This window comes from Balaenoptera borealis, assembly GCF_965194805.1.
Source record: "Balaenoptera borealis genome assembly, chromosome: 9".
NCBI lineage: Eukaryota > Metazoa > Chordata > Mammalia > Artiodactyla > Balaenopteridae > Balaenoptera > Balaenoptera borealis.
Window position 1 is genome coordinate 16,355,937 of NC_138873.1, and position 69,102 is coordinate 16,425,038.

General features: G+C 46.7%; 1 protein-coding gene across 1 annotated transcript; it reads left to right on the plus strand.

Annotated features, from left to right (window-relative positions):
* Positions 1-24,105: 24,105 nt before the first annotated feature.
* Positions 24,106-50,972, plus strand: ZC3H12D (zinc finger CCCH-type containing 12D). Its single transcript, XM_082405188.1, has 5 exons — positions 24,106-25,415; positions 36,937-37,076; positions 41,659-41,893; positions 44,856-44,962; positions 46,089-50,972. The coding sequence occupies exons 1-5, from the start codon at positions 25,111-25,113 to the stop codon at positions 46,787-46,789; spliced, it is 1,488 nt and encodes a 495-aa protein (XP_082261314.1). The 5' UTR covers positions 24,106-25,110; the 3' UTR covers positions 46,790-50,972.
* The last annotated feature ends 18,130 nt before the right edge of the window (positions 50,973-69,102 follow it).

The following is a 69,102-nucleotide window of genomic DNA, read 5'->3' on the forward strand; positions in this document are numbered from 1 at the left end:
TCTGTGTGAAACTTTGTTTTTCTTTTTCTTTTTCTTTAGTTGCTTTTAAGGTTTTCCTTGATCACTGCTGTTAAGCACTTTGATTATGATGTGCTTGGTGTAGTTTTTTTTCCCCCCTTCATGTTTCTTCTGCTGGAGCTCTTTACCTGTAGATTTATGGTTTTCATCAAATTTGGAATTTTAGAGGCTTTTTCACTTTTTTTTCTGTCTCTGTCCTTCATTTCTTTCCCTCTGGGACTCTAATTGTATGTTAGGCTACTTGAAACTGTCTCTTAGCACTCTGATGCTCTGTTTTGTTTTATTTTTTCTTTAAGTCTTTTTATTTATTTATTTATTTTTCTGTGTTCCAGATTGGTTTCCATTGCTATGTCCTCAAGTTCATTAATCTTTTCTCCTGAAGTATCTAATCTCTTGTCAATCCCGTCCAGTGTATTTTTTACCTCATACATTATATTTTTAATCTTTAGAAGTTCCATTTGGGTCTTTTTTATATCTTCCATGTCTCTCCTTCCAGACTCCTGCTTTCCTCTAGTTTTTGGAACATCTGACATACATTTATAATTACTGTTTTAATGTACTTGACCATTCTGTCATCTGTCATTTCTTGTCTGTTGCTATTGATTGATTTTTTTCCCCCTCATTATTGGGTTGTAATTTCCTTCTTTGCACGCCTGATAATTTTTGGATTTTACACTGTTGGGTGCTGGAGCTTTTTGTATTCCTTTAAATATGTTGAGTTTTGTTCTGGGACATAGTTATTTAGAAATAATTTGATCCTTTCATAGCTTGCTTTTATACTTAATGAGATAGGACCAGAACAGCCTTTAATCTAGGCTAATTTGGCTCACTACTGAGATAATACCCTTCTGAATAATCTTCCTTATGCATGGTTTACTATGAGATTTCTCCACTCTGGCTATTGAGAACGAGAACTATTCTGAGCCCTGTATGAACTTGAATTTTGCCACTTATTCTTTTCTGGTTCTTTCCCACCTTGGGGTAGTTTTCTGAAGTGCATACACTGATTAGCCGAAGCCTCAGGGGAACTCTCTGTAGATCTGGAATCCTCCCTCTGTAGCTCCTCTCTCCAGTACTCTACCCTACAGATTTTACCTTGGCTCCCCTAAATGCTCTATCCAGGGACGTGTCCAGGCTCTCCCTGCATTAAGCTTGGGCGGTGGTAGGACTTTCCCTGTTTGTTCTCGTCTCAAGAGCTACTGTCCTGCATGGTTGTCCAATGTCTGAAAAACTTTATTGTACATATTTTGTACGGGTGTTTTGTTCTTTAATGTGAGGTAGGGAAATCCTGCCCCTGTTACTCCATTTTGGCCAGACTGGGAGTCTCATTGTTTGAAATGTGCATTTCCTAAATTCTAACAAGGTTGAGCTGCTTTTCACGTATATTATATTCATTCCTGATTGCTCTCTGTGAAAAGCTTATTTCATGTCTTTTGCCCATTTTATATTACGTTGTTGCCTTTTTCTTATGTATTTCTTTAAGGAGTTAAAAAAAATAGATTGTGGATACTAGTCCATTTTTACTATTATATGTTGTAAACATTTTCTCTCAGTTTGTGGTTATTTTTTCACCTATTGATGCCCTTGGGAGGGCACAAGTTGTAAATTCCCCCCAACTTTTTTCCCTCAACTTTTTAGTATGAAAAGTTTCATAACATGTGTAGCAACACAGAAACATAACGAACATCCGTATATATTCCATCCAAATTAAACAGTAACTTTTGTTGTTGAACAATTTGAAAGTAAACTGAAAACATGATATTTCACCTTTCAGTATTTCACCATGCATTTTCTAAAAAGCAAGTGTCCTATATCACCACAATACTATTGTCACATTGAAAAAAACAGTAATCTCATAATATGTAATATATAGTATATACTCAAATTTCTCCCATTGTCCCAAGGATGTCATTTTTATGTGTTGGTTTGTTTTTAAACCCAGACTCAACCAAGCTTCATGCACTGCATGTTGTTTTTGTCATTTTATTCTCAATCTAAAAGAGTTTCCTACCCATCCATCCACCCCAACCACATGTTTTTTTTAAATTTTTTTTATGACATTGACTTTTTGAAGAGTTCAGGCCAGTTGCTTTGTAGAATATTCCACGTTCTGGAATTATTCGACAGTATCTTCATGGTGTCCTCCATCCTTTCTACTTTCTGTAAGCTGTAAGTTAAGTCTTGATGTTTGATTGAAATTAGGTTATGCATTTTAGACAGAAATTTTTAAGTTTAATGTCAAATTTATTAGTCTTTCCCTGTGTGTTTTGTGCTTTTTGTATTTTGTTTAAGAAGTCCTTAATAAAGATATTCTCCCATATTCTAAAGGTTATAAAGCTTTGTTTTTTACATTTGACTTTAATCCATATTGAATTGTATGTGTGTATGTGTATGGTGTGATAATAGGAATTAAAATTCACTTTTTTTTTCCACTTAGGGATATAACCAACTGTCCAAAATCTATTATGAATGGTTCATCTATTCCCCATTGATCTGTCATATAAGTTTCTATATATATGTGGGTTTTGTTTCATGGGCTCTCTACTCCATTGGTTCATTGTTTATTCCAGCACTAATACTAAACATCTACATTTCTGTGGCTTTATAGGAAGTCTTGATATTTAAGTAACCGCCCCCCCCCCCCCCGCCATCTGTTTCATTAGGAGTACCATGGCTCTTTTTTTCTGTGCAATTTTGGAACCAACTTGTTAGGTTTCCCAAAAAATTCTGTTGGGACTTCAGCTGCATTTGCAATCAAACAGTAGATTAGTTTGTGGAAACATCTTCATAAACTTCCTATTCGTAAAGATAGCATACCCCTCCATATAGATCTTAGAAGTTTCCTTTTAAAACTTTTGAGCATCTTTTGTTAGATTTACTCCTAGCTTCCTTATCCTTTTTTTTTTTTAGAAGAGTTATTTTATTTATCTTGTTTATTTATGTATTTATTTTTTTATGTATTTATCTATCTTTGGCTGTGTTGGGTCTTCGTTGCTGCACGTGGGCTTTCTCTAGTTGTGGCGAGTGGGGGCTTTTCTTCCATGCGGTGCGTGGGCTTCTCATTGCGGTGGCTTCTCTTTGCTGCAGAGTACGGGCTCTAGGCGTGCGGGCTTCAATAGTTGTGGCTCATGGGCTCTAGAGTGCAGGCTCAGTAGTTGTGGCACACGGGCTTCAGTAGTTGTGGCCCATGGGATCTAGAGCGCAGGCTCAGTAGTTGTGGCACACGGGCTTAGTTGCTCCGAGGCATGTGGGATCTTCCCGGACCAGGGCTCGAACCCATGTCCCCTGCGTTGGCAGGCGGATTCTTAACCACTGCGCCACCAGGGATGTCCTAGCTTCTTTATCTTTTATGTTCTATTACAAATGATACCTTAAAACATTTTTTTTCTGTTTCCTGACCTAAGAAGTTTTATTTTTGACTATTCCTCTTATATCCAGCCGTTTTGCTAAAAGTCTTATATTTAAAATTTATAGGGTTTTCTTGTTTTTTTGGCCATGCCTTGTGGCATGTGGGATCTTAGTTCCCTGAACAGGGAGGGAACCTGCACCCACCCCCTGCACTAGAAGCACGGAGTCTTAACCACTGGACCACCAGGGAAGTCCTCTTGGGTCTTTTATGTGGACAATAAGTGATAGTGGTGTTCTTACAGTGCTTGCTGGCTAAAATTTCTACTACCGTGATAAAATTGGCCTGTAATCTTCCTTTTTTGTGTTGCTCTTGTCTGGATTTGATGTCCATGTTATAGAATAAGTTAGTGACTGTTATCTCTCTTTTTTTTCTATTGAAATAGAAGAGAAAGATTTAAATATCTCTTCCTTGAATATTGGATAGAGGGTGCCTATAAAATTGTCTGACATTTGTATTTCTTTTGCAAGAAAATTTAACTGATGATTAGATTTCAATGATTATAGAATTGTTAGCCTTTCTGTTTCTCTCAAGAGTTTAGTCAGATTGGGGTTGACATATATACACTAATATGTATAAAATAGATAACTAATAACCTGCTGTATAAAAAATTTTTTTAAAAAGTTCAGTCATTCTTGTTACTACATCTTTCTGTGAATTTGTCATTTTCATTGAAGTTTTAAATTTATTAACATGAAGATGCTCACAGTACACCTAGTAGAATTTTTACTACCCTTTTAATTTTGTCTTACTTGGTCCTGATGTTTTAGTGTGTCCCAGAAACAGCATATAGCAAATTGGATTATATTTAATCTAATTTTAACCTTAACTGATGAGTTTAGTCCTGATTATTTACTGATATATTTGGATTTATTCCTATCACCTTATTTTGTGCTTTTTTTTTTTTTGGCTTTTGTTTTCCCTTCATTTTCCTTTGGATTAATTTAAAACATTAAAAAAAGAAAATCTAGGGACTTCCTGGTGGCGTAGTGGTTAAGAATCTGCCTGCCAATGCAGGGAACATGGGTTCGAGCCCCGGTCCGGAAAGATCCCACATTCCGCGGAGCAACTAAGCCCATGCGTCACAACTACTGAGCCTGCACTCTAGAGCCCGCGAGCCACAACTACTGAAGCCCGCGCGCCTAAAGCCTGTGCTCTGCAACAAGCGAAGCCACCGCAATGAGAAGCCTGCACACCACAATGAAGCGTAGCCACTGCTCGCCGCAACTAGAGAAAGCCCACGTGCAGCAACGAAGACCCAAAGCAGCCAGAAGTAAATAAATAAATAAATAAAATCTACCCTCCTCCCCCTCATCTTCTTTGTTTTGGGAAATTGCTTCTGAATTTACCATTCATACTTAAAATGTAATGATAATATCTTCACCTTCCTCTCTAATTGAAGATCTTAGAAATCTTTAAGTTTCAATAACCCCTCTTCCAACTCTTGTGCTATAATCCTCCAGTATTTTAGTCTAAGCTTGTGATTTTTAACCTTAGAAATTAGACCTTATTGTTATTACTCTTTTTATACAGGTAATTGTTAGATTTACCCATGTGTTAATCATTTCTTTACTCACCATTCTTGCATCTCAGATCTTCCACATAGGATGTAATTTTCCTTCTTTCTGAAACATGACATTTGATATTTCTTCAGTGACAGTCTGTTGATGGTGAACCCTTAGTTTCTGCTTATCAAAAGTGTTTTTAGTTCACCTTTGTTCTTTAAAGTTGATTTTCTACATACACAATTTTAAGTGGACAGTTATTTTTTTCTCAGCACTTTGAAGATGTTCTACTATCTTTCGTTATTGCTGTGGAGAAGCCCATTATTATTCCTAATGTCATTACTTTGGAGGTAATGTGTCTTTTCTTTCTGGTTGCTTTTGTTGCTATTGTTGTTGTTATAGTTAGTACAAATAGTCTACTGAACTGCACTGAGAAGATTGCATCTACATAAGCATAAGTTGTAACATTTCACAACTTCTAAAAAGAATGTCAACAATTATAGTGGTCTATAATCACATTTAAGAAGCATATTCAACCATTTCTAAAGAAATGCTTTAACATTGTTATATTTGTTGTTATTAAACTTTTCATGTTGTAGATTCACATGCAATTGTAAGAAATAAGCAGAGACGCTTGTACCCTTCACTCAGTTTCTCCCAATGGTAACATCTTGTAAAACTGTAGTACATGGACTTCCCCGACAGTCCAGTCGTTAAGACTCCGTGGTTCCACTGCAGGGGGCACAGGTTCGATCCCTGGTCAGGGAACTAAGATCCCACATGCCTCACAACACAGCCAAAAAACAAGCAAACAAACAAACAAAAAACCCAAAAAAACTCTGTAGTACAATATCACAACCAGGATATCGACACTGACACAGTGAAGACACAGAATATTCCCATTACTACAAGGGTCCCTCCAGTTGCCCTTTTATAGCCACACCCATTGCCCTGCCTCTCCTAGTACCTCCTTTACCTCTGGCAACCAATTAATCTGTTTTCAATTTCTGTAATTTTGTCATGTCAAGAATTTTATATAAATGGAATTACACAGTGTGTATTCATTTGAGATTGGCTTCTTTGTCATTCAGCCTAATTCTCCAGAGATTCTTACAGGTTGTTGCATGTATCAATAGTTAATTTGTTTTTATGGCCAGTAGTGTTTCCTGTTATGGATGTACCACAGTTTAACCATTCACCCACTGAAGGACAGTAGATTATTCACAGTTTGGGGCTATAATGGATAAAGCTGCTATTGATTTTTGTGTGAACAGGAATCTTCATTTCTCTTGGGTAAATGCCCAGGAGTGCAATTGCTGAATCATATAGTAATTGCTTGCATAAATTTTTAAGAAACTGCTAAACTGTTTTCCAGAGTGGTCATAGCATTTTACATTTCCAGTGTATGGGTGATCCAGTTTCTCTGCATCATTGCCTATTTGGTGTTTTCACTATGTTTTATTTTAGCCATCTGGTAGATGTATAATGATATCTCACTGTGGTTTTAATTTGCATTACCCTAATTGCTAACGATGTTGAACATCTTTTCATGTACTCATTTTGTCATCTTCATATATCCCCTTTGGTGAAATGTCTCTTCATGTTTTTTTGCCAATTTCTAATTGGATTTTTTTACTTTTAAGTTTTGAGAGTTCTTTGTATATTCTAGATACTAGGTATTTGTTGGGTATGTTGTTTGCAAATACTTTCTCCCAGGGTATTGCTTGTTTTTTCATCCTGTTAACAGGGTCTTTGCAGAACAAAAGATTTTAGTTTTATTCAAGTTCAGTTTATCAATTTTTCCTTTTATGGACCGTGCTTTTGGTGTCAAGAATAAGAATTGTCTAGCCCTGGATCCTGAAGTTTTTCTCCTACCTTTCTTTTTCTAAAAGCTTTGTAGTTTTAAAATTGAAGTCTGTGATCCATTTTGAGTTAATTTTTGAGTAAGATGTAATACTTAGGTTGAGGTTCTTTTATGGATATCCACTCACTCCAGCATGATTTGTTGAAAAGGCTCTGGCAGCTTTTAAAGGTTTTTCTTTGTCTTCGGTATTCTAGAGTTTCACTATGATGTGTCTAGGTATGGATTTGTTTTATTTATCATTCTTGGTATATAATTTCTATGTTTGATGGCTTCATACTTTTCACCATTCTGGAAACTTCTCTACCACAATATTGCCTCTCCTCTATTCATTCTATTCTTTCTTTTTGCAATTCCAATCAGTTTTTTGTTAAACCTTCTCATTCGGTTCTTTGAATCTTAACTCTCATTTTCCATATGGTGTTTTCTGAATAATTTCTTCAGGTCTATATTCCAGGTCACTCATTCTTTCTTTCTTCTTATAAACCTAATCGTCTATTTAATTCATCCAATGAATTTTTGATTTCAGTGATTCATTTTTAGAAGTCCCATTTAATTCTTTTTCAAATTTGTATGGTTATTTTTATTTATTTATTTTGATAAGTAAGAAGTGGATTTATTTAGAGAGAAACACATTCCACAGACAGAGTGTGGGCCATCCCAGAAGGTGAGAAAGGCCTGTATGGTTATTTTAAATTTTCCTTGCTTATTTATTTCCATTCTGTTTTATTTCCATGGTTACTTAATATTGTGTTTTTGACAATTCCAATATCTAAATTTTTTGAGAATTTGAATCTTTAGTTCTTTTCTGCTAACTTGTGCATAGTGGATTATTTCGTGTGTTTCTGATTTTTTTTAAATGGGGGATACATAATTTGGGACTCCCAAGGTATCTAAATTGAGGATGCTTTTCTCCAAAGAAGATTTATGTTTGTTTTTTAGCCTCCAGGTGATGCTCTCACCTGGGGCCATTTTAATTTCTTGGCTTACTATTTCCATGTGCATACATAGTGTACTTTTGAACCACAGAATATAGTGAGAGGTTACAAAATATTAGGGAAGATAAGTCTATTATTAGAATCTCTCCCCATCTCCATCATTGCAGAGCTGGGAAGATGCCTGCAGATTTTTTTTTTCCTTCTCGCCTAGTCCTTCTCTGATGGTGAGCGCTTCTAATCTCCTGGCTTCATGTGAAAATCTTAGATTCAGTTCCTGAACTTTCTTTCAAGCCTAAAGCCTAGTCTTCATCAATGTCTGTCATCACTGTGGCCTGAGGCTGTTAGTCCCCAAAGCTCTACATCGAGGGCTGGTGGTTTGCTTACCATTTTGTTCACATATTTTTGATCTTGAGGAGTTTCCCCAACTGTCTTACAATCTCATCAACGCGTTTAAAGTACGACTGCTGTAACTTATCTGGATTTCTCTGGCATGTGGCTGTTTTACAGGGAGTAGGGAGAGGGGAATGCGAGTGCTTGCAGCTCAGAATACCCAGTCCACCACACTGCTAAGCGCAGACGTCTCTCCGCTAGCATACAGAATCCTTAGCCACCAATAGGAGGAAACTGTAATGCCATTACATAAGAAACTATCACCCTGAATATAGAAAAATAAGTATTGTCCACGCAGAAGATTCTAAAATGTGGTTTGAAAGATGAATGAGCAAGAGAGAAATGATGGTTGACTGTGACAGGAGTCATGAGAAGAAATAACTTACTGATAACTAAAACTTGAATTCAATAGATTCAGTGGGAAGAATAAAAGTAGTAAAAATTTCTGAACCTATTGTTTCAAGGAAAAACTATCCTTAATTTCAATAGCTGATATCTTAGGTATGAAAGACTCTAGTTTTAACAAAGTTGTATGTATGGAGACACTGAGTCCTATTAATCAGAAAGTGTTTTTAATGGTGATGACCTCTAATCACAGTGTCCATCAAGTCTCCTTGACTAGATACAGGGCAGCCATGGTGCTATGTTACTATTACTAACATGTAGGGTAAAGTGAAGTGACCATGTTTCCTCCTTCTTCTGTTTTGCTTCTCTAGGTTTTAGGCGAACTCTTAAAACCAGGCTCCAGTAATATCTTACTTTTGCTTAAAAAAAAAAAAAAAAAAGTGAGCCATAGGTATATATTTTTATCTTTAAGAGGAAAAAAATAGTTATTTTGGGACAAAATTGCTCATTCCTTGTAACTTTGCTGTAAAGTTTCAGGTTTGATCTCCCTTACCAGTTGAATTTTCAAAGATTTTGATCAGAACTATTAAAGGCTAAAAGAAGAGAAACTTTAAATAGGTCCATACTTTCACAAACGTCTTTTAGTAAATTGGTTGCTTTTTATTACTGAAAGATATATTTCATACCTATGTTTTCCACTCATCACAAAAAATTTTTAATCTCGAATATGACATTTCTTACCCACCTAGATGGAGTCACAAAGAATGCAGTATAGATAGTAAAATCGAAATCACAGAAGACTTACCTTTCAGTAGCTGTTGCTATGAAACCATGTTTTGATGGGAAATTTTAGAGAAGCTTGTGCTTCCTGTTGTTAAATGATAGAATATGGAGATCCCCTTAATTTTCAAAATTGCCCTTTTTAAAAAGCAAGTAACCTCAATTATTCCTTCTAATGGGACACTCTTTGTTCTTACCCTATCTTACCCACCCAGGACTGCTAATTAGGTTTAATTTTATCTTTGCTTCCTCTCCTATTCCTTGTGCATTGAATGGGCAGATGGGCAGAGTTTATGAGAGATGTTTTATGTGCAATTACAAGGTTGTATTGCTATTATTTATTTTACCTAGGACACTAGGATGCTCAAGATACATAAAGAATTGAAAATATGGTAACTTACGAGTAAGAGAGCTTACATAAAATGAGAAGTTAGAAAAGTGCCTCTTCGTTGTTGTGAATCTAGAAAAAGACCACAATGACCTCTGGTTCCTGAAAAAGAGAAAAATTCTGTTTAATTTTGTTTCCTCCAGGCAGTGTGATCTGGTGGAGAGAGCTTGGGATTCCAAGTCAGGAAACAAGTCAAAAGGCAAGAGGTGGAGGGAGAGTAATATGGTGGTCTGACTAAAGCAGAGGGCTGTGAAGCAGAGAGCATGGAAAGGCAGGAGGAGATTAGGGAAGGGAGTGAGCTGAATGCAAAACTGGGAAGCTTGGACTTGATTTGCCAGGCAGTGGAAAAGTAGAACATATTCCTAACAAAGGAAGTGACACTGGGATAGTTGAAAAAGTTACTCTGGGAGTTGTGTATAGTTACTCAAGGGTTGGCACCAATTTCCTCAGATGGCACTGCATATGATTCATTTGCCGTCTATTGACACACAGCCCCCAATCCAGATTTACATCAAAGCAGGCTTCCCAGGGGAGACAATGTATATATGCTGACACCTTCTGTGTTTGATATCCAAATTGGTGCAGATCGTGGAATGGGCCACCTAATAAAATTTGTAAAAGTCATACTATCTTTGCGACATAATCACTCATTGGGCATTATAGAAAACAATTCAAATATCTTTGGAACGGTGGTAGATGGACATGCTTTTAGTAAAACTTTGAGATGGTGTAGGGTCAGAATGGAGACCCCCTGGCTGAGGGGTGCTCACTTTGTACTGTGTTGGTGGGATGTGTGCGCAGGGCTAGCCTGGAATCGTCCTGAGAACAGGCACCTTGTCAGATTCATCTCTGCACATCTGACACGCAGGAGAGTGCCTCACCTCAGTGGGAAACCAGCCCACAGATTCTGCGATCTCAGCAGATGGCAGTAATGTGTTTTTAACTTTAGCATAAGTGGTGTTTCATTATTATGTTGATAATTATCTACTACTCATTCTCTGAAAATTAACCAAAGACACACACTCATGGCCTTTTCCCCTAGCGTATGCTTATGGGAAAGCATGTGACAGGCCTCCCCGTAAAACCTGCTTGATCTTCAGGCTTGTCTAGATGTCTTCTCGCTGCACAGCCCCAGCGTGTGTAGACACAGGCCTTGCTGCATCATGTGCAGACAGCCGCTCCTCGGCCGGCCAGCCCGCCCTTGGGCACTGGACTCAACTCTTCCCGCTACACAGGAGGGGTGTGCTTAGCTTAGTCAGTGGTTACCGCGGCTAAGAGCCCCGAGGGGAGCCGTTTTGGAGGTTAAGGGGTGTATTCGTTTCCTAGGGCTGCCATTACACATTACCACCAGCTGGGTGGCTTAAAACAACAGAGGTTGATTCTCACAGTTCTGGAGGCTAGAAGTGCAAAGTCAAAGTGTCAGCCGGGCCGTGCTCCCTTTGAAGGACCTAGGGAAGAATCTTAACTTGCCTCTTCCTAGCTTCTGGTGCTTACAGCTGCATCGCTCCAAGCTCTGCTTCTCTTCCCCTGGCCTTCCTCCCTGAAGCTCTTCTGTGTCTCTGTATCCAGATCTTTTCTCTTATAAAGACACTAGTCACTGGATGTAGCGGCCGCGCTCATCCAGTGCAACATCATCTTAGCTTGATTACATCTGCAAAGACCCTGTGTCCAAGTAAAGTCACGTTCACCACAGATATTGGAAGTGAGGACTTGAACATATCTTTTGGGGCGGGGCACAATTCAACCCACTGCAAGGAGTGAGGTGTTGCAAAGTTCAAGAAAAGCCTCTGCAGCACTTTGGCCAGAGGCCAGAAAAGATGCTGTTAAGAGAATACGGAGCTGAGCCTTAGAGCCCAAGTTTCTAGACGTAGAATGTGCTGCAGGTGTTCAAATGTGACCACTTATATCTGCTGTCATTAGCCCCAGAGTAATGCTTTATCTTTTTTAAAATAAATAAATTTATTTATTTATTTATTTATTTTTGGCTATGTTGGGTCTTTGTTTCTGTGCGAGGGCTTTCTCTAGTTGTGGCGAGTGGGGGCCACTCTTCATCGCGGTGCGCGGGCCTCTCATCATCGCGGCCTCTCTTGTTGCGGAGCACAAGCTCCAGACGTGCAGGCTCAGTAATTGTGGCTCACGGGCCCAGTTGCTCCGCGGCATGTGGGATCTTCCCAGACCAGGGCTCGAACCCGTGTCCCCTGCATTGGCAGGCGGATTCTCAACCACTGCGCCACCAGGGAAGCCCAGTAATGCTTTATCTTAACACATGTACCGTCACTCATTCTATGCCCTTAACCTGGGTTCCTCTACCTGTTTCCCATAGACCTCACACCTTTTGATTCACGGTCTCTCTTCCTTGCAATGGCTAGAGTGTTAGACCATCTCATATTTCCCTCAAGGCTTTTTTGTGAGAGAACTACGGACTCCAGAAAAGGTGGGTTCCCCAGAGTCAACTGAAACTGAAACTGTGGTTGCAGCAGCTTCAGGGAGCTTTTCCAAAATGCCAACTTATTATAATTACATAGATGCAATCTCACGATCTAAGTAGAGACTGTCTCCAGGACCAAACACAAAGGCATTCGGGCCCTCAGTCAGCAACTCAGACACTAAACAATAGGGCAACGAATTCGGTAACCAAAGTTGGAGAAAGAGTAGGGTCAGTTGGACAGTGCCCTGGAAAACCGTTACTTTTCTTACTTCTGGTTGGTAAGAAGGTCTGAGATGCTTCAAAGATTAGAGGACCTTTGAAAGGCCAGGCTCTTCTCTTGATAACTTCGGGTACTCTGATACACTTGGTTTTCCCAACCTGGTAGCTTCATGACGGCCCAGAAATGGAAATCACGACAAAACAACCCATGGGTGAAAGAACAGATTAATGATTCAATTAATTGTATTTTTAAAAATGAAAATGCTTCCTAAAAAAAAAAAAAAAAAAAGCTTGTTAAGTTTTTCCTGAGCTGAGTTGTTTCCCCTTGAGCCCGAGCCTCAGCCACAGGGAGCTGGTCATGCTTCTTTTTTCTCTGAGCCTCTGCCTAGATTTCCCTCCATCTGGAATATCCCAGAGAACCCAGCCTTCTCTCGGGACACTCTGGCCTATCCTTCAAAGTCAAGCAAGCCACCCTCTCCCCCGCAAGACCTCCTCTGCCCCTCACGCAGTCAGTACTTCCTCTTTGATGGAACCTCTTGTCCAGCAGTTCTGAATCAGGGGCGATTTTACCCCCCAGGGGACACTTGACAATGTCTGGGCCCATTTTTAGTTGTCACCATGTGGAGGGTTGTGCTGCTGGTATCTAGTGGGTAGAGGCCAGATGAACGTCCTACCCTGCACAGGGCAGCACCCACAGCAAAGAATTATCCAGCCCATGACATCAATGGTGCCGAGGTTGCTTTAGTCTAACTCTGCTTCACACTAACATTGACAGTGTCTCTGTCATTCTTTGTTGACAATCATGTCACTCAGGGGGCAGAAACTGTTTAGCTGGTGTCTATGTTCTCAGCCCGGTGCGTGGTGTGAAATGAAACTGAAATGAATTTAGCAATTTTTTTTTTTTTTAGCAGTGTTTTTATTGCCTTGATCCCTGCAGTTGTTTATGGTAACATCTCAGGTGGAACTCAAAGAAAGTGACACGTAGATTTTATTTAATAACAAAAATTGTTTTAAATGCACAATTGTTTTAAATTAGATTATTGGGCTAAGCCAATAACAACTGAGGTTAGATTATTGGCTAAGCAATAGAACAATGACAGCGGCTTCCCCACTTGCTTCTGGGTGGATAGTGGACGTACACTTCCCTGTTGATGACCCAGAGGGTTCTTCTACTTGTCTCGGTAACCCTCTGACAGTTTTGTGGTGTCCCCTGGGTGCTAGACTTTGCCATCCTAAGTTCTGGTAATCCTATCTTCATTAAAATTTGTGCTCATAATAACAGCTAACTATTAAGCACTTACTCTATGCCAAGCACTGTTCTAAGCACTCTATGTGCATTAATTAATTTAATTATCAGGATATCCTTGTGAGATAGGTGTAATTATTATCCCCATTTTACATATGAGGAAATGGAGGCACAAGGAGGTTGAATAATTTGCTCAAGGTCACACAGCTAGTAAGTGGCAGGGCAGCCTGACTTCAAGTTCATGACACCAAACTGCCTATCCTGATAAGCTTAGGGCTTTTCTCATACAATTTGTAAAAAAAAAAAAAAATCCAGATCATGATAAAAGATCTGATTATAAAAAATAGAAACTTACAACTTTAGAGACAATATAGGAAAATATCTTTACAATCTCAGGACAAGGAAGGATTTCTTAAACAAGATTCAAGAAGCACAAATGATGAAGGAAAAGCCAGTAGATTTGACTACATGAAAGGAAAAATATCTGCAGGCCCCAAAACATCATGAACAAAGCTAAAAAGACAAGCATTTGACTGGGAGCTGAAAGTTACAAAAGATATACATATACAAAACATATACAAAAGATAAAGGATTAGTAGGAAGAATATATGAAGGTTAATACCAATTAATAAGGAAAAGACTACACGGTAGGAAAATGGGCAATAGAGGGAAAAAAGAAGAAAACTGTACTCTCCATGAACATATGAAAAAATCCTCAAGTTCACTAGTAATCAGGGAAATAAAAGTTAAAATAACCATGAGAAGTGACATACCATTTCTCACACATCAGGTTGGCAAGAAGCAAAAAGTCTCACAGGCTCAAACGTTTGTGGGGTGACAGAGAAACAAGAACTCCCACGCGCTGCCAGCGGGGCAGTCTCTGGGGAGGAAGCTGGGTGACCTCCGCAGCGCTGAGCCTTTGCGCGCCCTAGCTACAAACAGCTGCACCCTGTTGCAGCTCACCGAGAAAACAGATCATACGATAAAAGACTGTTCTTGGTGCTCACTGATGCTATACTATACATAGACAGGAGATAGCCAAGCCAGGGGTCCTGCCCTGGGTCCATCCGCAGGCTCCCAGGGTCCGGGAACCACTGAAACAGCCCATGCCATCTGCCCGCGCGTTCGTGTGTTCCTCCCTGGGGAGGGTCTGTACCCCACATTTAGGAACACTGTCTCAACACCTCCAGGCTGCCTCCTGAAAGTACAGACCTCTGTCTCTTACCACAAGGGCCAGAGTGCAGAAAAAATAGCCTCAGGGCAGACTCAGTGCCAATCTTAAACAGAGCAAAAGAAGGAAGTGTGCCACTGTTCTCCAAGCCTAATAGCTTTAGAGACGTGTAGACATGGACCCAGTTACCTCTGCACGTGGGAAGCTGCTGTCCTCTTTTCAGTCTATCGTAGACAGAGTCTAGTTTGGGGTGAGTGATACAGTACCTAAAATGGTAACCTCTGGCAAGTTACAACTGGGGAGAAATAATCTCAACAGTGGTGCAAATCTTTTGGCTTCTCAGAGTGGTGGCAGCTAAGTCATTTTAGCTGTAGAGGAATCAAGGTGAGGTTTCTTTAAATCAGATTATGTTATGTAAAGTCACCAGATGGTGGCTCTTTTCTTAGGAAGCCAGCTAAGTAATAATTTTTCTGGTCTACATAACATCTCCAGGATTTCAGACACAGAATTCTAGGATCTCTGCCAAATACTTAACTTGTCTGGTAGTTGAGCAGATTCAGGCATCTTTTTGGCGAAACTGTTTGCTGCTGGCCACTGTGGTGCCTGTCCTGTGCAGAGGTGCCACTCACCTGGGGTTGCTACAGATCAGGATTCATAAGTTTCACCGCCCAGGTTCATCTTTTATTAAGTTCACAGCATGGTGGCACTTGACAATCTCCGCAGAGAATTCCTTCCTTGATGGGTTTCTATCCTGTATGTAAAAATATTGTGGCTCAGAACCCAGTATTTGGGAGAGATGGTCCAAGGAGCCCTTTGCAGTGTGTGGCTCTGAGTTCTATAGCTTTATTCGGCTAGACAGTCAGAGAACAAGGCTCTTGGACGACGTTAGGTCATTTCCCCACAGAAACCCTCTCCTGAGTTGAGGTGTGACAACTCCGCTTTGACGGCGGCTTCCAGTGAAGAAGGGGCATTTGACGGCCCATGCCTCTTCTACAGGACTTGAGCTGAAGATATTGTCTGATATGTTACTTAACATAAGGACTTAGATTGCTCCTAAAATTCAGTACCAGGAAAATATTTACTTCTCTTGAAAACCGTGCATGCTTTACTAGGGGTGTGGGAGCTGAGAGGCTACACATGACCATGTAAAGAGTGTATTTTGGGGATTTCCCTGGTGGTCCAGTGGGTAAGAATCTGCGCTCCCAATGCAGGGGGCCTGGGTTCGATCCCTGGTTGGGGAACTAGATACCACATACATGTGGCAACTAAGAGTCCGCATGCCCCAACTAAAGATCCCTCATGCGGCAACTAAACATGCCTCAATGAAGATCCTGCAACTAAGACCTGGCGCAGCCTAAATTAAAAAAAAAAAAAAGAAAGAGTGTATTTTGGAGCCTGATGGCCCTGGGTTTCAATCCTGACTCAACCACTTACTGAGTGAACTTGGGCAGTTTAGTTACCCTTCCTCAACCCTGATGACCTCATCTCAAAAATGGGAATAATAATTCCTATGCGTAGAGCTATTGTGGGGATTAGGAAACTTTGATGGAAAGTTAGCAAATATACTGCAGGGGCTGAACAAATGGCAGTTGTTTTTAGAAAATCCATTGTGCCCAAAATTTCAAAGCTATGATTAGTGTTCAAATGAAGTGACTATTTTCATCCAGTTTCTAGTACATGTTCTTTTTTTCTTTGAATGATTTCTGATTGTACTTTTATTCTTTTATTTTTTATTATTTTTTATTTTATGAATTTTCATCATTGAAAAAAAATTGGAGTATAGTTGATTTACAATGTTGTGTTAGCTTCAGGTGTTCAACGAATTGACTCGGTCATATATATATATATATACACATATATATATATTTCAGATTCTTTTCCCTTACAGGTTATTACAAAATATTGAGTATATTCCCTGTGCTATACAGTAGGTCCTTGTTGGTTATCTATTTTATATATAGTAGTGTGTTGATGTTAGTCCCAAACTCCTAATTTATCCCTCCCCTCCTCTGATTGTACTTTTTTTTAATTTAGATGGTCCATTCTATAGGTACTTTAATGTTCCAGACTGCGTCCAATCTTCTGTGGGAGACAGATGGGGAATAAATAAAGAAAAGCAGCAAAAGTCTGGTAACTTGTGACTTCATTTCCTCAGCACCAACTCCCAGGATCTAAACTCAGCTTGACCATCTGGCTGACTGTGTATTTCTGGACAAGTCACTTTAGGGGCATTGTCATTTGCTGGCAGGTGGGCTGCCGTGGGATTTGATTGTGTTCCTTCCTCTTATTCTGACCCCTGATGGGCATCCTCCAATGCAGGAAATAACCACAGAGCTCGGGGTCTGTTGCCTGTACCCGTTGAGGCTGCAGCAAGCTGGGCTGCAGGACGCTGGGGTCACAGTGTCCAGGGTCGGGCTCCTCCTGCCACAGTGAGAGAGAAGCGGCTGCACACCCCATACAGGGCTGCAGAGAGGGGAGCCCAGGGCCATGTAATCCCCAACAGAGGCCAGTGCCCTGATCCTCGAGCTGGAAGGACTTTGTGACCTGCCAGGGACCCCTGTGATGGCAGGGACTTGCCCACACCCCCCTGCACCGAGTCTCCACAGCCATGTCTGTTCTCTCCCTGCCCTGCCCCCTCTTGGCTCCTGCATGCTGTAGTTTTGTTTGTGAAGTTGTGAGCACCCACCCTCCTAAGGAGCATCTAGTTTCAGATGCTCTTCTCCTCTGGAGACATGAGTGGGAGCAGCTGTGTCCACTGTCGGAGGCCAGAGAGCTCATGCTTTTGTCTGTGGCCAGCCCTGCCCTCACAGAGTGCGTTTTGCATGTGGCTGTTGAACTTTGATTCAGTGACTCATGCTGAGGCGCAGGCTTTATCTCCCTACCTCATCTGATTGCTTTCTTCCTTTCCTTCTTTTTTTTTTTTTTTTTTTTTAAGTGCAAAGCAAAACTACCTTTGCAGCTGAACGTGACTCTGGTGAAAGGAAGTGGAGCTTTGGCCTGAAGTGGTTCCCCGGGCCTCCGGGACACCTGGCCAGCTGGGAGGACAGCGTGTGACCACTGCTGAGGGGAGCACAGCATACACTGTGAGGGCCCTCGACACGCCCTGCTGGTGAGTGCATGTCCCCTGGCCATCCTTCAGTGTGACAGAACGCTGTCAGACTCGGGTCCAGGGGTGGGAGGAGAGAGAGCGCACGGGGAAGGGGGGGCAGGATGGAGGGCAGTTCTTGGGTGTGTGGCATCCTAGCAATATCGTCTCCTTCAATTGCTTTGAGAGCTCAGCGGAAAAAACTTAGGTAAGCATCTTTAATTTCCTTTGGGTGAAATCTTGCTCATTCTAGCAAAATTGTAGTTAATGTCAAGAGGGCTTTTGTGTACCTCCCTTGAAGGGTTGTCATAGGACTGAATGAGAATTTGTCAAGCGTGAGCACCATGTCTAGCACATAAAAAAATTCTCAGTAAGATTTCTGTTATTATTTTAAAAAAGAGGGCTTTTGTGGGAGAAAGATTAATGAGAGGAAACTCTTCAGTTTAAGTAAAAACTCTTGCTGTGGTCCTTGAAGATGTTTTAATTTTATGAACTCAGAAGGGCTAGAGCTCTCAGGCACATCTGAAACCTGTCTCCGTGCTCTTGAAAGTATCTTCTAGACTAGATGTTTTTGGGCAGGTGTCTAGTTTCCTGGCAGATCAGGAACGTTTGGCAGTGGCCCCAAATGCCGTCTCCTCTAGAGGATGACACTGTGGGCTTCAAGAAGGCCTATGAGGACATGGAAATAAGTCTTCACCTGATGTCAGTGAATGTAATTTTGGCCAGTTCCCTGGAGCCATTAGAATGCTTGGCCATGAACCTTAAGATATGACCTCTTCTCCAGGGCCAGACGTTGCCAAGGTGGGAGTGCCAACACCTGGCACGTGAATAGGTTGGGAGTGGCATTTTTTTTTTTTAACATCTTTATTGGAGTATAATTGCTTTACAATGTTGTGTTAGTTTCTGCTGTATCACAAAGTGAATCAGCTATACATATACATATATCCCCATATCCCCTCCCTCTTGCGTCTGGGAGTGGCATTTAGTAGAGGGTTCTGTTTTAAACTTTGCTTCAGAGTTGCCCTGGGATACCCATCAGAACTGTAACTACTTGTGTGTACGCCCGAAGTAAACTACGACAGCACACAAGAGCAGGAGACACGTTTGAGGGGAAAACGAAAGGCCAAGCCAGTCCCCCCAGGCTCATAGCTACACTATTCACAACAGCCAAAACGTGGCAGCAGCCCAAGTGCCACTTGGGTTGCTTGAGTGGATGGATGAATGGATAAACACAATGTGCTATATACGCACAATGGAGTACTATTATTTCCTTCCTTAGAAAGGAAGGAAATTCTGACACCTGCTACAACATGGATGAACCTTCAAGGCATTATGACAAATGAGATAAGCCAGTCACAGAAGGACAAATACTGTATGATTCCACTTATATGAAGTACCTGGAGTGGTCAAATTCATAAAGACACAAAGTAGAACCGTGGTTACCAGGGGTTAAGGGAGGGGGTGGGGACTTGTGTTTAATGGGGAGAAACTTTCCAGTTTGGAAGATGAAAAAGCTCTGGAGATGGATGGTGGTGATGGTTGCTTAATGCTGCTGAAATGCACTCTTAAAAATCGTTAAAATGGTAAATTTTGTATTTTGACTATTTTGCCACAATTTAAAAAAATTATAATTCCGTTTAAAAAAAAAAAAGGCCAGACGCAAACCGCAAATCTCATGGGCTGAAGTCTTTGCCTCTCTGTGACTTCCTCAAGCTCTGACAGCCTCCCTGAGGGCCTCTAGATCTGAGCTGAACCAGAAAAGTTCAGCGGGCACTCTGTGTAGAACTTTCTCCTCAGTGTGGCGGGCGACTTCTGATGGGTGTCTGTGGTAGGTTTCCCTGGAGCTGGCAAAGGCGACCCAGGAACGGACTTGGGGGTCAGTGTCATGTGTTGAATGAGGGCTGGCCCTGCTCTGTGGCCGCCGAGCGGCCCTGGACTGCACCCTCTGGCGGAAATTGGGACGCCCTTGGGAGTCTAGTCTCTCCCATCCATTAGCTGTGGGATCCTGGGTACACCATCAAAACTTCTCTTTCCCTCAGTCTTGCCACCTGCAACGTGAGGAACTCTTTCCACGTCCCAGGGACTTTGGGATTTCCCAAAGGTGACATACCAGCAGGCACTTGTAACTAGAAAACACAGTGCCCACGTGAGCTGCCGTTTCTCTACAGCTCTCACCCTCTCATTTGCTCATTCTTCTGTTTCTCATTTAGTTTTTTCCTTAGGGGCTCTTCCAGCCAGAGGTTACAGCCTTTTTGGCCCAGAGCCCCTCCCTCTGGATTGGCTGATTCTAGAAGACCTGATCTGACCCCTGCTGTTCCACTTGTGAGGGGCCCCTCCCTTCCTTTCCTGCTGTTCTGTCAGGGCCTGAACCCACCTCCGCAGCCTTGACACCGAGCACAGAGCAGCATGTCACACTGACCGTTGTCAGAGCTCAGGAGACTTGGGAAGATTCTCAAAGTGTTGCTAATCATCTGTGCTGTTTGTGACTTCCAGTCAAGATTGAGGAAGAAAACCAAGATGAAATTGTTCATACTTTCAGGTCTTAAAAATAGAAAGGAAAAAGTAGCTGCTGGCAGTGGTGCAGCTCAAAGACCGTCACAGCTGAAGGGGGAGGGTTGTGACCTGAGGCTGCGGAGAGCAGCCTCCCACCCCCGTGTTCTCCCTTATTTGGAAATTTTATGAGGAAACGAAGTTATTTTAAAGTCTCAAGGGGGGAAAACAAGCCTCTGAAGTAGGTGAATTCTTTCAGTTAATTTCGTGTAAAAACAGCCCTCCTGTCCCACACGCAGCCTTTCAGAAGTCTGCTCAGAAAGGGAGCCCTGTTGAAACTTGAGGGCTCTGTGGGGAGCTGCCAAGGTCAGGGTCCCACTCCCTCTCCCCCGCCCCAGGTGGAAGGGCCAAGTTTTTTCGGTTTGAAAATGTTCATGTTTCTGTCATACCAGTACGCAAAGTCACAAAACAAATGTGGACTCTCCTTGTAGCTGTTACTTGGTGACCCAAGAGGAGTCACCTGACGCAGTCGTATTTTGGTTTTTCCATTTCTGTGATGGCAAGGTGTTGCCTCCGTCCTGAACACAACTCAAAGCAACCCATTATTTTGGGCATCTACTTATGGTCAATCTCTGCCATTTAGTAGCTGTATAGCCTTTACTCTGTACCACTCTGAACCTCAGTTTCCTCATCTGTGAGAAGGGAGTACTTTTACCTACCCTGTCTAACCACCAGGGATGATGGGAAGTTCAAGTAAGAGTCTCTACAAGAAAGCGACGTGGAAACAAAGAACAACGTGAATACAAACTTTTACGTTCGTGTTGCCTGTACTGTCTTTCTTCTCTTTCCTTTTCTCTCGTTTGTGTTCCCTCCCCCTTTTCTTTCTTCCACCCGTCCTCTCAAGCCTCCCTTCTCTCTCTCTTCCAAACCCAAATAAGTGCTACAGAGCAGGCGTAAGCAGGGAGGGGTGGAGGTGGGAGCGACTGGGGCCATCAGGACTGGGAAGGTTTCTCGGAGGAGGTGACAGTGGGGTCCGGTCTGGTGGAGGAGGGGCAGGCGCTCCGCAGTGGGAAGACCCCGAGGGGAGGCCTCCAGGCCGGAGAAACCAGGGTCTTTCAGAGACAGTGAACAATCCCTGCTGTGAGGCTGGCCTGCCGGGCGGGTGAGTGTCCCCTTCCTCCGTGGACATTGGGCCAAAGCTGGACCCTGGCCCAAGGGAACAACCTTCCTGAGAGAAAAGGACTGGTCACTGGTCAGGGAAAAGGTGAGACCAGACTAGAGGTAAGTGGCCGTCGAGACTGGAGAAAGGGGTGCAGCCATTGTGAGGGGCCTCGCCTCTCATGCTGAAGGGTTTGACATCCACTCTTAAGGACCCCAAAGAAATTTTGCTTATGTGGGCTATAGCTATCTATGCATATGTACCTTATTAGAAACTAAAACTATGAAATTTAAAAATATTCATTTATTTTACAATCAGAATAAACCAATTATATTAATATAAATGATGTATTTTATGAAAAAGAACTCTATTTTCCAAACCCCCCAAGTTTGTAAGAAGACTGGCACTGATTTACATTTTTGCAAATCTCTTTAATAGCCAGCTTAATAGAAGACCACTTGCTTCTCATATCTGCTTCCACATTCAAGCTGTCACAATATCACAATGACACGTAGCCTCTGGGATACTTCATGGTACACTCATGAGAGGATGAGAGTGAAAAAAACCCAAATTACACCTAAGCATTATTATGGAAATAGTTTTTACCTTAAAGACTCCCTGAAAGGGTCTTGGGCTCCCCCTGGACCCCACTCTGAGAACCACTGAAGCGGGCTCAGCAGAAGTCTGGTGAGTGACAGCATTCTGAGTTCCCACAGCACTTTATCGAATAGCCTGCAGGGCATTTATCTCCTAGATTTACAGCTATGTGTGCCTGGTGCTTAGCAAGAGGTCTGAGCCAGAAGTGCAGTTGTGCGCTCATTGATCTAGGGGCTGGTGGAGAGCATGAGGGGGAGGGAAGATGGCCTGGGCAAGGGCCCTGACATTGAACAAGGGAGCAGAGGCTAAGGAAAGAGCTGGAAAGAATTAGGAGGAGACCCAGGCCAAGCTGTACAACCTAAGGGAGAAGAGGGTTTCAAGAAGGAGATGGTCCAAAATTTTTGGATTTAAAAATCACATGGAAGGGAGTGGTCCACAGAGTCAAAAGTCGCAGAGAGTTTGCCTGAGGGGAGGAGCGTGAAGGTGCTGTTGGATTTGGCAGTTAGGATGTCACGGTGACCTTGGGGGCAGTTTTGGTGTTGCAGCAGTCAGTGGGCCAGGTGGCAGGGCTCGACCTGCCAGCCGCAGGCATTGTGAGTCCTGCTCGGGTTCCAGCACTACAGGAAGAGACCCTGCAGGAGAAGGGCCGGCCATGCTGTGAACCCAGAAGAGAGAATGTTGCAGAGGATTCCAACAGGAGACTAGGAACTGAGGGTAAAGGACCTGTAATGCTGAGAAGAGGATGAGGTGAAATGATAGATGTGTGTGGATGTGCGCTGAGCATGACGTGTAACAGGGAAAAATCGAAGACCGTCTAAATTTCCATCATTTGGCATATGGATAAGCACCATTCATTCATTCATTCATTCAACAAATATGCATTGAGATTCAGCTGTGCCAGGCACTGTTCTAAATGCTGGGGTCACGGTGGGCAGCAGAACAGGTAAACCGACAGGGAAAGATTTCCAAAATGCCTTTTTAGTAAGAAAAGTAAGTTGCTAAACAATAAGTCCAGAATGATACTATTTATGTGAAAACAACCTCCCTTAAACAGTATATGTGTGTACCTATTAGATATGCAAGTAAATGCATAGAAAAAACTCTAGAAGGAGACAGGAGAGACAAGTGGGATTTGGGGTATGTATGAAGAGACTTTATATCTTTTTATTTGCTATACTTCTACATCACTTCAATTTTTCACAGTCAATATATTTTCATGATTATTTCTATATTTTAAAAGGTTTTTTGAAAGATGTAGGTCTCTGTGAGTAGAAAAGAGAGAGGGACCCGGTCTGTCCAGAGTGTTCCCTTTGGCTGAGTCATCTTTTTCTTGTAAACGTCTGTCAGGCTGCAGCCCACTGCCCAACACTACCCCAAAGGTGTAGGCCAGGCGGTGATGGCTGAGTGGAAACGATCAAATTTGGGTTAGGACCTTCTATTTTAGAGGTTCAGTACGATCTGAGTTAATTGCTAGGGAAAGCTGTGCCAGTGCACAGAGCTGACTTTAGGTCAGAGCGTTGTGTTTCTGGGAATAGAATTCACCAAGGGATGTTTTCCCCTGTTTAAGCCAAGGAGCTGTATTAGTTTGCCAGGCCTGCCATGACAAAACACCACAGACTTGGTATTTATTTTCTGTACGTATAACATGTATACAGTCGGCCCTCCATATCCTCGAATGCAACCAATGGTGGATTCAAAATATTCGAAAAAAAATCCCAGAAATTTCCCAGACCCAGGCCCTGGAAGGCTGAGCCCCTCACCTGCTCTGGCCCTGGAGAAGCTGTCCCGCCACCTGTCCCCCTTCCTGGCCTGGTGGGGCCTGGCTGAGGGGCAAGACTGACCCACGGAGGAAGGGGGCGTCTGCATCTGCTGCTGCTTCGTCTGTCGTGGCTAAACCCCGTGCCCCCTGCGCAGCTAACCGAACTCACCCCGTGCCCCCTGCGCAGCTAACCGAACTCACCCCGTGCCCCCTGCGCAGCTAACCGAACTCACCCCGTGCCCCCTGCGCAGCTAACCGAACTCACCCCGTGCCCCCTGAGCAGCTAACCGAACTCACCCCGTGCCCCCTGCGCAGCTAACCAAACTCAAAGAGTTCCCAAAGCCTGAGACCTGGGCCATTCAAGCAAAACTTAAATTTCCCACGCCCTGGCAACTATTTGCAAGGCCTTACATTGCATTAGGTATTATAAGTAATCTAGAGAGGCTTTAAACTGCGCCGGTGGATATGCTTAGGTTGTATGCAAATACTAAGGCACGTTATATAAGGGACTTGAGCGTCCACAGAGTTTGGTATCTGCAGGGGTCCTGGAGCCTGCCCCCCGCCCCCAATACCAAGGGATGACTTTATAGGTATATTTTAAAATTTTTAATTTATTATTACTATTATTATTATCATCACCTCCGTGCAGTTCAGGTGGCCAGAAGCCTGAGATCACAGTGTCAGTGGGGCTGGTTTCTTCTGAGGCCTCTCTCCTTAGCTGGTAGATGGCCTTTTTTCCCCTGTGCTTTCGCATGGCCTTCCCTCTGTACCCAACTGTGTCCAAATCTCCTCTTCTTATATGGACACCAGTCTTATTGGATTAGGGCCCACTCCACTGACCTCCTTTTACCGTAATCACCTCTTTAAAGACCCTATCTCCAAATAGTCACATACTGAGGGGCTGGGGGATGGGCTTCAACATATGAATTTGGTGAGGGAAACAATTCAGCCATAGCAGAGCCTCAAAAACATTTCCTTGGCCTGTGCACAAATGTCCCCAGGGCTGGGTGGCCCGCTCAGCTGCTCTGGGTCCCTCTGGCCCCCTCGTGGGCACCAGGAGCGGGGTGAAGGCCTGGGAGAGCCACTAGTACAGGCACCGTGATCGCATCTCAGCCCCTCAACCACACTGAGCCACTGAGACCCCTCAGGGGACCAGGCCCCGACGTGACTTCCTGACAGAGAAGCGGGGGGAGAGAGCACACATAATTCACCTCCTCTGCCCAGGAAACACCTGATGGATGCCTTTTCTCTCTAGCTCATGCCGGTAGGGCTCTGCCGGGAGGAGGCCGGCGGCAGGACCCTCGCGGGGGCCCAGCTGGCACAGCATGGAGCGCTCGAGCAAGATGGAGTTCTTCCAGAAGCTGGGCTACGGCCGGGAGGACGTGGTCAGGGTGCTGGGCAAGCTGGGCGAGGACGCCCTGGTCAACGACGTGCTGCAGGAGCTGATCCAGACGGGCAGCCGGCCCAGCGCCCACGAGGGCAGCGCCGCGCCCCTGCTCGTTCCCAGGGGCTCCTGTGGGACCCCCGACTCTGCCCAGCGCGGGCTGGGGGCAGACCCGGAAGAGGACAGAGGAGGCCCAGCCAGTTCCTTGCGACCCATAGTGATCGATGGCAGCAACGTGGCAATGAGGTAGCTTTCTTCGTCCCCTAGCTGCGGGCGGGGAGAACTGCCCCTCTTCCCGGTGGGTCGGTCCAAGGAGCTTTGGAGCCCATGGATGGGGCTTGGAATCTCCATTCCATCCCTCAGTAGCTGTGTGGCCTTCACTAAGTCAGTTAACCCCTCTGGGCCTCACTTCCTCCACCTGTAACGTTGGTCTACAACCTCCGTAGAAGGTAATTGTAAGAACTGGAGCTGCACAGAAATGCCTAGGGCGGTGCTGACACAAAGTAAGTGTTCAACAAACGGCAGCTTTTATGGTATTAACTCAGGGATAATCGGGGAGGAGCCTAGAGCTGGGCCTTGGTGAACACGGCTTCCTGTCTGGAGTCTGTCCCTGACCAGCTGTGTGACTCTGGGAAAGCCGGGGTATCTCAAGTTTCCTCCTCTGTGACCCAGGTCAAGAGAGAGCTCTTCTACTTCCCTCAAGGTTATGAGAAGCAGATGGGAAAACGTAATACTTGAACCGTGCTGGAAGCCCTCTGCTGGGGGTTGTGAGCCGTGCTGGTGGCGGCCCTGCTGGTGGAGTGGTTCCCTAGCTGGGTGCGGGAGGAGTGCTTGTGGCCCCTGAGCTGCAGAGGCCGTGTTATACTGGTGTACTGGCATCTCTGTGCGTTTCGGTGATGAGAGCTTCGCGCCCCGCCTCATCTTTCCTGGAGAGGCCAAGTTCAGCTGAGAGAGAAGCTCTGCAGCCTCACCCACACTCCCCACTGGGCACGGAGGAGGCTTTGACCAAACAAGCACATTATTTTACTGTTTGGCTTAGCTGCAGCCCAGCAAAGGGCAGAGCCATAGGAAGTCGGTCACTCACAACTACAAATAGACGCACGTCCCTTTCCAAAAGCTGAGCCACGGTGGATGGAGAAGAGCAGTGTTATCTCGGCACCAAATGTGTCAACAGGGTATTCTTTGACTGACGGGCCGAGCGGTTTTCCCTGAAAATTTGGGCTCGCTTTTTTTTTGTTTGTTTTTAAATTAAAAAAAAAAATTTATTTATTTATTATTTGGTTGCACCGGGTCTTAGTTGCAGCAGGCGGGCTCCTTAGTTGCGGCATGCATGTGGGATCTAGTTCCCTGACCAGGGATCGAACCTGGCCCCCTTTGCAGTGGGGGCGTGGCGTCTTAACCACTGCGCCACCAGGGAAGTCCGTGGCTCACTTTGGATTGGGCGCTGCAGGACAGAAGTGTGGAAAGGTTAGCTCGAGACGGCCCAGGCTTGGGGGCAGTTCCAATATGCCCTGCTTGGTGTGTAGGACAAGTTCATTCAAGCGTTCATTCAAGTTTTAGCCAGCCAAGTCTCCCTGGGCTTGATTATGTCAATAGGCAATGGAGTCCTGCCTTTTCCCTGGGGCCTAGGAGCTGGTCCTTCGGTCTCTAAAGCATTCTCACACATGCCCTGTGTAGGCACCAGATAGGTGAGACTCTGAAATCCTGCTTAATTCAAGATCTCTGGGGGAGTTAAAGGGATTTTTAAGAATCCAGTAGGTTCTGAGCGTCCTAGGAAGAAAGTCTGCTGGGTTCTGAGAGGGGGCCTGGCCTCTGCCTGGTCTGGATGAGGCATCTCTTCCTCTGGACATCAGTAGAAAGATGTGGGTTACATGTAAAGATTTTTTCGATATGGACCATTTATAAAGTCTTTATTGAATTTGTTACAATACTCCTTCTGTTTTACGTTTTGGTTTTTTGGCTGTGAGGCATGTGAGATCTTAGCTCCCTTACCAGGGATCGAACCCGCACCCCCTGCATTGGAAGGCAAAATCTTAACCACTGGACCACCAAGGAAGACTCTGGCTTACATTTAAAGTAAGATGATATTGCTTAAATCGAAGACCTTTCCAGTCCTAAGATTATAGGAGCTCTCCGATTCCAGATCAAAAGAGCAGAATAGCTGCAGGGTAAAACAACTACTTCAGGTGCTACAGGAAAGTATTCTCTCTTTGGGGACCAGACTTTTTTTTTTTTTTACTATTTATTTATTTATTTGGCTGCACTAGGTCTCAGCTGCGGCATGCAGGATCTTCGTTGCCGCGTGTGTTCTGGCATGTGGGATCTTCTTAGTTGCGGCATGCCAACTCCCAGTTGCGGCATGTGGGATCTAGTTCCCCGACTAGGGATCGAAACCAGGCCCCCTACACTAGGAGCGCAGAGTCTTAGCCGCTGGACCACCAGGGAGGCCCTAGGGACCAGACGTTTTTTAGGAATGGCTACAATAGGGTGGTGGTGGAGGATTTTCTTTTGATGAAAGTCTCTGTTGCTGCTTGGAATTCACATTTAAACCACGTCCTCTATTTGCACATGACCTAGACGTGTTCTGGGTAAATCCATTGAGTCCCACCCGGCCCTCACCTCCTACGATTGTAATTAGTCTGTGGGTTACAAATGGAAACCATCTCTCAGGCTTATTATGAAGAATGTGTCAGAACATTAATTCTTTCAGACTTGTGCTGCCTAAAAACCACCTCAGATACCTAGAACACATGTATTTGTGTGTGTTCTCAGTGTGTGTATGTACATATATGCACATACACACAGACATCCCCTTCCCTGCCCCCCTGCATCCCCTTAGTGAGGAACAAAAAGAGAAATTTCACAGCTTCCTGATGGTGGGACTTAATTTGTTCAAAGGCACGTCTGGGAGAGAGTTGGGGTCTGATGTTCAGCTCCACCCCCGCTCCTTCTCCTACAATAACACCTCCCGTGTCCTCCAACCAGAGTTTCAAGAGGACCCCTGACCTCAGGCTCTGCCAGATCCTCGTTTGTAAAGGATACAGTCCCTCCCAGTGTGGGACGCACCTTTAGAGGGGCCGGATGATTGAAACCCAGCACGGTGTCTACGTGTTATCTGCTGACCTCAAAACTCAGTCAACCTCAGAAACATGGTTTCTGAAAACTCTCCTTCGCTGAGGTTTTGTAGTATCGCAGGCATTGCCATTCTCTGTTTCTGAAGATGCTGCTGCTTCCTGTGCCGTCTGGTCCTGGAAGGAGTGGGGAGGAGCCTGAGACAGGTGGGATGCGCGTCCTTTCTGCCCTGAGCAGGTGAGAAGCGTGTCTTCTGTTGGCAGCAGCATCCTATAGGGTGCCTCTTGCCGACTTGCCGACTGTGGCTTTGTCCCCTGGAGCCTGGGACTGTGTCTGCCTTTGCTCACAGAGAACAAGAGCCTGACTTTTCAGCCACGTTTTTTTTTCTCATTATCTTTGGGAAGTTGTGTTTCAGTGGATCTTTAAAGATCAAAACAATCTGTATTAGTTTCTATTGCTGCTATATCAAAATTACCACACAAATGTAGTGACTTAAAACAACACAAATGTATTGTCTTGTAGTTCTGGAGGTCAGAAGTCTGGCCTGGGTCTCCCTGGGTTGAAATCAAGGTGTCGGCAGAGCTGTGTTCCTTTCTGGAAGCTCTAGGGGATGATATGTTTTATTGCCTTTTCCAGCTTCTGGAGACCACCTGCCTTCCTTGGCTCATAGCCCCTTCCATCTTCAAAGCCAGCAGTGGCCTGAAATGATTTACAAAAAGTGGAACCTGTATACATATATTGGTCCCCTTGGGAGAAGATCCACAGCTTCCAATAGCTACTTAGAAGGTCTGTGATCCCCAAAATGTAAAGAACCACTGATGTAGAATGAGCAGTTATAGATAATGTCATGCTTTACGGGAGGGCGCTAAGCCTCTCCATTAGCACAGAGAATGTGAGAGGGGGTCATCTGTCCTTGCCTCTGACCATCTGAGTTGAGAGAGGAAAAAGCACAGGAAGGGCCTAGATGGGCTTGGCCAAGGTCAACACTGGCTCCATCAGACCCTGGCCTCCATCCTTGTGCTCTGACCATGCCATCACTCTAGAAGTTTCCATGGGCTCCTCTCCCCAGAGCCTCAGAATGTGTAGCCCAAGTCTATTTATAGTGGCTGAACCCAGTAGGCCTGGGGTGGCTGTTCTCTGGAGATCGGCAGTGAGGGTCACTGGCCAACTGCTTTTTAAAATAAGTGGGAATGTATTTGTTCGGAGCACACATCCTGTTCAAGTCATTTCAAAAGGACCGTACCACCCAATTCCCAAAACCTCCCATCTCCTCGCTGTAACGACAAAAGGAGTCTATTTGGTTCTTACAAGCAGGAGCAATGGCTTCATTTATCATTTCCTAAGTGGTGGGTCAACTTCAATGTGAATTCTAAGTTGCAGTGGCAGGCGTGTAAATGGGGACCTGGGAAGCAGACCTCATGCTTGTCCGTAGTTTTGCTGAAATCCTTGTATTTCACGTAGGAAGCTAGGGAGGTCAGAAGCAGGGGACAGAACATAGGGCTTAGAGTCCAAAGATCTGAGTTCTGACCTCTAGCCTAGGGCTGCCCAATAGAGCAGCTCCCTGTGAAGGTGGAAAGTTCTTTACCCGCATTATGGTGGTCCATATGGTGGCCGCTTGCTACGTGGGGCTGCCAAGCACTGGAAACGTGGCTGGTGTGGCAGAGGAGCTGAATTTCCAATTTTATTTCTTTTGAATTAACTTGAAGTGTAAATAGCCACATGTGGTGAGTGTCTACATAATAGACGGTACAGCTGTAGCTCCTCAGCTTACCTACTGTGTGATCTCCGCGTGAGTCACCTGACCTTTTTAAAAAAATTTTTTTTAAATTAAATTAAATTTTTTTATACAGCAGGTTCTTATTATATGTTTTATACACATCAGTGTATACATGTCAATCCCAATCTCTCAGCTCATCCCACTATAGCCCTCACCCCGCTTTCCCCCCTTGGTGTCCATACGTTTGTTCTCTACATCTGTGTCTCTATTTCTGCCATGCAGACCGGTTCATCTGTACCATTTTTCTAGGTTCCACATGTATGCGTTACTATACGATATTTGTTTCTCTCTTTCTGACTTACTTCACTCTGTATGACAGTCTCTGGGTCCATCCACGTCTCTACAAATGACCCAATTTCATTCCTTTATATGGCTGAGTAATATTCCATTGTATATATGTACCACATCTTCTTTATCCATTCGCCTGTCGATGGGCATTTAGGTTACTTCCATGACCTGGCTATTGTAAATAGAGTCACCTGACTTTTTTGAGCCCTGTTTATACAGTTAAGAGGTTGGACTGAATAATAATAATCTTATGTAGTTTTTCATCTCTAACATTCTAGGATTCAGGGTGATTATTTTATGCATGTGTGAAAGAAATAAATGCACTTTTCTTATAAAGGAATGTCTCTTCTTCTGCAGAGGTTCAGAGAGAGTAAGTAACTTGCCAAAGGTCCCAGAGCAATAAGTGCCAGGCTCTGGATTCAGTGCTCTTTCCATTTCCCCAGCACCGTGTATCTTCGGGCTGCTAATTCCGTGTATCTTTGGTCTCAGATCGGGAGACCCTGACCCCATAGACTTTTATTCCGGGGCCAGAGCCTGCCTGTGCTGCCCAAAGTCCTCCCCAGGCACGATGAGCTCCAGACGTGCCCGCTGCAGACAGGACACGCTAGACCCCTCTCCCTCACCAGGGGCCAGGATTCCCCTCCTGCAGCTGCCAGCCTGTTGGGAACCCTCAGAAGGTCACATGTGCATTGAATGGTGGCTCTGCTTGACCAGCAGCACAGAGACGGATTTTCAGGCACAGTCCCTGCACCTTCAGGGGTGTGTGCGTACGTATACGTGCATGTGTGTATGTGCAGGAGACAGGAAGCTGTGAGCTGAGCACTGGAGTCGCTTGGCCTTAAGAAAAACGTCCAGATGGTTTTAAAAAGGTGACTTTTGTTGAAAGCATGTGACCAGCTGCACCGTGGTGTTTGGGAAGAATGTTGTTTCTCGCTGCCAACTCTTGCCAACATTTTCTTGCCTGGCAAACTCACAAATACACACATGTACTGACAAGACCAGTGGTGTATGTTCTGTAGGCAAATTTAGGAAAGGAGTGAGTTGAAGGCTTTCAGCCTGGGGAAAAACCACCCGATAATTTCACATCCTCTTACTGGCCTTGACAAGGGTTTCATTTGAGTGTTTCCTCATTTGGGGGTGTACAGGGTTTTTTGTTTGACTTGTTGTTGCTTACCTTTTTAAACTCTTAAAAACCTTAACAGAATCTGACGTATTCTGGAGAAACAAATCTTCAGTGATGAGAGAGCTGAGGCTGGCAACGGGAGGTTTTCATCAGGCCCCTCTCAGTGGGTGTAGGGGGCACACTCCCGGGCCGGGGGTCCAGCCTGCTTCTCAGCCTCTGAATGGACTCCAGCCAACGTTGGCCTTGGCTTCCTACCTAAGTCTGCACCCATTTCTCCTTTTATGAGATGAGAGAGCACCCTCTCTCAGAGGTCACCCCCTATCTCCCCGCCGACCTGAGCTGAGGAGATCTCTTGGTGGAAGGGCTAGAAACTCCAGGTTCAGAGTGTTTGCAGTTTAACCCCAAATAAGAAACAGCGTCAATCAGTGTTGGGCCTTTACATCTCACACCCCAAAGGAATCACCGCTTGTCTTTCCTTTCGTCCCACCCCCAAACCACCACCTCGCTCTTCATAAGACTGTCTGCTGGTTTCTGCAGAGACTTCTTGGGCAACAGTTAGTGATACAGGGCTGTTCACTTAGATTGTCAGTCAGTGTAAATGGCTACGCACTGATGGCGGCTGCCCAGGCTGACACTCGTCAGGCAGGCAGAATTTGCCTCAGGTACCTACCCACTTCCGTTACCACCTCCCTTTGTTCAAATCCTACCGCTCCTTTTTCCTTTTCCCAGGGCCTGGCGCTCAGCTCGCTGCCTGATAAACTGGGTCTCAGTGGCTGTTAATAAGCACTATGGTCCCTCCCCTAGCTCGAGCATTTTAACAGCTGGTAATGTTTTTTAGAATTTTGATTGGAGCACAGTTGATTTACAGTGTTGTGGACAGGTGGTAATTTTTGCTCCGAAGGAGCTGCTGTCTGGATCCCAGGAGCAGAGACTGGAGAGGGGCAGGAATAAATGCAGATGGGAAGGAAGAGTTTGCAGCCCAACAGATTAGGCTCTGAGATCTGCTGCGAGATCAGCGAGCCAGCACATGGCTTTGCTTTAGTTTCCTCAAGGGTGAAATGGGGCCAAGGTCACTTCCTCAAGGGCTTCTTGCAATGATTAAATTAGGCACATGTGCAAAGTGGTCAGATACACAGGACTCTGTTAAGAATGAGCTCCAAGAAGCTGGCGTGAGGTCTGCCTTGTTCACTGCTCCCCAGGCCCCAGCACAGCGCCCTGCTGACAGAAATGTTCACAGCTGGATGCTGAGCGAGTGGAGGAGAAGCCCAGGGGAAGGGGTGCCTCTGGCTAACGTACTTCCCATTTGTATGTGGGGTGTGGGCTTCCAGGGTGACTGCTGAGCTTTATTACCTGACTGAGAGCTCTGCCATCTCCTAGAAACAGAGCCCCACGTGGTGAGGAGGTGACCCCTGCTTGTGGCATCAACCCTGCCTTTGCTCAGGGCTTTCTGTGGCCAGGACTAGGGCAGCCATAATGGGGTTTTGAGGTTGGTACAAAGAGACATGGCAAGGACTGAACATAGATAATCTTCACATTTCTAGAGACCAGAAGGCTCATGAGGCTGGGGTAGAGTGTGTGCAAAATGGTGGACCTGAATGAAAAATCCTCCATTGCAGAGAGACCAACTTAGGGGTTCTCAGGGCCAGTCCCCGACCTCCTTGTGCCTGGAATTCAGGCTGGAAGAGAGGGCACCTCTGAGGGAGAGAGGGAAGATACCAGCTGCGCTGATGGGCAGATGTACACTCCCTCCATCTTCCACTGGTCTGGGGGGTACGCATCTGTCCTTTGGAGCCTCTTGGTTGTGGGTCTGCCATCTTGGAGTCTTGTACCCGAGAGGCCGTGGGGCCAGTTTCTGCTGCATGAAGCTGATGGTCGCCCCGTTCCTCAGCTCTTCTGTTCCTGAATCTCTGCACCTCCAACCGCCTCCCCTCCACCTGCGTCCAGAGTCGCTGGAAACTGTCACCCCGCTCACCATTGCCCACTCACAGGAACTGGGTGCCTGATGCCTCTGATGGGTGTGTGATTTACACCCCCACCCCCGCCCCAAGTCACACACCCATCGGAGGCATCAGGGATGGAAAGCTGGCTTTTGAACAGTTAAAGACAGATAGGTGGTCAAAGAAAAGAGAGCAATCAAGAAACAACTTTTAGGGACTTCCCTGGCGGTCCAGTGGTTAAGGCTCCACGCTTGCAATGCAGGGGGCCCGGGTTCTATCCCTGGTCCGGGAACTGAGATCCTGCATCCCGCATGCCACAGGGCACGCCAGAGAAACAAATTTTAAAAGAATTGTGGCAACGATATGTTTTCTTGAGAATGGACTGTGGGCAGACTTTGCTGCGGCCAAGAGATACCCGTGCTCGGGGGCGGGGTGGGAGTGTGGGTATCATCAGATGTTCACATCGCTGCTGCAATGTGCACAGAACACAGGCCTTATTTTCTATGATAGATGAAATCTCTTCGCCACCTTTTAGGTAGTGGGAAGGAGCAAACTTTACACTTGCCCATCTGTGGTAGCTCAGCGTCTTCTGTCTTCTGGAGGACTCAGGCTTCGTGTTTCCTCTCCCTTCCACTGCTCCTCTCCCAAATGGCATCTGGAGGCTTTTGAGACCTGGTGTTGTCTGGGAGAGCGGTCTGGGACCCTCACTGGGCTCCTCTGCAGAGGAATGGGCTGGCCTGGCTTCCGGAATGGTCTACAGAGAGGGTCATTGGTCCCATTTGGCCTTTTGGGGAACCATGCTGGCTTAAAGTGCTGTCCATGTCCAGGCTGTGCAAAATCCTCCAGGCCTGGGGAAGCAAGGGATCCAGGGGTGTCGCTTCCGGTTCACCTATCCGCCACTTTCCTCCATGGCAGCCCTGCAGCCCTGCGGGAGGCTGCACCCGCTGAAACCAGGGTTTCTCTGAGAGGCTTGTGACAGGCCCAGGCTGTGCTGAGAGACAAGTCTTCAGCCTCCTGTTCACAGCCACCGCGGTGTTTCCAGCCCTCCCGTCCCCTCGTGGCTCAGCGGGTGGGGCGGGCCTGGGGGGCAGGGTAAGCACTCTGTGAGTAGCTCCTCATTCTCCCTCCGTCTCCTTGTTTTGCAACTTCTGCCAAAGGGACTAGCTTTCCATTTCCTCTTCCTTTTTACCACAGACGGCCCCATTGATTTTTTTTTTTAAATAAATTTATTTATTTATTTGTTTTCGTTTTTGTCTGTATTGGGTCTTCGTTGCTGCGCGCGAGCTGTCTCTAGTTTCAGAGAGCGGGGGCTTCTCTTATTGCAGAGCGCAGGCTCTAGGCGCACGGGCTTCAGTAGTTGTGGCACGTGGGCTCAGTAGTTGTGGCTCACGGGCTCTAGAGCACAGGCTCAGTAGTTGTGGTGCACGGGCTTAGTTGCTCCGCGGTATGTGGGATCTTCCTGAGCCAGGGATCAAACCTGTGTCACCTGCATTGGCAGGTGGCTTCTTTTACTTTTTTTGTTTTTTTTTACTATTACCATTTTTATTAAATACTCTTCTAAAAAAAATCCTAGTCTAACTAAAAATACTGAATTAGAAATAAGGGGTATTAACTGTAGGAAAAGAAGATATAAAAGTAGTATTATTGCTGTAATAATTAAAACAATGTATTACTTGAGAACAAAAACCACAAACCATTGGAGAAGAAATGCCCCAGAAATAGACCCTTGACTACATAAGAAAGTAATATAAGATGAAGAAAGGGCCACCAGTCAATGGGAAAGAAATTGGGTTATTCAATCAATTGTGTACAGAAACCAACTATCTACTTTGAAAGAAAAGAATTGCTTAGAGCTGCATGTAACATTCTACCACAAAACAAATTCTAAAATACTAAAAAGATAAATATGAAAAACAGTCATAAAACTAAAGAAAACAAAGTTGATTATCATATCCTTGAATCAGTAATAATGTTCTAAACTCAGTTAAAAGAAAAAGAAACTGCAAAGAAAAAGATTGGTACACTTAAATATGTAAAAATCTGAAACTTCTGCATATCAAGAATTGTAAAATTACATGTCCAACAAAACTAGAAAAAACATTGGCAATAATATGACAAAAGCTTAATATCATTAATAGGTAAGTGTTTTTACAAGTAAAAGAAAAAACAGACATCCCCCAAGATACGCAATAGAAAAATAAGCAAAGAACATGAATAGAAAATTCACAGAGAAAAAACAATAGCTAATGAACATATTTTTTTTTAACGTTCAATCTCATCAGTAATCAAAAAATGCAAATTAAAGCAAGATTTCATTATTTGCCAATAAAATTACCAAACTGTTGAAATGACGCAGTACTCTAATACACCACTGGTGGGAATGTGAGTTGGTACAATCTCTCCATAAGATAACTTAGCAATATGTATCAACACGCTTAATAAAGTTTATTTAATATTTCCACTTAGAGGTCACCAAGGCTCCTCCCAACTCACCATGTGTCCACGACCAAACTCAGGATCTTTTTCTCTAAATCCTGTCTTCCTCCCAAACAGGGTCTGTCTCAGGGAGCCCTCCATCCCCTTATACAAGTCAGAAGCCTCCTCAATGCCTTTTTCCCTATCACCCCTGTACCCAGTCAATCACCGCATTCTGGAGATACTACCTTCTAACTATTTCTCAAGTTCACCTACTCTTCACCACCGCCAGCTGGGTCCAGGTCACCATCAGGTTTTGCTTTGATGACTACAACTGCTTCTTAACTGGTGTCCCCCCTACTCTGGATCCTTCCAACTTATTGTCCTCTGTGCTGCTAGGTTGAACTCTGAAACATACATCAGATCACATCTCATCACATCACATATACCCCCAGTCTTAAAATCCTAAAATCCTTCTACGGCTTCTCATTCTTCTTAGGAGCTAGACAGATCTTCTAGCTCCTAAGACCCTGCCTGGTCTTTTTTTTTTTTTTTTAATATTTATTTATTCTCTTTATGTATTTGGCTGCTCTGGCTCTTAATTGCAGCATGCGAGATCTTTGTTGCTACATGTGGGATCCTTAGTTGCAACATGTGGGATCCAGTTCCCTGACTAGGGATCGAACCTGGGCCCCCTGCATTGGGAGCACGGAGTCTTAGCCACTGGACCACCAGGGAAGTCCCCCTGCCTGGTCTTGAGCCTCCTCTCACACTACTCTTTCCTTCCTGCCTCCATTGATGGATGATTACAGTGGAATTTGTGGGGCACATTGGCCTCCTTACTTGGACTTGCAAAGACCAATATCACATTGACAACCCTCTCTTGATCCATATTAGCTTCAGTTAATAAGAGGATCTTGTCCATTAATCCTTGGAATGCACTCCCCTTGGAGCCCGAGACCCTCCACATATTATCACAAGCTAATTGGTTCCAATTAAGGGATATATTTTGTGCAAAGAATGACCTATTTTCAAAATGCAGATTTGCCTGATTCCCTTTGATTATGAGACTATGATCCAGGCTATTCCCAGGAAAAATCACTCTGGAGGAACCCTTCCTGTTTCTCTGCAGATGTCTTTGTTTTCTCATTGTAGTCATGGAAATAAAGAAGTCTTCTCTTGCCGGGGAATCCAGCTGGCTGTGGACTGGTTCAGGGACAGAGGACACACCTACATCAAAGTTTTTGTCCCCTCCTGGAGGAAAGAACCACCAAGATCTGATACCCCGATTAGAGGTATGCTGGAGCAGGTACATTCTCAAGAGGTACTGTACACCTTTCCTCCATAGTACTCCTGAAAATTACAGTCAATTATCTGCTTACCTTTGTTTGATAATGTCTGTCTTCCTCACTGGACTCTGAGCTCCATGAAAGCACTGACTATGAGTGTTCCCTGCCAGAGCCCTGTCACCTAGTGTAACAGCTGGCATGTAGCAGGTGCCCAATAAATAGTTGTTGATAAATAAATAAACAAAGTATTTAGTCTTTTAGTGTGAAAGATTAAGTTCCAAAAATAATAGTATCTTATAACTTTTAACACTCTGCAGAAAGATTGGGTCTGCATCCCACCCCTAGTAGAATACAGGAACTGAAAGAGGCATCCATTCGGTCCAGTGATATTTATTAACTGAATATCTAGTTCAATCTCTTCATTTAAAAAAAAACAAAGGAAACCGAGACCCAGGGAATTCTTTATTTTTAATTCTTATATCAGCTGGGAATATTTTCAGCTACAAATAATAGAACAGGTGGTTTAAATAAACAGGGGTTTTTGTTTGTTTGACTTTCTTATAAGAAGAAGTCACATGCTGAGCCATTGTTGGTATCATCTCAGCCAAGTCAGCAATGTTGGGGCCAACCTCTTCGTGATCCTGGCAGGTTTCATTGACTTTTTTCTTCCAGCCTTTTAACCAAAAGTTGTTGGTTTTGTTTTCAGTTCTATCAGTGGTTACCAATTGCTTCTTCTTCTCTTTCTGATTCTATTTTTTAAGTAAAACGCTATTCTTGTTTTACAGATACGGTATCTTCTTGACTATTCCTATACTAATACAGACTTTCAAAAAGTTCTCTGAAGTTCCATGAATCATATTTATTTTTTTCTGGGGTCAGTTCTCTTTGTTCATCTCTCTCTTTCTCTCTCTTTGTGCTGTTAAATCTTCTTCTCAAAAGTCTGGTGATCCTTTGCTTGTCAGTGTTTACTTGTGAACAAAGAACCAGATTGGTTAAATACATACCTGTGCAGTTGCCATGGGCTTCCTCTCCTGGTATTTGGATCTTTCCCTAAAAGGTAGGGCTGACCATTGCATGTGCTGAGCAGGAACGTTCACTTCAGCACACCCTGCGCAGAGCAGGCAGGCAGGCAGCTGGACGCCTCTGCCCACTACACGTTCCAGTGCCACGAGGATGATGGTTTTACTTTAGGAGGTCAAAGGCCACATGGGAACCTCCTCCTTCCTAGTTATAGCTTCACTTCCCATACAGTGATAGGGACCGGAAAGGGTGGGTGCAGCTGCCCCATGGTAGGCCTTCAGTTAATAATCCGACTTCTGCTGACTCGCCACTCCTGCTGGAGAGTGCTGGGGCTTTGCAGGGAACGGCTCCACCTCCTCTTCAGCCTCCATGCACATTCTGGGCTGTGGTTCCCTTTGTACTGTAGGATCAATATGATCCTAGCTGCTTTCTTGCATTTTTTTTTTTTTTTTTTTTTGCCACGTGGCATGTGGGATCTTAGTTCACCGACCAGGGATCAAACCCGAACCCCCTGCACTGGAAGCATGGAGTCTTAACCACTGGACCGCCAGGGAAGTCTCTGATCCTACCTGCTTTCTGTCTTCCTAAAATTTGTCAAAATCCTGGGTTTGCTGCTGTCCCCAAGCCCATTTTTAATGTGTTTATGGATTCCCTACCCCTTCTGTACTGTTTCCCTTCTCTTTCAATGGGATTATGAGAAGGAGGGGGAATGAACACTTGTGTTCATCATGGACCAGTTGTCCCAGATTACTCTTTATGGTCTGAACATGGAGAATGGTGGCTTTCAACAGCTGTGCACTATTGTGCAATATATATTGTGCGATACATAATGGGTAAAGAGTAGGGAATTCACTTTGGGATAGGGAAGAATTTTTAAACAAGCCACAACAAATGCAGAGAGACAGCGGAAAGAGTCATAAATTTGCCTACATTACAATAAAAGCTTCCGTTCATTAACGGATACCACAAAAACCAGAAAACGAAAAGACAAGCCTCAACCTGGGAGAGACCATATATCACATATCCCTGATGAAGGATTCCTGTTGGAATTTATAGGGAACTTACTTATCCAAATTAATAAGACCAAGGCAAGGGACAAATATATAGAAAAATGTGCTAAGGCATGAATAGGCCTTTGACAGAAGAGAAAACACAAATGGCCAATAAACATATGAAGAGATGCTCAGTTGTATTAGTAACCAGAGAAATGCAAAATAAAATCACAACAAGAGGCCACTTTACACCCACCAGATTGTGAAAAATTTAAAAACCTGCAAATGCCAAGTGCTGGCAAGGTTGCCTTAGACGCTGTGTTGGGTAGTAACTTGATATAACTACTTTGGAAAATAATGCAGCACTACCTTGTAAAGTGCCTTTCCCTACAACTCAGCACTATCACTCCTTAAGACAGACCCTAGGGAAACCCTTGTCCTTCTGTACCAGGAGACTTCTGTGCAAAACTGACAGTCATGACATGGCCAAACCTCACGCACACAATGTTCAACGAGGAAAGAATTTGCCCAAGAATATGTGCAAGATGATTCCATTTGTGTAAAGTCTGGAGGCTCATAATCACATTGGAAATTGTCCTTTTGAAGGGTACATATATATGCATTTAAAAAAAATAAAAGCAAGGGAATTATAAACACAAAGTTCTTAAAATTGGGTTATCTTAAAGGGAGTGGAGGGAGATGCAAACTTCGAGGGGCAATGGGGACTTCAAAGCATGGGCTGTGTTCTGTTTCTCAAAGGGAGTGCTGCACACATGGCATTTAACTAATGAATTATAATTTTAAATTGAAGTATAATTGACTTACAGTATTGTATTAATTTCAGATGTACAACATAATGATTCTATTGCAGGAAAAATGGGGCACAAGAGGATAGTCATGTCCCAGGTCTTGAATGAGTCCCTGGGACAGACTACCAAGTGAGGGTCCTTGGCTTTGGGCAGGAAAGAATTCTAGAGTGAACCATAGTAAAGTGAAAGCAGGTTTATTTAGAGAGCTACACACTCCATAGACAGAGTGTGGGCCATCTCAGAGGGTGAGAGCCGGCCCTGCAATATGCAGTGGTTAGTTTTCATGGGCTGGGCTAACGAGTGGGAGGAATATTCTGTCTTGGAGAAGGGGCAGGGGTTTCTAGGAATTGGGGCACCCCTACTTTTTGGCCTTTTATGGTTAGCCTTGGAACTGTCATGGTGCCTGTCCTAGTGTCATTTAGCTAATGCATTACAATAAGGGCATAATGAGGCTCAAGGTCTAGGGAAGTCTAATCTTCTGCCATCTTGCGCCTAGTAGGTTCTAACCAGTTTTTGTCATATCCTGTTCTTCTTAATGGTTGTGTCATTCTTTCAATGGTTGTGCCCTGTCCCCTTCCTTCCTGTCTCAATTCGATATTTTTATACATTACAAAATGATCACCACACACACGGCATTTTAAAAAAATGATTCTTTGTACCATACATGCATTATGCACTTTTAAAAAGTCTGGGAACCATGTCATATAGGAAAGGACTGAGACACGAGGGGCGAATATGCTAATAATCTTCCACATGTGGAGTAACTGTTTCCTGCGGAAGGGAATTCTTTTGTCTCCAAAGGTAAAACTACGATCAAAGAGTAGGCCGTCCAGGGATGCCGATTTTAGCTCCTGTTAAGAGACCCTGTAACGTCTGCAGCTCCCGGGACACACTCCCTCCTCCCAGGCTTCTTGGGGGCTCGCCCCACAGGCGCCGGTCCAGTCGCCCCACAGGCGCCGGTCCAGTCGCCCCACAGGCGCCGGTCCAGTCGCCCCACAGGCGCTCTGAGGCGGGTCTAGGAGTCATCTTCCTCATCTTATAAGTGCGAAACCTGATGTTCGGAGAGGGGTGAAAAACCCGAGAGCTGGAGCTAAGACCGGATGCAGGCTGCAGATTCCTAATCCCGGCCTCTCTGCGTGTCAGTTGTGGGCTGCTCCGTCCTGAAGGTGTCCCAGCAGACTCCTGTGTCATGGGAGGGGGGTCAGTGGTTCTCCGCTAAGGGCCGCGGTGGGACTCTTCCAGGTGGATGCGGGGCTCCTAGTAATTCCTAAGTGCCGGGATTCTAGTTAAAACAGGGATGTCTTTCTCCAGAAGAAGGCCTCTGTGTCTACCGTGGTAGGGGCACGGGGCAGGTAACCATCACAAGGACGAGAGCTGTGGCTTCACTCTTCCAAAGTGTGTCTCCCTGGCTGGGCACCACCCTCGGGACTCCTGTCATGACGCAGGCAGGACAGAAGCCAAGAGCCCACTTGACCTCAGGGCTGCTGGCAGATTCCTCTCGAGACCACCCTGCTCTTTGCCTGCTGGGCTGGGCCGTAGGGGAGGGGGGAGAGGGGGGAGAGGGGGCGGGGGGAGAGGAGGGAGGGGTGTAGGGGAAGGGGGAGTAGGGGGAGGGAGGCCTAGCGGGGACGGGGACGGGTGGGAGGGGCGAGCTGACCAGAGAGGAGCCCTGAGCTGCCGGGGCTGCTCCGGATTTTAGGATGGCTCTCGGGGTGGAGAGTCCGTCCGAGAAAGCGCCTCATGCGGTCCCCGCCCTGCGGCCCCCAGAGCAGCACGTGCTGGAGGAGCTGGAGAGGCAGGCGGTGCTGGTGTACACGCCGTCCCGCAAGGTGAGCGGCAAGCGCGTGGTCTGCTACGACGACCGCTACATCGTGAAGGTGGCCTACGAGCAGGACGGGGTCATCGTCTCCAACGACAACTACCGCGACCTGCAGAGCGAGAACCCCGAGTGGAAGTGGTTCATCGAGCAGAGGCTGCTCATGTTCTCCTTCGTCAATGACCGGTGCGTGTGGCCCGCGGGGTCCCGGGGCGGGTAGGGGGCGGGGCGGTGACGGGGCCCCGCGGGGTTAGTCACAGGCTCCGAGCCCCCCAGCCCCGGGCCGCCCGTGCCCCTTCCCCGGGTGGCCCTCTCTGTCTCCTCTCTTTCGTGACCAGATTTCCCCCACGGGGCTGTTTTGTCCCAACTGTCCTGTAATGTTTCTGTTCCCACGCCCACATCCAGCTGAGCCAGCACCCAGCTGACTGACATGGCCTTGGGGGGACCTTTCTTTTGTTTTTATTTTCAAAGAATTTAACAGTTCAAATAAGAGTGCTGGAACTGTCATCATGGGGTGAACCTGAACTTTGTTGTACTCCCTTTCACTTATTTTATGCTTCTGTCTGTTTTTTTCCAAAGTTTTGAATGACGGATGGGAGTGGGCGAAATCACCTTTTCTTTGGGGCTGTAAAGATCTTGGAACTGTCTCTGTCTTAATACGTCTTGGTTGACACTTTCAAGAGAATCTGGTTGGTTCATCTGTCCCCTAGGGTGTTTCTCCTGGGTCAGGTCCCCCCCTGGACCAACCAGCTACAGTGGAAGGAGGACGAAGTCAGGGTCACAAAGCACAGACCAGTTAGCAGGTGCTGGGTGAGGGAGGAGCTAGACGGAGCTGAGGTGGGGAGGACGCGATGGCTGGTCCACTGCAGGCGTCCTCAGGCATGCTGCAGAGCCTGGCAAGGTGGGCATGGTCACAGGGTGGGACAAGATGGGGAGGGCACAGCAGGCTGGGACATCACTCCCGTTCCAATTTCCGTTCCAGGCATGATAGCTCGGTCCTCATTCTGGGCTCTCTCACTGGCTTTTAGGAATGCGGTTTGGGACAAGCTCCCCAACTCCGTGAGGGCAGGGACTGTATGTGTCTTATCTGCCACAGCTCCAGCCAGCCTGGCGCATTAAAGGCACCCAATGACTAGTTGTAGGTTACTGAGTGAGTGAGTGTAAATGGCTGCAGCCCTGGGGTAGGGAAGATGGGGAGAGAGAGGCCACGTGGCCGCTATATGAGGCCACCTGCACACGGCGGACCAGCTCCTGACCCTGGAGCCTGCGGGGCTGTGTGTGTGGTGGAAAGAGCTACCACACACACAGAAGCAGTAGATGAGGTTTCAAACTGAGGTTCTGCCATTTACTGGCTGTGTGTGGAGAGGAAAGCTCTCAACCTCGCTGGGCTGAATGTCCTTCACCTTGAATAACCTGCCCTTGGATTAGTCACACTTACCTCTGAGATGGTCGTGAAGACCAGAGAGGACTGTACCCCTAGTGGTAGCGGTTATCCTCAGGCCAGGCCAGGACATGTGCCTCCAGGGGGTACTGCTGCCCCCACTACCCCTTGGCCCACAGCCAAGGAGGCAGAGGCACCCTCCTAAGCCCCAGGGCGCATGGTCACAGCAGCTACCCCGCAGTATCCCCCATGGTCATTTCCACATTCGCAAGGCTGGTGGCTCCCTCTCTCTGGCTCGGGCCCGGAGGAATCTGGCAAGGCTGGCACCATCGGATCCAGAAAATCCTCACTGAGGTCTGACGGATCATGGCCGCCTCTGACCTGGTGACAGCCTGGGGTCCAGGCCAAGTCCTCTTGACACACTGGCCTCTGCTCAGGGCCTGCCCGAAGGTCCCCCGACTGCCAGAGGGCAGAGCCTGCCGCCTGCCTGTGGGCAAGGACGCTCGCCCCGTGCCCAGGGCACGTCCATAGGGCCCTCTTGGCCCAGCTCCCGGCTGTGAGGCCCGGGAAAGAGCAGGAGGTGAAGCCTTTGGGAACTTTTAATAACTGCAGTGGGTGGCTCCCCAGATTCTTGGTCGGGGCCCAACTCTGAGAAGCCGGCTGCGTAGCTGGGATCGGAGCCACGGAGGCTACGCGGGACCAGGGATCACCCAGCTCGGGCCGGCCTGGTGGATGTGGTCTGCACGGTGGGACCCCAGCGTGACCCTTCACGTTAAGCGGGAAACCAGCCCATAAAAACAAGCCCCCGATTAGAATCCACCCCCTCTCTAGTGGAACCTTTGTATGACCTGGAAGTGCCTCCTGGGAACAAAAGTATTCATACGAAAAGTGGATTGTGCTGAAGGAGGGAGTTTTCCTTCTGAGGAATGTTGTTTTCCCTTTTGAGCTGCGGGCATCGAGGATGCATTCCCTTCCTCCTCAGACCAATGCCAGGGAAGGGAAGGGGCAGGTGGGCGGCAGGGTGGTGTCAGAGAGTGACAAAGTGACCCCCGCCCATGGTTTGCAGAGGAGGGTGGAGCCTGCGCTGAGCCCGGGGGCTGTGTGTGCCGCCGCACCTGCGTGCAGGCTGCACCCAGATCCGCTTCTTCGCTGACCCACCAGCTGGCGGTTTGAACTCCTGTTAATTTTCATCCCCAAACTGAGAGGCCCAGAGCTGTGAGGCAACACAGGAGAAATGGAGCTCCCAGGACCAGAGAGCCCCCTGGATCCACCGGAGGTCTCCAGCCTTCTGTTGAGGACATTGGAATGCAGCTTAGAGTCGCTTTCAGACTAGGTCCCAGGGGAGACCTAGTGCAATTATGCTTCAACTTTAGTGGATAAAAATGACCTGGGAAGTTGTTAAAATGCAGATTCCTGAACAACTTGAGGTTCTGATTAAGCAGGTCTGGTGTGAAGCCCGGAGCCTGCATGTTTCCAGGAGTTGCTAAGTGATTCTGGCATTGCTGACTCAGCAGGAGAAAAACTAGGACAAGGCCCAGGGGCTGCTGTCCTGGGATGTGTCAGTGCTGTGCTCTGTGCGGGTCAGTGTGGAGGAAGGTTGTGCTGCTCTAACACACTGTGACAACCGCTGGGTGGGAGAAAGAGTCCTGGACGGAGAGAGTCCTGGTGCTGCCCTTCCCTTCCCAGGCGGCTCGGCTCACTCCCCGCACAGGGCCAGCGGCGAGTCTCTGTGGGCCTTGCAGTCACTCCCCTGTGCTTGTTTTCCAGGTTCATGCCTCCTGATGACCCCCTGGGCCGTCGGGGACCCACCCTGAGCAACTTCCTGAGCAGGAAGCCAAAGCCTCCAGAGCCGTCCTGGCAACACTGTCCCTATGGTGGGTAGCGCCCCACGCCTAGTGGGCCCTGTTCAGGTCAGAAGCGCTGGCTGGGTGGTCAGCAGCCTGGGTTCTAGCCCGGGTTCTGCCCTTAATCAGCTGTGTGACCCTGGGGAGGTAACTTAACCTCTCTGGATGGCAGTTGCCTGACAGGGTTATTGTAATGATGAACTGCCATCCTGGACCCCTGTTGCATGCGGTTTGTGAGGGCTGGATGCAGGGCTCACACACAGCAAAGCCACATCCAGGGAGCAGGGGTGCTGTGTGCGCCCCATGCGCTCCTTTCTCAGCCCCTCCCCTGGCACCTTGTGCCCACATCCTGCCCCACAGTCTTACCTAAACCCCTACCTACCCTTAGGGACTTTGGTTGGTGCTATCCATTAAGAATTAAGGATTCTATCCCAGAGCCCTCCAGGGACACCAGCCTTCTAGCCAGCTCTTTCACTAGCTTGCTTTGGGCAAGTTATTTAAGGTCCCCAGGCCTCGTTTATTGTGCCTATAGAAGTTTAAGATGCCGTAAGTGATATTCAGAGTCATTTCTTGTTAGAATTAAGGTGATCACACACACATTCAGGTGGCCCATCCTGCTCCCTTCCACTCTCAGAAGGGCCCTGGTTTGGATGATAAATTATTTGATCACCTCTGTTAAAACAGTCTGTAAGGAGAGGGCAATGACTAGCACAAGGGATGTGGACAATGGGGGAAACTGAGGCAGCACTGGAGGCACAATCCTATGTCATGAGCACCCACTCCCAACCCCCCGCCACTAGGTTGGCCCGATCCACAGCGTCTCTGGGGAAGTGGATTGGTCTCAGTCCCTGGTCATGGGAACTTCCAGACAACGCTCCCCCTGCGCTGGGTGGGTAACCCTGGGGTACCGTGTCCAGTGGAAAATACCACGAGGAGTAGGGTGCTGCACCCTCACTCGTCCTGTCTGCGCCCCAGGGCACTTCTCCCCACCTCGTCCCGCCCCAAACCTGACAAGTCTGCAGCAGGCCCGGGGGCCTTCCCGGAGGAATCTCCAACGAGAAAGGCCACGCGGGGCGGGCACTGCCCGGACCACACAGGGCCTCCCCACCCAAGATCTCTCACCAGGAGCCCTCTCCCCCCTGCCCGCCCCTTCCAGGCAAGAAATGCACCTACGGCATCAAGTGCAAGTTCTACCACCCGGAGAGGCCGCACCACGCGCAGCTGGCCGTGGCCGATGAGCTCCGCGCGCAAACGCTGGCCTGGCGGGGCGCGGGCGGCGAGGAGGCGCAGCGGGGGAGCGCGCGGGCGGCCGACGTGGCGACTCTCGGAGGCGGCTTCTCGCGGCTCGTCCTCAGCGACGACCCGGGGCCCCTCCGGGCGCCCCCTCGGGGCCCCGGCTGCGGCCGCGCGCCCAGGCCGCCCTGTCCCGACTGGGTGGCGCCCGGCCCCGCGCCGTCCCCGCCAGCGCCGCCCGGCTTCCAGAGCCCCCGGAGCCCGCCGGGCCTACGGGGTGGGTACCGCCCCGGCGCCCCGCAGAGTGACCGGCGCCCCCCGCGCCGGCAGCCCGCCGACCCGTGGGCCCTTCCTCCAGGGGCCGGCTGGCTCCCGGGCCGCTCGGCCTGGGTGGGGTCGCGTTGGGATGAAGACGCCCCCGGGGGGGCTTTGGGGTCCGTGCCCCAGGCTGCCGGCCCCGAGGCGGACTCGCGCGCCAGGGCGCGTACCGTGCTCTGCAGCACCTTCCCGCCCCACCACGTGGACAGCGTCATGGCCCTGTTCCCCGAGCTCTCCGACATCGCCCGGCTCGTGCTCCTCATCCAGAGGTTCCAAAGGTCCGGGGTGCCCGTGGGGAAGCCCTGAGGAGCTCGTCGAGGCCACCGCATGAGATGTCCCTGTCCTGCCTTGAGACCCCACCGGGCTGGTGGCCGTGGTCAGCCTGCACCTGGGCTGGCCCACCCTGTGGAGCCCCCTTTCCTTTAAAGATGGTCCGTCCCCTGGAGGAGGCCAGCTTCCTCACCCTCTGCGGTGCCCACGGTGGCACTTGGTGACCCTCCCTGACCACACAGGGGCTGCTGCTGGAGGTCCATGTTCTGCAGAATAAGGTTGCCTTCCGTAGAGGGAGTGATTTCTCGTGCCTGAAGACTACAAAGGCCCACTAGGGCTCCAAGGGTTCATCCAGAACGCTCCATGGCTGTTTTGGTCCAGCTGCGACTGGGGGCCACAAGTGGGTCCCAAGATCAATTTAGTGGGTGACACCCGAAATAGAGTGGAAGAGAGACACACGCCACATAATCAGGCTAAGTGGGAAACTCTCCTTTGTTAGCTACGGGTGTGCCTGTATACCCTTGGCAGCCATGTGAACTGAATGTGGGCCATGGCCAAAAGGTGGAAAACCGGTAAATGGCCTTGAATTTCATTACATCAAATCACGTTTGAAATAGGTAGTCAGTTGGCCGGTGCAGATGTTGGCATCAGGAGGTTTTCACATGAGCTGTTTCTAACCTCTTGAGGGGAACCCAGAGTTCTAGCCTCCAAGTGTGGGCTCCACTTGTCACTCCGAGATTACGTGGCTGGGCTGGTCTGTGGGGGTGTGGCAGGGGCACCTGACCCGGGGCCCTCACACCCTTCACACACGCACACCACACACACAGGCACACGGCACACACACACACACACACACACACCCCTTGACTCAAGGCTAAGCGTCCCTGCTTTTCAGCCGTCCATCACGGCAGTTTCCAGCCCAGGCCCTGTACTGGCCAAGCCTTCTGAGTTACCCCTCACAGCTGAGCGCAAGCCCTGTGAGTCAGGGCTTCTGCTCGGAAACCTCTGGGGGGTTGGTCAGAGCTGGCATGGGCCTCAGTCAGGGAGGTTTCTCGCCACCTTCGACCATGGCTGTTTCTCCAAGCTAACTTCTGCTTTGCACTTTGGGGGGAAGGGGCCCACTCATTTGCAAAGGACAAGAGATGAGCCAGTGCTGCCAGGACGCGGGCCCTGAGTCCTCAGGGGCCCTGGCATCTCTGGGTGGCGTCCACCCATTCACTCAGGGTTATGAGTCCAGCTCACAGATCTTGGCTGGTTTGTTCATGAGGAGAGTGTGAGGTACCTCCCAGTGGAATACCAGCTCCCAACCCAGGCAAGCCTCCTGCAGACTGGCAAGCGCTCCCTGTGGGCATGGCTGGCACAGCCCAGTGCGCCCCCCTGGAGAATCTGCTCCTGCCCCCTTCAATGGGGTAAATGCTTCCTTTGGAGATACAGAGACCTTGTGTCCCCTGTGAGCCCTTTCATCTTTTTAAACAAGATTCTTAGTGTGGCTTAGGTCAGATCTCTTCCTCACCATTTTTCCCAAAGACGACACCCACAATTGTATCTTAATATTTTGGGACTGCAGTCCTGAAGAAGACCCACTCTTTCTAGGCAAATTGGATTTCCCTCATGGTGTTGTTGGTTTTTTTTCCTTTGACAAGACAAGCTTTATGTTAGAGCTGCTTTTGTCTCTTGGGTCTGTGTCCTGACTTGGAATCGTTGCATTGCTGATTTACAGTGGGAAATGTTTAAACTGCTTCCTCTGAGGACAAGTTTGAGTTTGAGTAAGCTGTAAAGCTGTTTTATTTGGTGCACTGTGATTAAGACAAGCTCAAAAACAAGTGAAGAAACAGCACATTTCAATGTAATCCCCTTTGGAATTTTTTCCAAAGTCTTGGTATGTCTTTGTGACACAAAACATGAATGGGATGGGGGGGTGAATGAAATGTTCCTAGTTGCATAACTATTACTGTGCTCCAAAAATAAATCACTTTTACCCACACCTGGACTCTCCATTGTCAAATTGTATGTCAGTTTCTCTTGTGTCAGCTTTTCCCCCCCAGGGCAGTTTTCTCACGTTAAATATTGTGGGTGTGAAGGCTGAGGTTATGGCTGCTTTATTCAGTGTTATTCCCCCCTTGGGCGAGGTGGGGAGAGGGCTGGAATTCACCTTTTCCAGGAGAAGCAGCAAAGCCCAAGGCAAGGACGTGCCTTTGCTGGATGTTCAGCGGGCTGTACCCAAGGACACAGGCGGAGTCCTCCGTCACTTAGATCTGAGGCTCCCAGTGCTGGACTGCTGTTTACTATGTGGTGTAGCTTTCTCAGAGGCCTCTGGAAGGTGGTTTGAGACACAGTTGCAGAACGTTGGGGGTTGAGGGCTAGAAGCAAGAGAAGCCACTCATGTCGGCATTGTTCCAGATCAAGTGAATCCCTGCTCTTAGGATTTTACACAGAGCTCAGATGGGGAGCAAATAGACAACTCCCAGCTGGCACGGGTATGGCTCCTTGCCTCTGGGAAAAAAGCCTCCTGTGGGAGAGAAGAGCACAGGGGAGGGAGTGAGTGGAAGGGTTATTAAGGAGTGGGTGATGGGGGAGGGGGCCCTGGGAACTGGAGCAACAAAGTGGAATCGCAAATCCCACCATGAGGGAACGCACGGAGCCAGGACCCTGTGCAAAATTAACTCGTGGGGCCCTATGTAAGATCAAATAGCAGGGCTCCTTGTTCAAAAGTGATAAAGAATTTCAAGACGTTGACAACTGAGCATTGAAACAAGCATGGGGCCCTTCTAAGTGCCCACCTCTGATGCAAGAGACTGAGGAGGAGAAGTCGGGGGGATTGGGCAAACTGTACACTGGATTGGCCACTTCCAAGTGAGTACCAGATGTACGTCGGGGTGGCTCTGACAGGGCAGCAGGCAGGCTCATTTGTATCAGGCAAGGTGGCTTTTTACAAGCAAGGCTCACAAGCCAAATGGCAGGAGGCCAGGATGGAGGCAGCTGTGGGGTTGACTGAATTTAGGGGCTTGAACCCTGTCAGGACTCTCTCATCTGTTTTCTTCTATATGTGCCATTATTCTCTCCCTTAAGATTTTCCCTACACTGTGAAAGCCATTCTGTTGGCAGACAGGCACATATCCTTCTGGCTAAAGGACTCAAGAGGCAGCCTCAGAAAAATCCTGGGAAGAATTCTGATTGGCCTGGCTTGAATCACGTGTCCATCCCAACCAGTTGCTCTGAGCTTCTACCATTGGTTCACTGGGTCTCAGGCGCACACTGATTATCAGCTCACACCTGAACCCAGGTAGTTTGTGGGGAGTTGGGGATGGTGAGTGGTTCCCTCAAAGAAGCGGGGACAGTGTCCAGGTAGACAAAACAAATGCCCCATGTACAGCAAAGCCAATCTACTGACACTGGGCTGTGGGGAAGGAAAGTACAGCATTTATTGCTTGGAGCCAGGCAAGGAGAATGGGCAGCTGGTGCTCAAAAGACCTGAACTCCCCAATGGCTTTCAGGCAAGGGTTTTAAAAGGCAACATCAGGGCTGAGGGTTGCGCAGTACATGGACAGTTTTTTGATTGGTTGGTGGTGAGGTAACAGTGTGATGTTTCAGTAATCTCAATCATCAACCTTCTGTTCCAACCAGTCTAGGGTCTACGTGTTTGTGGTCAGCAGTTTTCACTTGGTGGGGTCCTAGCTTCTGTAAAAACAACTAAAAATGTGAGTCAGAAGTTTATCTATATCCCTCAAGGAGAAACTCGGAGTCTTGTGATTCTTTTGTGGCTGGCCTATTATTTAGGTTATTATTACTTTTTTGCTTGACTGCTTTTCCTTTGTTTCTGCTTTTTTATTTCTCTAATCATTAACTGCTTGGGTCTGTTCTTTGGCACTCAGGGAAGGCCTAGGAGACTAAAGCTTTTTCTACAAGCAAGAAATGGGGAACACAGGAGGTCTGTCACTGGGGAAGGTCCCTGTGCACCAGGACTTAGGACGTCCCCACCCTCCTCCACCCCCATCACTGGCTGCACCCGAGAAAGGAGCTGCTGTGTTTATTCACTTCCCCCTTAGTCACATCCACAGACAGCAGACAGCAGAGCTTTCTGTGGGAGGAAGTTGGGAGGCCCCGCTGCTACAGCACCCAAGGTATCACTGTGTTCATCTTGCCAGTCCTGGGACTGCGGCCAGATGAGCACTTAGGTGGGAAGCCTCCAAAACCCCCGCAGGGGAGGAAGTGCCTCCCCAGAGTCAAAGGTGACCTGGTTCCCTTTCAGTCACTTCTGAGCTGATGCCCTCAGGAAGCCTCGGGATGATGGCAGCTCAGCCTAGCAGCTGGCAGCCAGGCTGAAAATGAGGGGCTGCAGGCCTGACCCCGCTGGGGAATTACTTTGTGCTGAATTCCTGGGGAAACAACATCACCTATGTGTCCTCGTGGAGGAACGACACACCTATCCCCATGCCAGAAACAGGAAAGGTGCTGGGTAGATAGAGGCAAATGGGCACGGCGCTCAGAAACCAGCTGAATGCTGTACTTATTGACTAGCTGACTGACTGACAGATGCTGACTGGCTCACTGACTGACAGATACTGATTAAGAGATTGACTGGCTGAGTGATAGACACTGACTGGCTGACTGACAATGATTGGTGGATTGACTGATGCTGAGAGACACGGACTGGCTGACTGATAAGATGGAAAGTGTGGGCAACGCCTGTAGCTGTGGGGAGAGATTACTCAAATAGGATTTGAAAACCACAATAGTTTTGACTTTATCTGAAGTCACCTTACTCTTGTCTTCAAATCAAGTGCATGCTTGACTAAAACAAGCCCTATTAAACCTCCAAAGTTCAGTTTCACTGATGCCATTCCTGATGAGGCAGGTTATGGAGGCATTTTTTCTCCAAAAGAAGAATGGGAACGTCTCTCCTTGCAGCAGTGATTTCTCCCAGACAGGCCCTTTTCTCTCTCTCTGACTGTTTTTAGCCCCCATTTGCTCGAAATCACCTGCTCAGCAGTCCTCTGGGCGCCGTGTTTTGCTCGACCATGACGCCTTTGCTCTCCCATCACCCTTGACCTCTTGCCCCCCACCCCTGCCCTCAAACCTCCCCAGCCTTCACGCTTCCTCCACAAAGCCTGCCCGGCGTCCCAGCACCTTCTACTCAGATGGCGTCCTGCTGTCCTTTCAGGGGCTGGATGTGTCCCGTCTGCTCCACGGCGCCCTGGCTCTGAATGGTGATTGGAGGCTCATCATTGAACTCTCTCCTTGTATTCAGGCTGGACGTCCCCAACAAGACCACACACACACTTGGAGGGTTGGGGCTCTGTCTTTAACCTTGTCTCTCCATCAGCCCTGAGGCCAGGCAGTCGAGGCCAGAGAGGTTACGTTACAGAAAGAAAACGGTCCCTAATCCCAATGGCTAAGACCACAGAGCTCGTTTCCCCACTGTGCTCTGGGTCGGCTGCAGGCTGGCTGGGGCTGTGCGCGCACAGACTGCTCTCAAATGGGCACAGCTGCTTAGAACTCCTCCCAGGCTCATCACTGCTCACGTTTCATTGGCCAAAACAAGTGACATGACGACACCTAACTCCCCAGGGGCAGGAAAATGCAATTCTATTGTATGTCTGCATATGGTAGGCATATTTGTAGAACAGCACTATGACAATTTGCCTGCAGTGGCTTAGAGAGAAATGTTTGTTGATTGAAAACCTCAGTGGAAGGAATGAATTAAATGAAGCATGGTGCATCCATTTAATAGAATACTGTAAGCCACTGAAATGGTATCGTAGGAGGACGTTGATGACATAGAAAATGTTGAGCACACATTATGAAGTAGAAAAGTGGATTATAAAAAGAATGTACCACATGATCTCTCTTTTTTGTGTAAAAAAATGCATATTATATTTATAGAAAAGAACCAAAGGAAATTGACTAGAAGTTCAAGAGAATATATCCGGGTGGGGGGATTATGATTACAGGTGACCCTCTCCCCTTTTTGGTCGCTATAGTTTTCTAAATCTTCTATAGCTAATAACTTTGGTAACAAGAAAACAATTTCTTGCTAAACAATGCTGCCTTTAAAAAAAATAATAAAAATACACATTCATTATAGAAGATTCAGAAAATTCAGGCATCTTGAATTGACATCTGATAACACCAAGGTGTAGATCCTTCCAGACCTCTTTCCATACATGCGTGCACATTTAATGGAAAGCGGATCCTCATGGGCTAGGGCCCGGGTCACACCTGGCTGATGTCAGTGACGTCACAGTCCGGGTGAGCACGGCCGGCTCGGCACAGCCAGCCTCACGCTGGGTCCACGGCCAGAGCATCTCGTGCAGGCCCTGGACCCCGGGAAGGCTGAAGGATCTGGGCAGGCCCCGCCCAAGCTCTATGTCTGCCGGCTGCAGTGGCTGTTGCATGAAGACCTTTTGGCATCCTGGGCCACGGACACTTGCATCTGGGATCCTGCGATTGCGGGGGAAAGGGGGCAGCTCTCACTGTCCAGCTGATCGCCTGGGGGAGGAGGAAGATGGACATTTCCCATTCTCTGTTTGTGTTCTTTGAGTTGATTCAGCTCCAGGGAATTTTTCTGGCCAAGGCATTTTTAAAATAACTCTTCACAAACTATTTGGTGCAAATACGGTTGATTTGTGGCTCTGCTGACCTTTGATTTGTTGGCAAGTCCCTGCCTGGGGCCCTGAGGAAATTTCCCTTTGCTTGTTTACCAAGAGTGGTTTAGGAGCTGCAGTGCCAAGAAGGGTTCCCTAGCTCTTCTGCCCCAGGACCTGACCGCGTGGCCCCTGCCCTCAGGGCTCACACCCTGGTCGGAGCTCAGCCTCATATCTCATATGGAAAGGCAGTTATCCTTTGGACTCCCTGGACCACGTCACGCATAGTCTCTGGCTTTTAACCCCTTTGCAGAAGCCCCCGAGGAGATTCCCAGCGCGGTGCATCTCACCGTGCATCTCACCTGCAGCCCCGCTTCGTCCCCGGCGTCTTCCACACCTGCTCTTTCCTCGCCGGGAGCTGAGCCACACGACTTTGTATTGATTCTGATGGGTCAGCTCATTACAGAGTCTGGGAGCACAGCCAGGGCCTGTGGTGCCCATGGGCTCTGGTGGCTCGGGCCTCCTTTCTGGGGCCTGTAGGTGAGGGCTGTGCTGGAGCCATTGCGGCTGGTGGACCAGACGTGGTGCTTTCCCGTCAGGATGGAGCTGGAAGGAAACTCCCAGGGACTGCCTTCCTGGGAGGCTCGCTCAAGGCCCAGGGGAGCTTTCGGCCCCAGGACCCTTCCGGGCAGGGACCAATAGTTCTCTTCTTTGTGAAGGAGAAAGCATGGCTGTCTGCTGGGACCTCTGGGGACATGGAGGCCATAAAGAGTGGACAGAAGCTTCGGGAAGGTGGGAGGGGGCTTCTTAGGGGCCCACCGTGTGGCTGCAGCAGTTTGCTTAAGTCAGTGACCACTTTCATCACGGGGACGGACGGTCATGTGGAAAACTGCGTTGTTCTCACTGAAGGAGTGAAGAGAGCTGGGGTCGGAGGCTTGACGAGGGCTGGACAACAGGTAGCAAAGACCAAATTGCTCCTGGTGCGGGGCTGCCGCCCCCTGTGATTTAAGGAGGCTCCAAACAGCTCCAGAGAACAGAACAGAAAACAAAACAAAACGAAACCCTGTTTAGGACAGTTGATTGTTGACAAAGGTGCAAAGGCAATTCAGTGGAGAAAGGATAGTTTTTTAAACAAATGGTGTTAGAGCAATTGAACGTCCATGTACAAACCAAATCAAAACAAAAACTCAAACTGAGATCATTATTTGAACTTGTGCCACATACAAAAATTAAGTCAAAATGGGCAGTAGACACACATGTAAAACCTAAGACTATAAAACTTCTAGTTTCATGTCTATAAAAACACATAGACATCTTTTTGACCTTTAAGACAAAGATTTCTTAGATACAAAAGCATGATCCATAAAAGAAAATATTGGTAAACTGGACTGCTCTTCGAAAGATGCTATTAAGAGAATGAAAAGATAAGCCATAGACTGAGAGAAAACACTTGCAAAACATGTACCTGCTAAATAACTTGTGTCCAGACAATATAAAGAACTCTTGAAACTCAATAATAAAACAGACCAATAAAAATATTGAATAAGACACTTCACCAAAGAAGATGTATAGATGGCTAACAAGCACATGAAAATATGCTCAACATAATTAGTCGTTAGGAAAATGCGAATTAAAACCACAATGGGATACCGCTACCCCACCTATTAGAATGACTAAAATAAAAAAGATAGACCATATCAAGTGTTGGCAAGGATGTGGAGGAACTGGAACTGAGTCACTGTTGGTGGAATGTACCATCAATAAAATGGTACAACCACTTTGGAAAACAGTTTGGCCGTTCTTTAAAAAGTTAAACACTCACCTGCCATGTGATCCAGCTGCTTCACTCCTAGGTATTTACCCCAGAGACATGAAAGTATATATCCATATGAAGACTTTCACATAAATTTTTATACCAGCTTTTATTTGTCATAGTCAAACACTGGAAACAACCTGAATGCCCATCACCAGGTGACTGAATAAACAATTTGTAGCATAACCATGTGGTGGAATGCCACTAAGCAGGGGGAAAGGAATGAACTCCTCCTGGTATGTGCAACATGAATGAATCTCAAATGAGGCTGTGACAGAAGCCCATCACATGAGAGTACATAATGTATGATAGCATTTATGTAGAACTCTAGAAAATGTAATCTGATTTCTAGTGCCAGAGAGCAGATGCAACTTTACCTGGAGATAAGGGAGTGGGGAGGGGGAGGAGGGTGGGATTACCCAGGGGCACGAGGGAACTTGGGGGCCATGGATACACCATCATCTTGATTGCAATGATGGTTTCGTGGGTGTATACAGATGCCAACATTCATCAACTGTACACTTTAAATATGTGCGGTTTGTAGTATGTTAATTATATTTTGGTAAAACTCTTTAGAAGAAAAACAAAAACTGCATAGAAACGTGTTCCCAAAAGAACTAATTCTGGAGGGTCTGATGTGGACCGGCTTTCGCTGTGAGTCTGGTGAGTTGGGTCCCAGCCTCACCCCTTCGCCTCTCTATCCTGCACGGAGTCCAGCAGGAGGGGCCCCTGCCCTGTGTGTCCCCACTGAATGAAGTGGGTCCATCTAAGGCTCAGGGGCACGTGGGGGGCGGTCTGTGGAGAGACTGCAGGGCTACCGGGCCTTCCGCAGAGCACAGGGCCCTGTCCTGGCTGTTCCCAGGGCCCCCTCCTCCAGGTAGGTCCCCTTGTGGCTGGGCTGCTGGACCGCTCTCCTGACCCCCATCCAGTCCCTGCTCTGCTATCCAGGGCCTTTTTCTCTGGCCCTTCATGGACACCTTGGTGGAGGGGCGTAAGTTCCTGAAGGTGGCAGCCCTTCTCATTTCAGGCCCAGCACTGAAATGCCCTGGAGGAGATTTGGTGGAAAGACAAGGAACGTGGGGCACAGGCAGCTTCTTAAATAAGTGCTCCAGGAACAGCTGAAAAATGGGAGGAGCAGGGAAGGGAGAAAGTGACAGCAGAAAAGGAGAAAGCATGAGAAAATACCAGCTTCCCAGTTCTGTCCATTCGCCAGGGTACCAGTACTAGTGTTTACTTGGTATTTCTCCTTACTTGATTTTACACCTACCCATTTTTTTTTTAACATCTTTATTGGCGTATAATTGCTTTACAATGGTGTGTTAGTTTCTGCTTTATAACAAAGTGAATCAGCTATACATATACATATATCCCCATATCCCCTCCCTCTTGCATCTCGCTCTCACCCTCCCTATCCCACCTCTCTAGGTGGTCACAAAGCACCGAGCTCATCTCCCTGTGCTATGCGGCTGCTTCCCACTAGCTATCTATTTTACATTTTTCCTACCCATTTTTTTTAATCTCTTATTTTTTATTCTCATACTTTCTTTTTCATGGAAAGGCACTTTATTTTAAATGTAGCAGTGTGTACATGTCAATGCAGAGCTCCCAATCTGTACTACACCCTCTCCACCCCTGCCGCTTCCCTCCTGGTAACTGCAAGTTCGTTCTCCAACTCTGAGTCTGTTTCTGTTTTGTAAATAAGTTCATTTGTATTGGTTTTTTCTTTTTTCTTTTTTTTTTAAGATTCTGCCTATAAGAGATATCATATGATATTTGTCTTTCCCCGTCTGACTTACTTCACTTAGTATGATAATCTCAGGTCCATCCATGTTGCTGCAAGTGGCATTATTTCATTCTTTTTATGGCTGAGTAACATTCCATTGTATATTATGTGCCACATCTTCTTTATCCATTTGTCTGTCAATGGACATTTATGTTGCTTCCATGTCTTGGCTATTGCAAATAGAGCTGCAATGAACATTGGGGTGCATGTATGCTTTCGAACAATGTTTTTCTCTGGCTATATGCCAAGAGTGGAATTGCTGGATCATATGTTAGCTCTTTTTTTGGTTTTTTTAAGGAACTTCCATACTGTTCTTCACAGTGGTTGTACCAATTTACATTCCCACCAACAGTGTAGGAGGGTTCCAGTTTCTCCACACCCTCTCTAGCATTTACTGTTTGTGGATTTTTTTGATGATGGCCATTCTGACTGGTGTGCGGTGATATCTCATTGCAGCTTTGATTTGCATTTCTCTACTAATTAGTGATGTTGAGCATCTTTTCATGTGCCTCTTGGCCATCTGTATGTCTTCTTTGGAGAAATGTTTGTTTAGGTCTTCTGCCCATTTTTTGATTTTTTTTTTTTTTTTTTTGATATTGAGCTGCATGAGCTGTCCGTAAATTTTGGAGATTAATCCCTTGTCAGTAGCATCGTTTGCAAATATTTTCTCCCATTCTGTGGGTTGTCTTTTCGTTTTGTTTACAGTTTCCTTTGCTGTGCAAAAGTTTTTGAGTTTAATTAGGTCCCAGTGGTTTATTTTTGTTTGTTTGTTTATTTATTTATTAATTTTTGGCTGCGTTGGGTCTTCGTTGCTGCGTGGGCTTTCTCTAGTTGCGGTGAGCCGGGGCTACTCTTTGTTGCGGTGCGCGGGCTTCTCATAGAGGTGGCTTCTCTTGTTGTGGAGCACGGACTCTAGGCGCCCGGACTTCAGTAGTTGTGGCTCACGGGCTCTAGAGTGCAGGCTCAGTAGTTGTGGCGCACGGGCTTAGTTGCTCCACGGCATGTGGGATCTTCCTGGACCAGGGCTTGAACCCATGTCCCCTGCATTGGCAGGCGGACTCTTAACCACTGCACCAGCAGGGAAGCCCCATTAATTTTGTTTTTATTTTCATTACTCTGGGAGATGGATTGGAAAAGATATTGCTGCGATTTATGTCAAAGAGTGTTCTGCCTATGTTTTCCTGTAAGGGTTTTACAGTATCCGGTCTTACATTTAGTTCTTTAATCCATTTGGAGTTTATTTTTGTGTTTGTACACCTACCCATTTCTATCTAGCATTTTCCAAGCAGCAGTATCTGTGAAGTCCTGGGTTTATATGTTAGCTACATTCTTTCCAGTACACATGAAAGAGTTATGTAACTAAAGGTATTTCTATAAAGATGGAAAGTAGATTAGTGGTTGCCTAGGGCTGGGGAACGGGGCGTTGTTGGGAGAAGTAAGGGGATAATAACTAAAGGGTACGGGCTTTCCTTTCAGACTGATGAGAAGGTTCTAAGTTAGATCATGGTGTTGGTTGTACAACTCTGTGAATGTACTAAAAACCTTGAGTTATACACTTTAAATGGGTGAATTGTATGGCCTGTGTATTATACCTCATTAAAGCTGTTACAAAGTGAAAAGAAAAGGAAAAGAAAGAAAGCTGGTCTGAGTAACATCCCGAATCTTCCTGCATCTCTCAGTGGGGCAGGGACCACATGGAAATATTTGGCTGTAAGAGATCCTGGGTCCCTTCTGCGTCTAACATCTCAGGGTTCCTGTTAAAGTTGCATCTGCAAGGAACCGACTGCCCCATGCTTCCCAGATAAGTAAGTGGTGGCAGCCTGTCTGGGAGCTGAGACAGGCACAGCCCAGTCTCATCCAGGAGTGAGCACTTCGCTGGCAATAATCTGAGCCTGGCTGTGGGCTGTGGGCAGGGCTTTGCCCCATCACAGTATCAAGGGCTGCACATCAAGCAGTGACTTGAAGCAGCCACCAAACATCCATCACTATTGCACCACCAAGAAAACATCTGGGGTCCAAAGTTGCAGCTGACCCCGCTCTCAGAGTCGCTTGACCACGAGACCATTGGACACTTCTGTGGGTCCAGGGTTGACAAGGTATCTAAACCAAAGGAGACAAAGAACCTGGAGCCACTTGAAAGCCCTCAGGCGAGGCAGGGCTCCTTGGGTGACAGTCATCCAGCTTGCCCAGGACTGCTCCAGTTTTAGCACCGAAAGCCCCACATCCCCAGGAAACACCTCAGTCCTGGGCAAACCAGAGAGCTGGTCACCCCAGCTCCTCACAAATCCATGACCCCTGAGGCAAACTGCCAGGTCAAAAGACTCCGGAAATGCTACAGGAATTGGCTTTCACCCTCCTGTGCTCCGATATCCACAATGACCGGAATGTGTCCTGGAGAAGGGAAAGAGGAGGGTTTTGATACAAGCCTGGCAACTCATTTTCCAGGAACAGAAAACAACAAGAAGCTGGACCGTGGGGAATCAGGCCCTTGGCCAGGGCACCTGTGGGGCAGTGGGCACTTGCCTCCCTCAGCTCCTACCCTCATCCTCTGGAGGGTGAACTCTTACTGATTGTGATGGTTCATTTATGTATCAACTTGACTGGGCCACAGGGTGCCCAGATGTTTGGTCAGATAGTATTCTGGGTGTGTCTGTGAGGGTGCTTCGGGATGAGATTAACATTTGAATTGGAGACTGAGTAAAGCAGAGTGCCCTCCCCAGTAAGGGTGGGTTTCATCTAATCAGGCGAAGGCCTAGAAAGAATGAAAGGGCTGGCCCCGCCCCTGGTTCTTCCTGCTGGACAGCCTTCTGACTGAAACATCGGCTCTTCCTGGGTTTCAAGCTTACTGGCCTTTGGACAGGAACTACTCCCCTCAGTCCTTCGGACTCAGACTGGGACTAAATCATCAGCTCTTCTGTGTCTCCAGCTTGCTGACTCACCCTGCAGATCTTGGGGCTTGCCCACCTCCATAATCGTGGGCGCTGATTCTGTATAATAAATCTCTCTCTCTTTCTCTCCCTTCCTCTCTCTCCTATGGGTCTTATTTCTCTGGAGAACCTTTATTATACTGATGAATTTAGCTCTCTCCCTGCACTAATTACTTAATGACCTTCAAATGAAGATGTTGATTTTTAGTAATTTTGGAAGGCTCAGGCTGGTGATGATTTCAATGTCAAAGCAAAGAAGCAGTCAGTTTTGTTTGTGGCCTGTTACTGTGCAGACTTAGAGGATTTATAAGTGGCTGTGGAAGGAGAAAGGCTGGCGCATCTGAGTGTATTGTCTGGGGGAACACACAGGTCACTGGTCCTCCGTGTAGTGCTAGAAATACTAGTGTTATTGAGTTACTTCTGTTCTTGGTCACATGTACATTCTCAGACATTTCAAGACGTCCAGTGTCTGTGGGGAGCTGGTAACATGAGCTCCAGGGTCTTGTGTGGCCCTGACAGTCCGTGACTTTTGAAAACTACTTCCTCCCCATTTATGTAACATCACAAACCAGCTTGCTTTGAAATGGATAAAAATACACGTCCCTACCCCATGCAGTCTTTCCTCCCCGACTACAGAAACATTTCTTCCTCTCAAAGCTCACTTCACATGTGGGTTTGAGACATTATTTTCAAAGGGCTCCAGACGCTGCCTTGGTGTTGTCGAGGATGCCAGAAGAAAGCTTCTTCAGGACTTAGGGCTTGGCTCAGCTCCTGGAAGGAGAGGAAAAGCACCATCGGAATTCTCCGAATTAGTTTAGGTCTTCTGGGGTGTGTTCATCTGCTTCGGCTGAGAAGGGAGCTGACCAACTGTAATCCACTCCAATCCGGAATCCTTCGTTCTGTTTTACTTAGCTGCCGGAAGAACAGGCCTCCAAATACAGCTGGTAGCGTTGGCCTGTTGCTACCCAGCCCTTCAGACCCAAGAGCGCAGGTAAGTACCTTCTCTGACCATTAGGTGTCCCTGTTGCACACAACTTGTACTGACCTGGACTCCAGGCGCTTGACAGTGCTCCAGCTTTAACCGTCTAGCAGTGCCTGGTCTGAGGCCAGTAACCAGTAAACGGTGGACAGCCTTTATAGAATATAGGTAAAACTCACTACACTTGCGCTCTGGCAGTTACAGCTCCTTGTTAGTGGAAGATGTAAGAGCCGTGGGTATCACGAACATCAGGAAAGGCAAATAAAATATATATATTGTTAAGTATTTGTTATTTATTTACTTATTTATGGCTGGGTTGGGTCTTCGTTTCTGTGCGAGGGCTTTCTCCAGTTGCGGCAAGCGGGGGCCACTCTTCATCGCCGTGCGTGGGCCTCTCACTATCGCGGCCTCTCTTGTTACAGAGCACAGGTGGGCTTAGTTGCTCCGCAGCATGTGGGATCCTCCCAGACCAGGGCTCGAACCCGTGTTCCCTGCATTGGCAGGCAGACTCTCAACAGCTGCGCCACCAGGGAAGCCCTTTATATTGTGTTTTTAAATTCATAGTAAACTAGTTTGAATACACAGAAACTTGCAGAGTCTATTATGAGAAACATTTGAATTGAACTGTAACATCTTGCCATGTTTGTTTCAGTGTTTGTTTTAAAGAAATGAAACATTGCTGATACAGTTGAATCTCCGTTGCTGGCTCTCCAGAGACAAAACCATCTTGAATTTGGTGTTTTTCGTTCCTGTGTACTTCTATGCCATCGCTGCATTTATATGTACTCATAAAGATTATATAGTATCTTTCTGGGTGTTTTCAATTTTTAGGTAAATGTTACCATTCGCACTATGTGTATTGTTTTGCAAGTTGCTTTTACTACCTCAACCATTATTTTTCATTTTGGAGGTTTATTCATGTTGATATAAGTAGCTCTGGCTTATTTACTTGGACCACTTTATTGTATTCAAGTGAATCTCTACAGCAATCAATTTGTAAAATTATTGGCTGTTTTCAATTTTTTACTCATTGCAGATAAGGCTGCAATGACAATTTTAAAACAACTTTATTCGAGTATAACTTGCATACCATATAGTTTATCCACTTTAAGTATACAATTTAATGATTGTTAGTAAATTTACCAAGTTGCGCAACCATTTCCACAATCCAGGTTTCAAACATTTCACTATCATCCCAATAAGGCCCCATGCCCATTTACCATTAATTTCCAGTCCCAGGCCAGCCAGGCAACTACTAACTACTTTCTGTGCAATGATTATTCTTACACAGGTCTCTTTGTGCTCACGTGCAAGACAGCTTCTCCCTCGAAGAGTGGAATTGCAAAGGCCATGGGCATATGTATTTCAATTCTCAACTTTTGCTTTATCGTGCCTCCTGTGGTTGAGTCAATTTACACTCTTACCAGTGGTGTGTAGACTTTTTTTTAAATGAAACCATGTGGTTTTTTTTTTTAATTAATTAATTAATTTTTGGCTGCCTTGGGTCTTCGTTGCTGCACGCAGGCTTTCTCTAGTTGCGGTTAGCGGGGGCTACTCTTTGTTGCAGTGCACGGGCTTCTCATCGCGGTGGCTTCTCTTGTTGCAGAGCACGGGCTCTAGGTGCACAGGCTTCAGTAGTTGCAGCGTGTGGGCTCAGTAGTTGTGGCTTGTGGGCTCTAGAGCGCAGGCTCAGTAGTTGTGGCGCACGGGCTCAGTTGCTCCGCGGCATGTGGGATCTTCCTGGACCAGGGCTCGAACCCATGTCCCCTGCATTGGCAGGCAGAGTTTTAGCCACTGAATCACCAGGGAAGCCCTAGACGTCTTCTTTGGCCGTATTATTTTCTTTACTTTTGTTCCTTTCTTTGCCATTCTGATTTGTGTAATTATTTTGTTGTTTTAATTTGCATTTTCCTAACTTCTGTCTTTCAGTGTTTATTGGCTTTTTGCATTTCCTCTTCCGTAAATGGCCTATTCATATTCTTTGCTCACCTTCTAAAGTACTGTCTTTTCCTATTGATGTGTAGCAGTCTCTTATATATACTGGGTAATTATTCTTTTTCAGTTACATGCTTTGGAAATATCTTCTCCCAAACTGTGGCTTATTTCAACTCTAGGGACTTCTGTTGGACAAAAGTTGTAAATTTTTATGTAGTCAAATTTATCAACATTTCCACATCTTATAAGAAATATTTCCCTACCCCGAGGTCACCAAAATATCCTTCTATATTTTCTTCTAAAATTTAAAAAATTTTACATTTCACTTTAGGTCTTTAATCCACCTATAATTGGTTTTTGTATGTGGTGAGGAATTTTTTTCTCCATGTGGATGTCCTTTTCCTCTATCAAACCACATTCCATGTCAAGTTTCTGTTTCTGGGCTCTCTATTCTGTTTGTCTGCGCCTGTGCCCGTACACACCATCTCCATCATTACAGCTTTAGAGCAAGTCTTGACATTTGGAATGTTACTAAGCTCTACAAGGGCAGGGATCAGTGACCTTTTTGTTAACTGTCACATTCTCAGTATCTAAAGCTGTAGCACATAGTAGGTGCTCAATAAGTATTTGTTGAATGAATGACTGAATAAATGGTAGGGCAAGTCTCTTTTCTCATTTTTTCTTTTTTCTTCAGGAGTGTCTTAGCTATCTCTGGCCCTTAATTGTTCTGGATAAATGTTAAGATCAGGTTGTCAAGTCCCACAAAAATCCTTACTGGAAATATTATTAGAATTGCTTTGAATTTATAGATTTATAGATTAGTTCATGGAGAATTGACATCTTTATAATACTGAATCTTTGCATTTAGGAACATGGCATATATCTAGATTTATTTAGGTTGTCTTTTATTTCCTTTAGTAATAATTTGCAATTTTCTCTGCAAAGGTGTGGGTGCATATGTTATTGAAATTATTCCTGACACCTTGTAGTCTTTATTATTATTATAAATGAATTCTTTTTTCTTTCCATTTTCCCATAGTCTCTTCTTGGTGTATTTATTTTTGTATGAATAAATCTTGAATTCCCCGAATACTTTGTTTGCATCTACTGAGATGATTCAATTTTCCCCTTTAATCTGTTAATGTGCATTTCTTTGATAATTTATCAAAGCCATCTTTGCATATGGGAAAAGCCCGTTCATTTTCTCCATTAGTGCGGACCAGTAGAAGTTTCTGCAGTGATGGAAATGTTCCGCTCTAAGAGAGTAGTTACTACCCATGTGTGGCTATTGAGCATTTGAAATGTGGCTAGTGTGACCCAGGAAGTGAATTTTAAATTTTACTTAATTTGCTCAATTTAATTATAAATGTAAATAGCCACACGTGGCTCACGGCTGCTGTCCTACACAAAGTCCAGCTGCGTGCCTGGTGCCGGCCAACCTGTGATGCTGCTCCGGGTTTATCTCCTGTGTTCTCTTCCCTTGAATGGGCCCTTCCGGAAATGCGATAAAGACTCTTGCTTTTCCTGGGGAGACATAAAAAGGCAGCTGAACCCAGACCATGATGCAGTGAAAAGTCACATGGCAGCCGGAGCAACCACCATCCCAGGTTCTTCTGTTTCGTGCTCCTTCCCATAAGCAGGGGGCTGTGCCCCTCCTCACTTTACCAGACAATGCAGACACCACACCTTGAGTGCAACTCCTAACACCAGCTCTTCTTGGGAAAATAATGTGTATGTGTATTCCACTGTTAAGGAGATACATATTCATTATAGAAGACACAGGAGATACAGAAAAATGACGAGGAAAAATATCAAATCAACCACGTAACATTTTGGTGTATTTCCTTCTCATATGCTTTTAATATATAAGTTTTTGTTGCTGTTGTTTGTTTGCAGGTGTACAGTTGAGATCATTCTCCAGATATAATTTAAAATCCTGTTTTTTTCCTATAATATTATAACGTGAGCATTTCTTCCTCTTATTACAAACTTTGTAAACATCATCTGTTAGAACTACATATTTTTTGCAGTGGAGAGACTATAATTTACTTAATTTATTGCACATTATTTATTCCTCTCCTTTACTATTATGAATATAAATATCTTTGGCATAAATCTCTTTCACGGTTCCAGAATTTACACCAAGTAGAATCACTAGGCACAAGCAAAGTAACACATAGTTTAAGGTCTCTGATGCCTATTGCCCAATTGCTTTCCAAAAAGGCGTGCAGATCTACCCCGTCCGTCATCAGTAATGCAGGGGACCCTGCACTTCATTACCCCACCCCTTCTCCTGCTCTGCCTGACCGTGATGGGCAGGAGTACCGGTCAGACTGTCCTTTTCTCACTCGACAGCCCTTCTGTTGGCGGTCTTACTCCGGGCTTGATCCTCACTGACAAGTAGCTGCCTTTCCAGCCTAGAACACACCTTGGGCTTCAACCGCCCCCTGACAGCTCTATTTGGATGACTCACGGGTGCCTGGGACTCAGCACACTCACATCTGATGTCATGACTCTCCCCTCAGATCCCCTTTATCTGTGTTCCCTGTTCGGCCATCTGCCCTCCTCGCACACCCGCCTCTTTCCATGTTCTCCACTGTCTACCTGGCTGCTCCTGCCAGAAGCTGGGCGACATCCTTGACCAACTTCCTTCTCCACTTTATGCTATCGAATAGCCAGTCCATTCTGCTTCCTACCTGCCCTTTCTTCATCTCCACTGTGATTGTTCCTGTGAATTCTCTCCTGGATTACTTGAATCATTCCCCCCTCCCCAACTTTCTTAATAAAGAATTTTCAACATATAAAATGTTATGTTGGGACTTCCCTGGTGGCGCAGTGGTTGAGAATCCGCCTGCCAATGCAGGGGACACGGGCTCAAGACCTGGTCTGGCAAGATCCCACATGCCGCAGAGCTACTGAGCCCGCGCTCCACAACTACTGAAGCATGGGCCTAGAGCCCATGCTCTGCAACAAGAGAAGCCCACGCTGGCTGCATCTAGAGAAAGCCAGCATGCAGCAACGAAGACCAACGCAGCCAAAAATAAATGAATAAATAAATTAAAAAAAAAAAGTTATGTTATACCACTATGCAACCTAGTACTCAGACTTAATAAATGTTAACATTAGCCATTAAATGCATCACATTTTTAAAAGAATGAGAATACAAGATATAGTTGAAACTCTCTTTATGTCTCTAAATGCTGTCACCCATCTTCTCTCCCCAGCGGTAACCAGTGTTCTACAGCTGGTGGCCTCCCTTCTATTTTTATACTTCCATCATACATATAAGCCTGCAAATACAGGGTATTATGCATTTGAAGTGTTATATAAGTGATACCAAATGCCACATAATCCTTCTGCCTGCAACTTGGTTTTTTCACCTAATATTATATTTTGAGATGTAGCTCTGTTAGCATGTGTGGCTCCAGTTCATTCTAATTGCTGTATAGATTCCACGGTATGAACTTACACATCTGTTCCTGTATTGGTGGACATTAAGTTACCACCCCCCGCCCTTTTTGCATTACAAACCATGTTTTAATAAATGTTCTTACACTCACCTTCTCTCACATGCAGATGGTGTCCACAGGGCACCTCCCTACAAGTAGAACCGCTGACAGAACACATCTGCAACCTCATTAGATTCTGCTAAATTGTCCTGTTGCAGGGTTTGAGGGCTTGTTTTCCCACATTCTCACCAAAAAGGTATTGACAGCTTTTCCACTGCTGCTGACTTGATGGGTGTGAATCACATTTCACTGCGGTTTTGATTTGCACTTTCCTGTTTACAAGGGAGGCTTAGTGTCACTCCCCTTGTACATTTCCTCCTCTGTGAGTTGCCTGCTCGTGACCTTTGCCCCCACAATAGCCTCCTGCCCTCTCCAGTCTATTCTCTGCACTTGCTGCCAGAGCAAGCTTCTAGAAAAGGCAGCCCTGACCAGGCATCCGCTCTGTTTAACAACCCCCCGCTTCTCAAAGCCCAAGACTCATAAGGTGGCCTCAGACCTGCACCAGCCACTGCGGCCTCCGTTCCGGCCATGCCCCTTCATCTCTCTGGACACCAGCTGCCTGGACTTTTCTTAGTCCCTCAGATGTGCCAGGCTCTTTCCTGCCTCAGGGCGTCTGAGGCACAGTTTTCTCCACTCGTGCCCGACCTCCTCTCTCAACTCCTCAAACTCTCCAAGCCCAGAAGAGCGTGGGGCTTCAGGGTCCCTTCAGGGAAGCCCCGTGAGCCTGATGGACGTGCCCCCAGCAGCCTCTCTGCTCCCGGGTCCTTGCACATCCTCTTGGGTCCCGGGACCCCAGTGGTCTCATTGGCGCGAAGACAAGGTGCTGGATTCACAGGTGCTAGATCTTTCCACTCTCCCTTCCCCCATTCAACTCCTGCCACGTCTGCCCCATCTCCTCAAGGCCCTGTTGGATAAAAACGGGTAAGACTTGGGAGGAGAAGATACAGTTTCTATATATATCAAGGTTGCAAGCTATCATGAGATTTAAAAATGCATATAGGGAATTCCCTGGCGGTCCAGTGATTAGGACTCTGCACTTTTCACTGCCGAGGGCCCAGGTTTGATCGCTGGTTGGGGAACTAAGATCCCAAGAGCCATGAGGCGTGGCCAAAAAAAAAAAAAAGAAAAGAAAAAAGAAAACTGCATACAATGATGAACGCTTGCACCAGAGCTGTCTGAGGCCCCCCCAGTGCTGTGTGTGGCTAAACATCTCCGTACTCCCTTCCTTCCACCTAACGAAGGCCTTTCTCAGAGTGTAATTAAATCTCATGTGCACTTGAGCCTTCACAAGAGAAAAAACCCAAAGCGTGCTACTGCATTATTAATACTGGACCAAGGGAGCCTGAAAAAGTGTGGCTTTGCTGACCTGCTCAGGTTTCCCCCCGACCAGGTTTACTGAGATATTATAACACTGTGTAAGTTTAAGGTGCACAATGTGATGATTCGATCACATTGAAATGTACTGTACACAGTACACAGTGAGTGTACTGTGAAGTGATGACCGCAATAGGGTTAATTATCACCCCCATCATCTCACCTATTTACTTTTTTTTTTTTGTGGTGAGAACATTTAAGATCTTCTCTTTTGGCAACTTTCAAGTATATAATACAATATTGTAAGCTTCAGTCACCACGCTGTGCATGGAGCCCCAGAACGTATTCGTCTTAATAGCTGGAAGTTTGTGCCCTTCGACCGACATCTCCCCTATCCCCACCTGCGCGGCTCGGAACCACATTCTACTCTGTTTCTGAGTTCAGCTTTCTCAGATTGCACCCGTAAGTGGGATTGTCTGGCGCTTGTCTTTCTCTGACTTACTGCAGTCAGCCGGCTCCTTTGGGAATGGCCTCGCTCCCCGCTGGCCGGGAGGAGGTCCCCTCCGGGAGCCGTGGGAACTTCCCTGGGAGTTGTCATCCTCGGAGCTCGCGGTGGGGGGAGGGGCCTTTGCTGTGACAGCCGCGGGGACGCAGCCCTCCGAGCTCTCTCTGCGGGCTGACGGACACACCCAGCTTTTCTCTCTGGATCCCCCGCTGCGTCTGTGCTGAGGCCACTTTTCCCACGAGCTGCCCCAGCCAATGACACGGGGCGGGGCACAGGGCAGGAGCGCTCGCTCAGACCCCTTCCTGAGGGATCAGGGCGCCTTGGTGGACAAATTCCTTCAGGCACTCCCTTGGCCTGGTCCAGCTGCCTTAGAGTCACCTGCAGTCTGAGCTCTGCACCTTCCCCACTCCATCCTCCTTCCTGCTCTCTCTCTCTCTCTCTCACACACACACACACACGCACACACACGCACACACACACACACGCACACACACACACACACACACACACACACACACACGGTGAGGTCTGCATCGCTCCTTTCTCCTTTACCCTGGTGTTTCCCCCAGCACATCTCACACATCTAACCCATCTCGGTATCCACTTCAGTGGGAAGCTGAAGCAACACAAGTGGTGCCAGGAGGGGTCCCAGGAGACGAGGGGGGATTGCGCACTGGCTGCCTCACTGCCCAGGGCGAGGAGGCGCCGTTCTGAGTGGTACGTGGGCCCCTGACACACCGTGGCAGCCCGGTCGCTAAAGATTTCATCAGTGGTGATCCAAGGAAAAGGTCCCGGTGGTGGCAATTATCCTTCCAGCGTGAAGATGGGAAAACAACGTCTACAGGAGTGGAGCTTTTGGTAACTGCTAAGCTGCCTTAAGGCCCCGCAGAGGGATAATAAATACTTATTACTATTATTATGCCCTTAATGAGCAGTTAAAGGCTGGGTGTGAGGCCTCTTGGTAAAGAGGCTTTTACCTCCTGCAGTAGAAGAACTGACA

Bases quoted from the DNA above. Each gene is read 5' to 3' on its own strand.
- ZC3H12D (XM_082405188.1), top strand. From the start codon at position 25,111: ATGGAGCGCTCGAGCAAGATGGAGTTCTTCCAGAAGCTGGGCTACGGC. The intron at 25,416-36,936 runs GTAGCTTTCTTC...TTCTCATTGTAG, and splicing joins GGCAGCAACGTGGCAATGAG to TCATGGAAATAAAGAAGTCT. The intron at 41,894-44,855 runs GTGCGTGTGGCC...CTTGTTTTCCAG, and splicing joins TTCTCCTTCGTCAATGACCG to GTTCATGCCTCCTGATGACC.